This window comes from Megalops cyprinoides, chromosome 1 (genome assembly GCF_013368585.1).
Source record: "Megalops cyprinoides isolate fMegCyp1 chromosome 1, fMegCyp1.pri, whole genome shotgun sequence".
NCBI lineage: Eukaryota > Metazoa > Chordata > Actinopteri > Elopiformes > Megalopidae > Megalops > Megalops cyprinoides.
In genome coordinates, this window is record NC_050583.1 from 63,639,635 (window position 1) to 63,693,983 (window position 54,349).

Consider the following 54,349-nt stretch of genomic DNA (forward strand, 5'->3'; position numbering starts at 1 on the left):
TGAGGACAAATTTCGACTCCTGGAATCCATTTTTACAAGTACAGCTTTGTATTGTTGACTTAACAGTAGCTTCTTTATCCTCACGTCTATCTCTACAGGAAAGCAGCCAATAGTTCAAGAGACTATATGAGAATAATTTTCTTATCTGTTGCTTGGAGGTACATTAAGGTTAGTCAGCAGTATAAAGTAACTAGGAGCATAAGGCAAAAGGTCATTTGTTTTTAACTAAGGTTCAAAACAGAATTTAACAAGCTGTGGGAAAGAAGACAGCTTGCTTTATTGCATTAGATCCCCTCATCACAACAAAAATTATTGGTTTTAGATCATTGTGACCTAAATATAGATTCAGCCAGCACAGATTTTGAATTGGGAAAAAAATAATGAAAAAAAAAAAAAATTAGGATTCCATTGACAAACGTTATTAAACACAATTTAAAAATAATTTATGGGCTCCAGAGTTCCTCAGTGGTTAAGGTGCTTTCCTTCATCACAAGCTGAGCATGACAGCCCAGGTTGGTTCCCAGGTGTGTCTTCAGCCAACAACAGCCACAGAGATCCCAAGCCCAGATTGGCTTTGTTCTACTAGGGGCAGGCATGGGTAGGTCAGCCACGGCTTCTTAATCTCACCGCTCTGAGGTATCTTGCGGTTTATCAGGTGTCAGCAACGGTTTTGAATGACGGGAGTAGAGTGGTGACTATCCTCCAATGAGCGCCCACTTGACTTGCAGTGCAAAAAACTATTAATTGCTAGTGTATTAGAGAATTGCATTCATCTCACTTCAATGGCCCTGAGTGATTACAGAGATTTTTTTTTTGAGGTGAGACAAGTCTAGAATACTATTGGAGATTCCAAAATAGGGTTGCAGAAAGGGAGGAAATGCATAAAAAGGAATTCATGTAAAGATTTTACAAAAAATCTACCACCCGTAAATACACAAATGTGACAACTATATGAAGCAATTTGTTCAACAAAATATTTCTCAAAGCATATTTCAAGAGATGTCTTAATGTCTACACTGAATTAAAAACTGAAAAAGTTTTTCAACATTCAACAAAAAATGGTCTGAATGTTTTGATTCTAGAGGGAACAAGAGAGATTTCCAGTTATCACTTAAATTGAATTGATCCAAGGTACCCCACCACAAACCTCCCTCATTAAATATGAAATAATAGTTAGAATGTTCATCAACATCAGAGAATCTCATTATTGCATACATATCCACAAAATGGGAAAAGCTGTGTCTAGTCAAGGGCCAAAAAAGCCAAAAAGGAAATGAACTTTACTTCTTATGACAGAAAATGCCCAGTCATAAGAAGTATAGTTTTTCTGTTTGCTGATGTTGAAGCACAGGATCATGAAATAGTCAATGCCAATCAGTCAATGTTCTCTAGTTGTTTCACGCAAGTATTCTTTAGCAATTACTTTGAAACTATAATTATAGTTTACCCTTATATACAGTACCATTAAAGGTATACAGCCTGGACTGGCAAGTTGAATTCACACTATTTTCAAGATGAGAGATTAAGGAACAGTAAAGCTCTGTGTAGCCCATGTCAACTAGCACTGGATTTGAATACTTACACCACCACTGGAGCTACACTTTAAACGAAATTGTTCCAAAAAATACCTCTTGACATGTTATAATCACAGCTGGAATTCAATCGCTGCCAGTGGGTGGCTGATCTCACAGTAAACCACTAAGTAAAACTGTCACAACCTCCCTTTTAGACAGGGGAATGTTCCAGAAAAGCTTTTAGACTGGAATAAATTAAAAACAAATTGTCTGAAATATGCACATGTCATACAGGGTGATGTCATACTAAGTTACCACATTGACCCTGCTACCAAGGTTTTATGAGAAGAAACTGATGGTGTCTTTTTACTTGGCATAGATGCATATATGTCATGGTATTGCTTATGACTGTTTTGCAATCATTCCTACACCAAAACAAAATAAGTCACAATAAGTCTTTGTTGTCTTTTTTCCTCTCTCTCTTGGTGTTTACCAATCATATTACAGAAATGTGCCTTCTACTCAAGATTGACATTTGTACTGACTAATCAGCAACATTCAGCAACTGCATAGTGCCCAGTATGACCATTGACCTGATACTACTATTTTGAGGAAGGCAAGTGACATGTCTCCTGTATATCCTCCGATACTTTAATGAGGCCTGACCACAGCTGGAAGTCAAGGGTACCATGCACATGGTCATGTTTACATCAGACTATGGAATAGGAAGTGTTGGTTTCATTTTTAAAATGGTTTTAACAATGTTAAGGTATCCTCGTTTAAAAAAAAATCAAACAAACAAAATCAAATATAATTGCTCATCAAACTGTTTTATATGCAGAAAACTGATTCAGTAATGGACAGGTGTTTAGTGGAAGATCAAATTGTGTTAATAGCAATGAATGTGTTGTACTGCATTATTTACAGTGGATATACCATAGTGATTTTTGAGTAGGTGGACACATGGAGATCAATGTATTCAAAGGACATTTTGAGTCAGTGACAGGGACTTATTTAGCCAGCTGTGTTGGCTAAATGGTGGATTGAAAACTGCTACTTCGGAGTTAACAAGATTATCATTGAGTCCTTGGCTAAGGATCGGATTATGTTATTTTTTGGTTACAACATAATGTTAGGAAAGGTTGCTGATTGGTACTCTTAAGAGCAATTCAGGACCCCATTTACCATGGGAAACAGCACTGAGTAATGATTAAAAACCTCTGATATTACCTCTGATAAACAATCCAATCAAACAGGCCTTATACTCCAGATATCCAGATAGCAAGAAAAAAATCTACAAAAATTACAGTATCTTTACTGAATGTGAGTGAAAAATAAAATGCATTTTTAATAAATTATGTTTCTTACATTAACTTGTTTATATTTAATTTGAACAGAGGAATGACACATATATAGTTCATGTGAGACCTAGTTAGATGCATCAATTTTCTAAAGTTTCTAGAGATACCTTTTTTTTAAAAAGATGATTGTCATTGAAGGAATGATAAAATGTCGCATTCCTGTTTGATACCAAAGTGACTATGTATTTCCTTTGACAAAGTAAGTAACACAAGGAAGCTAATGAGTGTGTACAAATGAGAATTCATATTTCAGGGGATTTCACTCTAATTTCACTATGGCATTTGGCTGTTTTGTGTACAGGATCGCAAAATGACCTTGTAATCAGAATGTTTCATGTTCAAATCCCAGGTGAGCCAGCCAATACTGTCTGTGATAGCTCTGATAAAGCTTTCAAATATGAATATGAAACTATGGGAGGCAGCACAGCATATTGGATACAGTTAATGACGCAGCAACATGGATACCCTGAGTAAGAGCAACATTTGCTCAGCAGATGGCGCTGAAGCTCAAGTAAGAGATTCATGTATCTGCAAATTTGTTGTTAGTTCTTCAAAAACGTGGCTCTTTTTTCCTGGAGACATCCTCCAGACTTAAGAGCATTACAAACTACTTCCAAAGGGAAAACATCCAAAGTTTTCAGTTTGCACTGGAATCTCTTTCTGTGTCTCTGAGATTTTCTTCTTTCCACAGATTTGAACATAGGTCATATATAAACTGTTACTACTCCCTACAGCATATATGCACTACATTTTGCTTTATATCTGCCCACACACAGCAGAGATGGGCATCTTGTCCTCAGATAAGGTATAAGTGTTAGAGGCACTCTCAGCTGTCAGCAGCTATCTTCCATCTGGAAACAAAGGTTTGAATAAGGTTTTTTTTATAATGGAATATCTTGTCTGCCATTTAAACTGGTAGCCTCTGACAATGTGAATGCCTATATTCCTGCCTCCCTATGCATCCCCTAAAACACTACAGGAGTATTTATCTTTAGGCAAGGAGTAGCAAAGTCCACCATATCACACTCTACACTTCACAGATGGTCACTACAGGAAACGGAATGCGTGGCGTTTAATTTCACAGGCTGAGCTGGATCCAACATGCAGGTCCAGCATTTCGGAACTGTGTCCCTTTCTCTAAATTCTGGATAACCTCACCCTCAGAGTTCAGTGTTTCCTGTTCGCCAGATTGTAAAGGACACACAGGAGTCGGGTAGCACTGAGATAGGGGGTCTGCAGAGGATCCCAGTGGCCTGCAAGTTACTTTACTGCTTTGTGGTGGCACCAGCAGACACACAGAGAAACCCCAGCTCAGGGGAGCAAGGTGGACTGAACAAAACTGGCACCATCCGGATCCATTTCATCTAGCTATCAAAGCGGGCCGGAAAGGGAGTTCCCTGCAGTTCTCGTCTGTGTAACTTTAGTTCAAAGGGCTGAGGTCATTTCACAGTAGCAGGGAGGAAAGTTCATAAGCTTGTCAGATGTTGGTTAGCCTTTTATGTGGTATTTATCCTGGGCTGTCATTTTTTATTCATTATGGTAGAATGAAGAGCCAGCAAAAAAAATGCTGAAGTCAAATTACAGTGCATTTAAACAACTATGATGATAGCAGCTAAAATAATAACTGCTATTACAACTAAATTAATCAGCTAAAAATCTAATCCAGTTGTTAATTAAGAATAAGAATAAGAAATACTTTATTAATTCCGAAGGAAATTTGAGTGTCACAACTGCACCGTCCGGCACACATCAAAAACAACAAAAGAATAAATTGAATAAAATAAATAGAGAGGTAAAAAATACAACGAATAGAAAGATGTTTGTGCAATTATGCGTTGTGCAGTACGTCTGTAGTTGTCATATAATAAATAAATGAGAATAGAGAGATGGAGAAGTTATCATCTTTGTGCTATGATTATATACATAGTATATAATGAATTATGAAACAAGAATAAACAAGGGTAAGGTTATTGCTGTTGCTATTATACAGTATGAAGTGCAGTAGAGAAACATTGTTGTACAATGTGTAATTATTATAACAACTTACATAATTTGCTTGTTTGTATAGAAACATATATTGACATTCTAGAGGATAAATGCTAGTCTAATTCTTAACTGGTACACGCAACTGTGAAAATGTTGACACTTAACCTTTTTCTCAAGTCATGGAAAAAGTTGAAAATTTGAATCCACAAGCAAAATAAACCCTTATGTTCACGTCTTTGCAAAGCTGTAAAAATACGACGTGAAAGAAAATATCTGATTATACAATCTAGTGTCTTGCCCAAATGTTTAACATGGAATGGACACTGCGATTATAAAAACCTACAGACACAGGCAAAACTAAGTATTTGTTTAATGCAAATGAGTTTCCCAAGCCTGAGGTGTAAAAAAAGCAGTGCTCTCTCATCACCAACTCTGTGTCATCTTTGGAAACAAGCACCATGGTCATCAGCATGTAAAGCAAACAAGACCAAAATATTTCCAGCCACAAAACTGTTGAGAAAGTCAATATAAGTCAATATAAGACTCTTTTTATCAAATATTCAAATATTTTTCAAACAGGGTGGCTGAAATTTCTCAGTTGATATGGCTATTTTTAGAGACCGATGTAAAGCTTTGCCGTGGCTTCTTGTTACAGAGGTCAAAAACTTCCCATTGATTCCCATGAATGATGCTGCCAGGTTTGTTCCCATCAATGAGTTTTCTGTCAAATTCAATACCAGTTACGACAAGTTCACATCACATGTTGCATCATAAGGAAGACACATTCTTCAGTTAAAATTAAAAACAAAACAGACATAAATTAATGGTATTGATAACATGCCCCAGTATTAAACAGTTAAAACAGAAGAATCACATAGAAGATTCTGGAGATATGATTGTTTATATTATCTGTTTTGGCATTGTGGTCACTTTCACATAACTTCCTGTTGAATAGTACTGAATATAGTCAGCCGCAGAAAAAAGGTAACATAAATGAGCTTTCTTGAAACCTTTAAGGTCACAGACGGTAATTGTTAATTGTAAGCAATGGTTGAGTATAGTCTCTTATGTGTGTCTTGCATGTGTATGCATGAACTGATGCAACATGGATACTAATGGAATTAGTATTTTGGGTTTCAATTTCTTTCACCCTCATAAGAGTTTACAGTGCTCTCCTGGGCTAAAAGTCCTGTCTCCTTATGGGATTTACACACAGGCCTGACCGATTATCAATCAGTGGTAAAATCTCAATTTCAGCAGATATTATTAATCAATGGTTGTGGTAGTGGTGGATATGCATGGGTCTCAAAAGCAGAGCCAGAAGACATGTTCTGAGTGTGTTAGCCTTGGTGTGGCCAGTCACTTTTGCTGAAGTTGGTGTTACAACCAGCTTCCCTGCGGTTCCAAAACTGTGGCTATAAAAAAGGAAACATAGCATAACCTAATTGCGTGCTGTGTGAGTATGGGGAAAAAAACAAACAAACGAAGTGGCACACGGCAGACCTCCCAGCCCAAGACAGCAAAGGTGAACTTACTGATACTGTAGATCTCCTCATGGGCAAGCTCTATCTTCTGGGCTCCACAGCCACCAGAGCCACAGTGCTGGTTTGTTCAGGTTAATTATTTTTATTTTTTTAAATTTAAAAACGGTGGCACAATCCAACTCGTCAAGGAAGTGTTTCAGAGCAAACAGGTGACTCAGAAAAATGCCGTCTTGCAAGTGCCAATAAACCAAAACAGCACATACCAATCATTGTAGTCCCCCCCGACAAAATGCCATAAACTGGTCCCCCCATCCAGACTGCATCTGAGTAGTCCTAATGCCTGTGTCACATTCAGGTTTGCATTTTCTCTCCCTCCTCTTCAGTCAGATGGTCAGCTTTTTATGCATAACTGGAAAGGAGGCTGCCTCAAGCTGTGTGGTTATGTGGCCTGCCATCCTTTGATGGCATCGCCTCTCACTGCCTCTGGGCATATGTAATGTACCGATAAAGTTATTTAAAAGCCTTCACATGGCTCTACCCAAATATATGTTTTCTTTTCATCCATTTTCTGGCGTTTTCTCTCATCATCTTTTGCTGGGGTCAAGGAGTCAACTTCTAGTTTTTAGCCAATTGGCCTGGTTTTTCTGGATTTTTGATTCCCTCAAGGTGAAGAAAACATGTCCTGGTAGTGATTCGTGAAAACATTAAAGTGCATGTGACAAGATTAATCTGCATTGGTTATGTGAGTTCATATTTAGCAATAGTTCCATATGGATAGAAGAATGCCTGCACTGAGCATTTGATGATTGTTTAAACTTTCCCTCATCAAAGCAAAGTGAGCTCACCTATTCTGGATAGACATAACAGACATAACAGAGAGGGTAATTGGCAGGGTACATTTGGCAGGAGCTTCTGTGCTGAAGACTGCTGAACCCGCTGATGTTTCACTAAGGTGTTGTAGAAGTCTGAGGCAAAGACATCAATTAGCAGCGACTGCGGTCGACAGCACATACTCCTCAACCCTGACTGCAAACACCAATCGAGGGCGTGCAGTCTATACAGAACCTCAGACAAAGAGGGGCCCTGTTGTTGGGTTGCAGTACATAAACCCCTTATTACACATAAAAACGCATACTTGTAAGCAGTGCAAGGAGCAGAGGCAATGATCTGCTGAGAACTGTAAAAAAAAAAAAAAGTCAAGGTCAGATAAATTACATAAGTTGGTGTGCATGTGTGGTGCACACCAAAAGAAACCTACAGATTTGTTCTCATTTCCCACAGCGAAGGCTTCCGGCAGCTGTTACGGTGTAGGGGTGTAGGGGTGTAGGGTGCATTCTCCTGGAATGGTTTCTGTTCAATCAACCCCTTAGAGGGCAAAGTAAATGCCAACATACAGAGCCATTCTGAGAGATTACCTTCATCCTATGGTGAAGCATTTCTACGCTGATGGGAACATCTTCCAGGACGACAGTGCCCCCATCCCTAGGGCACAAGTGATCACTGAATGGTTTGATGAGCATGTTAGCCATATGCCATGACCGTCTTAGTCAGCAGATCTCTTGCCAAGTGAACACTTACAGGATATTCTGGCATAGTGCCCGAGGCAGCATTTTTCACCACCATCAACAAAACGCCAAATGACTGTATTTCTCATGGAAGAATGGTGTAACACCACTCCTGAAGAGTCCCAGACACTTATCAAATCTATGCAAAGATGCACTGAAGCTGTTCCGGTGGCTCATGCCTGCCCAATGCTCCATTAGGACACTTTATGTTTTTGTTTCTATTATTTTGGCAGTTGGCACGTTTATCTTATTGGATGCGTGAAAATACTCATAACATGATGTGAATAATCTCTGGAAGAACGGTTTGTGCATTAATTTTTCACATGAAATTGGAATCTCCGTGCTAAAATAAATGGATAGTTTCTCCAAAATGTTACAGCGATATATAATAAAAAAAATATATAATAAAATCAAACCATTTCACTGACTCTTTAATGTTTGTGGTTTGATATAATCAATCAATTATCTATCAGAAGACTATCAAAAGCACTTTATGCATCTCATATCACTTTACATACCAGCAACTTAACTGCTGGGCTATGTCTGAAATCCAGTTTCTTCACATCATTCAGCCTATTCTCCTGTCAAATAGTAGGACGACCCTAATTGATTTGAAGACAAAACATTAATTACAAGTTTCAAATATTTTATTTTTCATTTTCATACAATATGAAGTTTCCATTAGTTCCCACAGCATATGATGTAGCATGCAAAGAAGGAAAAAGGAAAAAAAATAAAACTAAAACATTCAGCGTAACCGTTTTATCAATCCCCCCCCACCCCCGTCCCACACACACTCACAAAATTAAAGAACCCATTCCTCCAAAGGGAAAGAATGATGGTACTAAAGAGAACTACAGCCTAGTCAACGCATTAACCACAGAGAGGAGAGCGCTGGAACTACATGTTTATAACAAATACTTCTGTACAAAAAAAAAAAAATCCAAAATCCAAAGTAAAAATATCACAAATGGTTTCCCCTTGAAGCAGAGCATGTGGCAGTCGACACTGGAACAGATATGAAACTTCGCCGGAATTTAAGCAATGCACTGATCCAGAAGATAAAAAAGTTACATGTAGTGGAGTTTCATTTATTCTTTTTTATTATAGTTATATTTTAACATTTACCAAAAGTTTGGCAACATCCTTATATGTCGTTATTCTTTTCTTAAATTATGTATTATAGTATATTAACATTACAATTCATATGTAAACAAGAGGAACATTTCAAAAGTGGATCTTCATGCACAAAGAAATCTCCATGTCATGCAAGCACATCAAAGCCTCAGGGCCTCCAGGACAGACGGAGCCGGGGTTGTGCAGCACTCGTTTGAAGAACAGCCAGGACAGGAGGGTGCTAGCACTTCTCAGCCGAGCACCTGCTTGTATGAGCAACCAGTTGGGCAAAAGCGGAGCTACGCGATGAGGCGGCCAAATTTCAAAACCAAGGAAGCTTTTTTTTTTTTTTTTTTTTTAAATATGTTGATCTTTTTTCTTTTCGAAATTTATTTTTCCTTCTAACCTTCTTGCACCTTCTCTACAGCAAAAAAAAAAAAAACACTCAAAAGAAAAAAAAAAGTAACGGAAACTGGGGAAGAAAAGCTAACTTTTTATTAGAATGCACACCTTAAAACTCAAAAAATGTAATCTGCTTATCTACCATACCACATTAAGAGTAACTAAAATGAAATCAGCTCCAAATACAGGGCGCTATTAAGTAATAACTAGGAGGCATACAATTACCTAAAGTAAAGCTTTTCTCCTGATTAAAAACTGTAAAATGTCAACAAAATGTATCCCTCATTTCCCTAATATACATATATCTGTAACAAAAATGACCCTTTAAACGCTGCCAGCAGTAAAGTTGGTAAATGTAACACTATAAAGCAAGATGCACTTCTCACCTATACTCACATAATTTAAACTATTTATATGCATCATCAGAAGTTACTTGCATATAATAAAATTTAATTATAAGAGCAAATCTATGCTAAATTTTACGTTAACAGCTGTTTAAAAGGTAAGATACAAAATACATTAACATGTTCCAACTTATTTTAATTGAAATATTTTATCATGAATAATGAAATGTACTTTCCTTTACTGGGGGAAGTCTGATGGATGCAAACTGTTCACAAAGTTACCACAGTAACACAAAGACCTGTCTTTAAAGTAAACCTCAAGTTGGTACGCGCAAAGACACGTTAGCATCTACTTCTGTTCTACTGTTCTGCATTTCAGAAAGCAAGACAAGGAATAGATTAGCTCCCTGACAATATAAACATTATAAATAAAACATACAATCCCCCTTGTTACAAAAAAATCCAACAATTATATATTTTTGTGGTATACCTGTATGTGATCGGAAGCTAAAACGTTTAAATCAAACCAGTTCTTAGTACAAAGTGTAAAACAGGAAAAAAAAGAAAAAAATTCTGCCATACTCTTGGAAAAAAAATTGTGTATAATCGTGCAGTGCTTTGAGTACTTCTATTATTCTCCCAAAATTGAAACGATGGTAGATAATCATATGTTCATCTAATTTATTTTCTGTATGTTCTGATTGGCACTTCATACTCTACTTTCGCGTTGTATTGAAATCAAGTATATTTAGGTAACATCCCAGCTAACTACACATTTCCCCTTTAGATATACTTCCTTGTTAAAAAAAAGTCAACACCAAAATAAATATAAAAAAAAAAAAAAAAAAAAAAAAAAAAAAACATGCCAACCCTCTTCCCTTCCTCCACCAAACTGAGATGCTCGTTCAACAAGGAAAGCTGTCCTTCAGGCTTTTAAAGTGCTACACTGGGTTATTGAGAGAATCAAGTTCAATAACACTTAAAAGTTGGCTTTGCGAGGCTTGTGTTGGAAAAAGTGGCTTCACAGAGAAAATACTTCCATTTAAATACACAGAGAGCATTGCTGGACATCTTGAGCAGGTCTTCAGAGATGTAGAAGAAAGCAAAAGTGTTGTGAGGAGCTTGCAGACCGGTCACACGTCCACCACCATTTTTTTGTGTATGTCTAGGCCACCTACAACCTGGTGGAGGAAAAAGAAACTTTAAGTATAACACATGACAGACACTTTGACTGAGCCATGCATCCTCAGATCTGCAAGCCTAAGCGAGGTCTCAATAAATCCTACAATATTCATTATTTCTGCCAAATAGCTCAAATATTTAGAAGTCTACTCAAGTTTCCTAATAAGGTGGTCTCAGTAAGGTTCCACACACATGAAATATAGATGCTCAGCTACATGGAATGTGTCCATGACAACAATGACCTTACTGTCTCAAACTCAAAACTGTCAAGTTTGAGCTGTCTGTTGTCGAGGCCTTCTATGTCACATTTTTGCACTGCCGATTCAGCATTACTATACCTGCAGCCCTGCCCTAGATAAATATTCATGAATATATACACCACCAGGAATAGGAAGTGCTCAATGTTTCCTGGACTGATTCACCGTGAAAATCAACCATTCTTTCGAAGCTGAATCTTCGCAAGAGAATAGGTTATGCTATCGACAGGTAACACGACGACCCTTGGATCAACTTACTGCACAAAATTCTTCAAAGGATATTCTCCCATCGCCATCTTTGTCTGCGTTGATTATGGTTTTGTCAACTATTTGCTGGAGCTGGGTGTCTTTGAGGTTGTTCCCCACCATCATCTTAAGGACTTGGAAGAGCTCCCCATTGGAAATGTAGCCATCCTTGTCCATGTCATAGATACGGAAGGCAACTGTTGAAAAGGCCAAGACAGCTGCATCTTATAATCAATGACAAACAGCTGTGCATTTTAAGCAAGAACTTAAACACTTAAAATGTAAGCAAGACCTCCTGGATTCCATTTTGAAAAGACAGAACACAATGTCAGAGACCACAGTAAAAAGATATGAGAAAAAAACGGCAGGTCCCTATGGGTACTGCGCCGCAGTTATGGACTTAGCATTGTACTTACACCGCAACTTCTGTTCCTTATCTCCTTTGACACTGAACTGTGAGACGCCCTCTATAAATTCTTCAGAAAAAGAAGGAAGATTTTAGCGCTGCCATGTTAAAATCAGCTGGGCAGAACCAAACATCACAATGAAATAAAACAGGCAATGAAAGGAATCCATCTAAGCTGCATCAATGTTGCTACAGCATGGGCCTCAGATTTTAGAAAAAGTTGGCACATGTATTTTTCACTGGAGCTGCTCAATTAGGAGAAAATATAACATGTGTCTAATTATTTTTGAGTTACAGTTCATTAAATCACATATCTCCTGTGACTTTGGTTTCCTATAATTTTAATTTAACTTGAGACGCTGAGGGAGTTTAGCAAGGACAATCCCTCTGTATATATATCGGAGACAAATGGCAGGCAAGCAGCACAGAGTGCTATGCACTATGGTTGTGGGCCTGATGTACTATTTATACACAATTTATATATTTATATACAATCTGTGTAATCTTGTGTTCTTTTTACAAGAGCTGTATGTTTTATGTTTCTGTTCAATGTTGTATTGTATCTGTGCTGCCACATTTGCCCTTTCAGACAGTTTATACTATTCAAGTTGTTACCTTAAATGACCCTCCTTCCTAACACCATGGCTTGCATCAAAATGTGTGTCTACATTCAGGAAACACTAAGCAAGTCAAGCCAAAAAGTGATCTGATTTCACACAACCTAACCTGAATTTAGAAGTACTAAAGAGACACTGCTGCGGACTGTCATGTATTCTTCTTCTAAAGAAAATGCTAAGATAATCTAACAACCACAGCGAAATCCTCAACACACTACTAGAAAGGTATGTTCCCGGATTTTAGAGTAAGTTGATGGCAGAACTCAGTTATTGCCAAAACAGTTCGTGTATAATGTAAGTTACAAGCTGTGGTTGGCTCTGTATGAAAGGGATATAAGTGACTGAGAGAAAAATGTCTTAACAGCTGAAAACAACAGATCAAGGGAATCCAGAAAAAGAAAAATGGCTCCAACTACATGGATGAAGTATATTAAAAGGCAGTGGAGAAATTAATCAGAAAATTTGAACAAAATGTGATTTATATTACATTTATTCCTTTAGCATATGCTTTTATCCACAAAGACTTACAAGGCCACTATGGCAAGCAACATCAAGTGCTCATAACAAGGAGTAACCATGGACAACAGTGTATTTTATTTTTCAGTAAAAGACACACCACATCATACAGCGTACAGATTCATACACTGCATATTGAAAGATATTTACTCAGTTAAACTATGACTGCACTTATGCAATCAGGAACTGTCCTTCAGCACAGAGGCAAATTCATTTTTTCCAGTGGTAATTGAGATTCTTTGTCAAACATGAAAGATGATTAATGTTCTGTTAAAAGCTATATAACAATAGGAACAATAAAACTATTATCTGACTTAAAATATGGAACAAATAAGACATTTGCACAGCCATATCTAAGACCATGATCTTAACTGAAAATGAAGAGTAAAGAAGTATGCATGCAATCTTTCAAAAGTAGTCCTGTGGAAAAACAGTAACTAAATGCACTGATTCACAATGCAATTTAAAAGCAAATCATTTAACAGGGGCCAGCCAACACCTGGGTATATAAATACAAATAAGATATATGTACACTTGCATGCATGAAAAGTTAACAAAATGGTTTTGGAAAATTAAAATTGGAGTTAATCATCTTACCTTTGAAGTCAACTTCCCCGTTGCCATCTGTGTCGAATATATCTATAACTCGTTGTACTAGCGGATTCTGTTGCAATTCAGGCAAGGACATAAACTCTTCTACGCTCAAGGAGCCCGAGTTATCTAGGTCGAGTTTCTTAAATCTTTTACCTAGCCTCTTAATCTCATCAGCATCAACTAGAATAGAGGGAAGAGAAAGAGACAGAGAGAGAGAGAGAGAGAGAGAGAGAGAGAGAGAGAGAGAGAGAGAGAGAGAGAGAGAGAGAGAGAGAGAGATGGTCAAACAGACATATTCACAAGTACAGTTACAACATGAGTTCAACATGCAGCGGTCTACAACATAGCCAGCTAGTCCTCCTACCCGTTCTGCCCATCTCAAAAGCTGTTAATCAACTGGAGGCGACAGCACAAAGAAGAGAATACGGCCTGGTCGGCCGTGCACTTACATCTGGTGTCATGCCCCTTCGCTGGCGTTCGTAAGGAATTACCCTTCCCTGACGGAAGCTTACCCAGTTTCTTTTGTGTGCCCGCCATAGTGAGTCCAAGCTGCCGCCCTCTAACGCAATACTAACGGCGAGCTGGTGAACATGCTGCAGCGTTGCTAACCCTAAGCTCATTCACACTGTCACGTGATCCTTCCCTCCCAGCCTTGCTAACACTAATCACTTCACTAGTAAGACTCATATCTATTAATCTTTACATAGGCCAAACAGGGAGAGAGAGAGAGAGAAAGAGAGAGAGAGAGAGTCTTTGTATGTGTGTGCAGAAGATATAGATAGAGAAACAGGCAGAGAGAGAGAGAGTGGAGAGAGGTAGATGTGCAGGAGAAAGATAGACACAGGTCTGAGAGCTACAGTGCAGTTACTCCAATGCTGAAATTCCAAATTCCAATGCTAAAATGGTGGTGGAGTGCTCTCCTCATCCACCTGCTGTATTCATTTTAAAGTTATGCATAACAATGCTTTTGCCTGATGACTAATTGGGTAAAATACTGGATGAATGATGAAGTGCGAGGTGAACAAGTAGCAGTTAGTTACAGCCAGGGGCACTCAGTTGTAATTTCTAGATTTTTATCACGGACAGGTAAATATCATTGCATTATATCTCTAATCATTCATGTTTGAATGAATATCTTTCGTGGAGGTAATTAAACAGTATTTACATTTACAGCTGTGTGCTGGATCTCACTGCTTGTGGAGGCAATGAATGCTATGGACAGGAAGCACTTGTAGTCCACGTTGGTCAGTGTACATGTATAGTGGGCTCTGATTGGTCAATACTGTGTATACAATAATGAGAGGTGATTCTTACGGGAAACCTGTGCAGACAATTAAAATGTCCCATCTTTTTCATCCCATTCATATTCACATTTATCCACTTATCTCTACATCATATTTCCTTTAACTTGTTCAATTAAAAACTTTTTTGTTACTCTATTTGTGCAGGTCATTAGCTACTTGTCTTTAGTTAGCAACAGGGTATTTAGTTTAAGTTTGAATCCTCTGCAATGTAAGAAAAAACACTATCAAATATCTCCAACTATCAGTCACAAGATGTTCTGTTAATCATGACTTATATATACAAATGCTAAACATAATAATAATAGTAGAATTACTAGAAGTACTATAAGTTTTAAAACTAATAAACAATGTTTTGCTGACAGGCCCAATGTTCTGGTTAGGTTTTTGTCAAGACCAGACCTGCAGATGTTTGAAATAATTCAGCACTACATTACATAGAAATGCATTGTACATGTGTTTTTTTTCACACAAAGGGTACAAAAACCTATTCTTAGTCACTTTTAATTGTTTGCTTTTGCTTTACTCCCATAACCACCTGATTAACAGTGATTCACAATTTCTCCATAAGAAAAAAAAATCTTGTTACAAGCCTCTCCAAAAACAGAACTTTAACATCTGTTTCTATGGAGTGAAAAGGCAGGCCTTTGTTATCTCTACTTAAAAACTGTTGTTGAATGTGTTCCAACATATCTGGTGTTTTCAGATGTTCATTTTAACAAAAAAAAAAAAAAAAAAACACCGTCATATCAGAGTTCCACCACTAGAGGTACTACCATCTGGCGTTTAAAGGTCCACACAGGCATGAATCCTAAATCCAAACCTGGCCTGATAATTTTTGGGTAACAGATAAAGTTATCTACCTTTTTGGTAACACACAGCACTCAGTGTATAAAGGCAAACACACTATATAAGGTTGGGGAGTTTATCAAATGAACACAGTACAGTACACAAAACAGGACAACATAAGGTGAATAAAGCCTGTAGAAGTAAACACATAAAAATTCTATAATTCAGTGCAACATTTCAATAAAATAAACACTTTCTTTTGGGAAAATGGAGGGAACTATAAGTAAAAAGTACTTCCTGTATAAATAAGTAGTATTAAATAAATTGAATAAATTAATCCTCAATTTAAGCTTGAAATGTTCGGTAACCTTAAAAATGCTAATTCCCTTTGTGTATATGTCATTCTTTCAAAATGAGACTTCAGCCTAGATTTTAGACAGAAGTGCTTTCAAAACCTGATATACAGGAACGTTGAGCCATAGCGGGACCCAAACCTTAACGTTACAGTACAATTATAGGCCCGAACCGACATGTTTTGTTGAGGTTGGGTTGCAAGGCTTTACTGCACGTATAGCTACACAAAAACTCAAAAGAAATTAAAACTAATTTTGGCAATAAATGCCAAGTGTGCGAAAATAAACACCGGTGTAGGTTGGAGTAAAGCCGGGTTTGTTAACGAGGCCACGATCACAGCAGGAGTGGTTGACAGGCTGCAAAAAAACACTTCCTTGTCACTAGGAATTCCTGCTGAGCATTAGAGGGCACCACAAACTGGGCTATTCCCTGCGAATTCCACATCTCTTCCCAGCTGCTTTGGCCGTAACAGAAACAAGTCAACACTGATGCAACAACAAAGCCCAGTCGTACGGATTTGGCCATACTAAAATACATGAATAAAACAATCAATCAGGCGACAAAACAGAATTACAGCTGCTTCTTTTGGGGTTAAACACAAACCAAGCCAAACAGTGAGCTAATTTATACCCTGGCAAGTAGGAGGGGAAATGTCTAATGTACCGTCAAACGTGGTGTCCGCACATATTAAGAATAAAGACACAATTATAATCAAGGAATCGACGGCTGCAGCTTGTTGAAAATAAAAGCCATTTTCTAAAGATGCTGGAACACTTCAAATTTACCCAACAGTGTTACCAGGCAACAGGCACTTATGGAGAGCCGCATAAATCTCTCTATACACAAGGGCCTCATTGTATGGAGGCAGGTTAATAATAAACCTGCTTTCACACCCTCCGTCTCCCTTCAAACCTATGCTTAGGTCTCAACATGTTTCATAGCGCAAGGTGGTTTTTTATGCACTGCAGATTGCTCACTTGATCAAACGCAGCAGTTTATGAACTGTGTGCCATATGGACATCGAGAAGTATGAGACATTCCCTTATATTTTTACACTTCCTGTCAATATTAAAGCACGTAGCAGACAATTGCAACTGAAGGATTTTTTTTCTTCTATTCTTACCTCAGAGAAATGCAACACAGTGTTCCTGTGAAGGATGCTGCTGACTTCTACTCTAGGGAACACGTTGAAATAAATTCATTTATTTTTACTTCAACTTACGGCCACTTATTCTGACCTTAAATAGCTCTCCCCGACCCCAAGCCTTTCCCAGTGCGGCTAAAAACGCCGCGGCTCACGAGGGCAAAAGTGATGTAACAAATCATCTTGCGACAGCTACATTAACCCTGATACTATTAAGGCCTATTTATACAGGCGGGAGAAGGGGAATGAGACCTGTAAAAGCAGCGGTTTTCGCCTCCATTGACTGCATTGGGAGGCTGGTGGAGGGAGGCAGCATGCATGGCAGATATCACACAGACACTGAATGTAACACTATTGATTACAGCTGTCTCTTTGCCCTGCCGGGAAATAATATTATGAGAAGTAAGGGTTGTTAATGAGATGTCATCACTGCTGATATGCACATTCAGTGCAAGTACTTTCAAAAGGACAGCATGTGTTAATTTGGTAATTACAAATTGCAAACATCAATATTCTTCCATTAACCTAAGGAGATCAATGAAACAATTCTAGAAGCGCAAGGCTTGATTTTGTGTGATGCGGCAGCTTGCCCAGGGGTGCCCAGGGGAAAAAAAAAAAGCACTGTGCCGGGACAGCTGTCCAGATACAAAACCACGTCTTTGGCAACTTTCGACAACTTCACACAGCCTGTATGCACGACATCAATAAGGACGGCTTTAAGCAAAGCACCTAAAGCAAACAAAAAATGTATTCATGGCAACATAGTCAAGAGAATACCCCCCTCTCCCCCTTTGCCGCCCTGTGCCCCCACCCCCCGGGAAAACCCCTAGCAACAAGGAAACCTTGCTAATGGACAAGGGTTATTTTGGGAGGTTGCAGACAGCCCGAGAAGGTTTCAGGCACTGCCGCATTACTGAATGAGGTGCGTTATGCAGGTTTTGTAAGTAGGCCGATCGTGAGTCCTCAACTCTGGGAAAACCACCAGGACAAAGCGCCGGGTGTCTGTGCTGCTACTCCCTTATCCCAGTTCAGTGTTTTAATGTGCCGCTATCAGGCAAAACCATGATGGGAGTGCTGTCTGAACTGCGTTCTAAACAGGTGTCCCTCTTTGAGGCCAAGGGGTTACTTTGTAAACTGATTCATTTGATTAAAGAGTGAATTAGGCACATTATGAATAATTGACACACTACCGGGACAGAGAGGAAATTAAAACAATCGCAAATATAATGTTTCAAGAAGGGGGGCATCTAGATGTGTGTTTAAAGCCTGTATCTGGACACAAAAAAAAAAAAAACAACAGATATTCATTATGTAAATGTGGTCACGGCGCTTCCATTTACACGAAGGGTTTCATAAGGCTCTCACTGTACTGCCGCCCGTTAATTTACTGCCGCTGAAACATAACACCTCCTACATGGGGCTCAGTCATGTCACTCGCGCTGTGGATCCACTGTGCAACGGAGCATGGCGCCACCCCCGGCTGCAGGGCCACGAGCACGCCCTGCCATCACTCTGCTGCCGATCTGCGCACGGCCCACCGTTCTGTAGCTTGCGTTTCAGCAGGGGAATTGATTTGATGTTTCTGAGGCTGTCCAAGCAGCGCCTGAACGCTTTACAGGCTGCGTGTGTGTGTGTGTGTGTGTGTGTGTGTGTGTGTGTGTGTGTACGGCTGCTGTACCCTGATGCATTGTCATGCTTGACTGCAACCCCCCACATGAACATGCACAACAGCAAATTGCAGGTCTTAGCATGAGCCAAAGACCTGACACGTAGTACACCAACACGCACGCGTACGCTTGCACCAAAAAAAAAAACTCAAGGTCTATTTCTACAATCAGATCAACCTGGAAGGAGAGCTCCACACAGAACACAGCAAGCAGCTACGTCAAAGCCCCGGTTTTAATCAGTAGCCACTGTGTAGCTTTAGGGGATTTTAGTGTACAACTGTTTTACTCTGTATGGCTGCATGGATTTTTATTATTTTTTTTTTTAATGCTGCAGGGGTCTCAGCATTGAGCCATCTGACTTGGAGCGGCAGCTGTAGGCACCTCTGTGTTGAGCCCTTCTAAGCTGTGCAGGTGTGCAGATCACAGTGCTGAGCAGCACAGACCCCCCCAGCTGGTCTGGTCTAAATAGTGAGCAGAACAGCAAGCCGAATGACTGATTACAAGGACACAAGTATACGAGGGGGACTAGACGGATGTCCTGGCCCAGCCCTGGTCGTGTGGCTGATTTAAGGCTGACCGCCTTCTTGACAGGGGTAACAGCTGTCCCGTAGGAGAGGGAGGGGACTGAGGGGCCCAAAATATCCCACTCTGGGGGAAGTCCACAGGCCGGCTGCCGCAACAGGGTCATACACCTGTTTGTTGCTTGTCTCCTGCAGTCTTGCAGGTGTATGACCCGGAAGTGAACCACAGAAAGGTACATCACTGCTGCTGCTGCTGGTCCCACGTTTACATTTTTACCTGTTGGCTCAAAGTGGAAGCCGAACTCCCATTTGTTGAATAAACAGCACTTTTTCAATGGGCCACACACAATCATAACTGCCAATCATAACTAGCATTATCCAATAATTTTTATACAGAGCCAAAGTGACAAATGTAGTGGTTGTGATGACCTAATCTGAAAGTAAAACTGCAAAATCTGTGTAGTGTTTTTTTTCAGTTTTCATAATTTATTATGGATTGGTTGCCATCAATCTGCAGTTACAAATGTTTCAACATGTGGTTTATTAAAAATTTGTACTGACATTTATTATGCCTTAGCATAATGTCATAATGTCCTTGACGTTTATGTGCAATTAAATTAATGTATTTTGTTTGTTCCCAGCTAGCAAGGTGCCTGCAAGGTATGTTCTGTTTTTAACATTTTTAATTGTTAGGCCAAACATGTTCACTTGAACAAATAGTTTCACACAACAAAAGACGTATTTTAATTACTTCTTAAGTATTGTTGGTAGCCTACTTCTTACAGTTTTAGATGTTCTAGATGTAACTCTTCATCGTTATATTTACTTCCTTCAGACACAGGCTGAACTTCAACTTTGAGAAAGTCAAGGAATATACAAATTCAAATTAGGTGTCATTTTTTTAAGACACAAAAAGTTTTGCAAATAGGCATTGTGTTGCTTATCTTGCCACCCATGTGTGATGCTTTCTAATTTTTATTTTCCAAACACAATGGCTGACACAATTTGGTAAAGGTGGATTGTTTCAACCCTGTTAATCATGTTGGTGAAAGGAAATTTCCACCAGCTACAACTGATGCATATTTACATGCGCCAGTATGTGCATACACACAATGCTATACATAAAACAACGTATCATTCAGTTTGGACAACTTTATTGCATCTGCTTCGAGGGTTGATGCGAAGGAAACCATCTGCTCTTCCAGCAGAAGGAAGTGGTAAGTACCGTTATAAATCATGGAGTGATGTCCCTGGACGTGTCCCGTGTGTGACACAGAGCCTCACAGCTCATTAGAATGTGCAAAGGGGCTCAGAGCGCTTGACATTGGCAGCACTTGCAACCTTTATAGGCCAACCTGATGAACACAATCCTCTCCTGGAGGGAATTCCCCGAGGCCGAGGCTGGTCCCTCCAGCTGGGGGTGGTTCAAAGCCGAAACGCTGATTGAGCAGCCCCTTTCCTTGGGATGGCACGGGGGCAACAAACCAATTAAAATGGAATATCACAACTAAAAATAAGTGAGGCTCCCCCACACCAGCCCTGGAACTGACCTTTATCTGGTGGAAGAATTTTTAGCCTAAGCAGTGAAGTCAATTCCTTCCCGTCTCTGCTGGCAAGGCCGGCATTGAGTCACGCTGCTCCGGGGGAGAATGCAGCATGTAATGTATACATTTGTCTGCTTGTTCGTTTGCAATCGTCTCGATTCTCTGACAGCTGTTTTACTACTTTAAAGCCCCTGGCTCATGTGAACCTGCTCTCCTCAAACTATTCTCAGAGACAGAGTGAGAGATATTGAGTGCTGTTTTTCAGGCCAAGTAAACTTGTGTAAAGGTATATACAAGTAATTGAAGACAACATTAAATAAGCACCATCCGTTGCTTTCGTACAATGTAAAAATCTACCGATTTGGAACCTCAGGTTCTCTTGAGGTTGCCTATTCTCTCGCTTTATTTTTGCCTATTAACATCTCCATGCCACTCAAATGGAGCTCCATAAGAAACCAATGAAGGAGACTTTTTCCCCTTTCTTGGTCTGCTGGTGCTCCAGCTACCCATATAACTGTAGTCACCGATTTCTGATTTTTCTGATCAAAGGTGAAGTGAAACAACTGCCTGGCAGCCATGTAACTGTGCTTTTACCTGGTTTATTTACGGCGCATGGACACATATATATTATAAAAATATACAAAAGTGCCTTAACATGAAAGAGGCTCATTTCCCCTGAGATATCTACATGGCCAATGCATTTAAAGTCATGACACATCAGTACCAGTGCCTGTAGCCACTGCTAGGGAGTTCACAGATGCAGTGGGTGGTGAATGCAAGAGAGCTGAGAGGGTAAATACATATGAGTCTGTGTTGAAAGTGACCAGTATCAGGACACGGACATTCCCAGAAAGTGCTGTTGTGATGTCTGTATCTTGCTAAAAAAAAAAAAAAAAAAAAAAGTCCCGAAGCAGGTAACTGGAAGCAGCACAGCTCCCTTCTAAAGTCAGAGTTCTGAGAGCAAGGAAGCTGAACAACAAAAGCCATGATCTGGAGCAGGAAGGGATTTGGTGAATAAATGAAAAAAGTGACTATTTTTTGCCCTCCCATAAACACTTTCACCCTATGTCTTGAGAATGGCTCCATTTCGTATGATTTGGAGCCAAAATCATATACCATTTTCACATAACTCTCAGAACAAGCAGGTGCAGAGCATGCAGTGCAAAATGTATTTATCTAATTTAGCAAATTACCTTATTTACCTGACGTGTTCAATTTGTCTTCAAAAAATTATCATCAAAACAACTCAACATGCTGATATCTGACACCAGAAATATCAAAATGTAAACAAAATAAAAGCACTTCCCGCCAAAAGTTTCCTGGCATTGCTGTTGAGTCAGAGCCCTGGTATAGCTTTCACGCCCTTTTTATTTATACATTGCTCACTACACTGTATCCACATAATGTAGCCCAATATTGTAAGATACTGTACAAGATTCGCATAATGTAGTCCATATTATTTAAGATTGCATTGTTTTGCAAAACCATTTTAGTGTGGGCCGTGGTCTTGTGGTGTACATAAAAGTGTGATTAAATATTTTTTTATTTATATTTATTCATATTTATGATCTATGAAATTACACTGGAATTATATATAAAACATGAATATATCATACATGAATCATATCAAAAGTATACACAGCTGTATGCACTTAATATATCTTTGTTGCAGCCTGTCTGTTAAATTAGTTTGTAATGTACAGACATGTTATTTGTTAACTAACAACCCTAATCTTGTAAGGGCAGAGAACAGAAATTAGAAATTAGAAATACTAAATAAAACTGAAGTAACCAAAATGTTCATAGGGATAAACCCAAGTACTCACAGTGCGAACACATTTCCAAGGGATAACTTGCTTCATTTCCCTGCGAAGAGAACAGAGAATTGTAATTACTTAGCTCACAATAATTTCAGCCAACACAAACAAGAACCTAGTCAAATATATTGAATACTGTAAGAAATAACTGAGAAGGTCACATCACAGTTGAGTGATAATCGAACTGAATTAAGGAAATTCCTTTAAGAAATGATCTAGACTAGTGTATCAAACACCGTAGGTGACACTCTCGTCCCTTAGGCAACACACAGTTAGCCAGGCCGCGGTGCACAAATCCCTTCTCTAGTCAAGAAAGATACTGCCTTTTCATGACCTTCTGTGATCTGGAGAGAGGACGCGGGTATGGATAAGAAACTGATAACAAGCCTGTGACCATGAAAACTCCAGCTCTTTGTCTCCTTATTTGTAAACTTTGAAGCAAAGCAGGCTCCATTCCTTTCTGTCATCGGTACAATGAGGCGAGTTGAACGCGTGCCTGTATATTAATTCGGGAGAGAACAGCGATTCTACAGGCATATGGCTTAAGACAAAGACTTCCTGTCGCAAACAGTAAGAATATTTGAAAACAGTCGCTGGCCCACCAGTCTTTAATTTATTTAAAAAGACACTGAAAATGACATTTTCCATTATGCATGGAAACAGCAACGCTCCACAGGATTGTGCTGCGGGTGGAAATTAGGGCAATCCTTACTGCATCTCTGTGGGACGTGTATAAATTGGGAGGGAACACACATTGTGAGACAGATATGAAGTGCCTCAGATAGCAAGAGGCTGCAGGACCATCTGTGCACCAGAAAAGGTCTTTGATGGCCGGTTACATCACACAACACTAGATTACCCTACTTAAGCAATAAGTAAATAAACAACACTCACTTGCCTTTTCCTACAGGCCGACGCCCCTATGCCTTAGTGGTTCGTACCAGTCAGGATCTTTTCACACTGTGCCAGGTGGGAATTGAAGCTACGCAGTAAAGCAAGGATTTGGCTTCCTTACACTATCTCCACAAAATGTACTTTTCACCATCGCCCTCAGGAAATGGGGCCATTTGACTCTCTAATAGCACAAAGCCCAGAGCTGGGAATATTTCCTGCAATCGGATCGCACAATAACTCAGAACAAAAACAAAGAAAGGAGTCGTGCCACTAACATGAAAGTCAAAAACTTTCTTTGAAATCTCAGCTTGGCTCCCCCCCCCCCGTGTGCCAACTGCATGCTCCTGTACAAGTAACGCTGCCCACGCCCCCCTCCCAAAAACCGATAGCCCTGAATGACTAGCGGCAGAACCAGTCTCACAATTGAAACCAGAAAAGAACATCTGATGCAAATGTTCCAGGTACAGTCTGGCGTATGGGGGAGGGGCAGATGTGCTGCGTGGCATGGGTCCGTAATTCTGCATGGCAGTGCACTTAGAAGACCTGATGTAAAATGGTGCATGGTTGAGAGTGACAGCAGCAGCAGTGTTAAAATGAGCTGCCCCAAACCCATCTCCACTCTCATTTCCATCTTGTGTCTACAGAGACATACAGATACAGATCCCTAATGGGGAAATTAGGTAATCTACTTTTACAATACATTCACACTTCCTGAATGAAAAGTACATGCTTTTAAAACCTGGGTTTGGATAGTTAATGTTACTTGTTGTAATTCACCAGGACTGGTTAGACAGTGATTTTTGAAATGACCTGAATGCTGCATGAACATCCCCGTTCCTTTTGCAGCTCTAACAGTCGTACTGTAGATCTGGGTTCTTTGCAAGGCCATGAGGCAATTGAGAAGAAATTATAGCTCATGTCTCCAGAGTACTCCTCTCACAGGACAGGACTCTGTAATTCTCTCAGACACCAAATACTGTTCTGCTAATGGACCTAACGTCCTCTAAACCACCCTTCCGTTCTGCTCCCCTGGATTACCAATGAATATTACCAAAGCGAAACCATCATTTCTATCAAGCCACATCACACGCTGTCCTTATTTGTACAAAAGGAAGTGAGAGTGAGTCATGATACACGCTTATGGTATTATTTATATTGTTATATTATTATATAGGATAAGGCAGACAACAACAGAACTATGATCTAACAAATAAACACTTCTTTTTTCCCAACAATTTCAATTCTGTGCTTATTATTCTACTAAAGGAGCCGTCCTGACGACAATGATTCTCTTTCACAATGACAGATGTTGATCTGCAACACAGAAGAGAAGAGTGAAGAGAAGATCTGATTTGAACCATCAGTGGACATAAGTAAGCTTTTTTTTCCCCTTTGACATGTCTGTGCGCAGGAAGTATGGAGCCAAACATGAAGCGTTACACTGGCATTTAAGGCAGCATTATTTCCCTCTGACCTTGAGCAACATTACAAGCGAAGACAAATGTAAGTGACTTGGAACTGTCATTAACATTAAGTGCTTCTGCCTTTCATGCAGACTCAGTGGGCCCCTGGGTTCCAATAAAGCACACCAGCTGGGTAATTAAGGACAACGATTTTGCATGTTGCTAATGCCTTTGTATTCACTGTGCAGTAGGACTATCTCTCTCACAGGTTTTTGGGGCTTGACGAGAACCGGGCATAAGCGATTCATTCCGAGGGGCGAAGGAAAATGCCCTCAGACAACGGCAAGCTGCAGAAGTGAGTAATGTCAGTAACAGGCCTGATCACTCAACGAATCGCTGCTCACAAATAACCCGACGCTCAAAACGCTTCTTGCAACGGACTACTTTCATAGCCAGTTGTGAACTAGATTGCGACACATGTCTGAACCTTGAATGATATGTGGTGAAAATTCCTAAACATTTCCTGACAGGGGCCTGTGAGAAGAGCATACCTGTACTAGCTTGCTGCTCACCTCCAAACCTGCCATTACCTGCCATGACTGCATTTACCCACTGTAAAAGAACAAAGGATTTAAAAAAAATCTGTTACAAGCAGATGTGTACACTGCTGGAAAACACCTCATGTTACAGAACAGCCCAGCCTTTCTCTCAGTTCCTTTACTGTGAATCAGAGCGGCTTTCATTTACATTGTATATATGGCTCCAAGCAGTGAAAGGATACAGTCTGCCTTCCCTAGATAACTCCCTCTGATCTATAATTTAGACTTATCCCACTCCGTTCAAATCTACAAAGACCCCTACCCATATCCAACACGCGCACAACAGTCTTAAATAATGAATTGTGTGGAATGTCAACAGAGAGCAACTTCGAAATGGAGCCAAAGTAAGCACTAAATATCTGGAACGAATAAGTAGAGGGAGCTCGGGCGGCGTGGCTTTCAGCCCTTGACACGAGCGATACAGAAACCAGAAGAGTACAGGAAAAAGATCCTTGCATGTAAATGGATAAATCTCAGCTGCACGTAGAGCGAAGAGCAAGAGATCCTCTGATAGAAAACGATGAGGTCGCACAGGGTGTAACCTTCCTTCCTTAGGCTTGGTCGTGAAAGAAAAAGCATCACTTTATGGTTTTAAGATAAAGATAACTGAAGAGGCATAGGTTCAAGATTTCAAAAGGTTACAGATGTCTCAACTCCTCTGCACTTTCCAGAACTCCAGTAATGATCAGCTCAAACAGAGACAAAAAGCAGTATACCTGTAAACCAGCATCTACTGATATTTCACTGTATACTTAAGTACAGCACAAAAAATACAGAATGAATATTATTCAATATCAGGACAGAGGTGGTTTGTCCTTATTATTAGATGACACAGATGCGTGGAGCATGGTGATGTTTCTATGCTTAACATCTGCACTTCATGTCCTTGTGAAGGTTGCCAGGGAGCACAATGTTCAAGGTGTTGGTGTGACATCTCTTGGAAGAGAGTTCTGTTTATTTCTGAGCTGTATTCCAATTACCAGTCCCATTGACAAGCCCTACCCAGAAATCATAGTGCTTGCTCAAAATACATATGAGCCAAGTGGTCCAGTTTCAATGTTAAATCAATGCTATATTTCAACATTTAATACACAAATGAAAGAGAGCCAACCAAAACTACAGACTACCAATGAAGACATCCCATATTCATGTTCACTTTTGCCGTGGGTATGGTCTCAGACTACGGTCTCAGACTACAAGCACCTGTAGTACTGCTCATTAAGTTCTAAATAAAATGGTGATGATTCTCTTACAGTTTTACAGGGTAGGGGCACTCTCTGACCTGAAACTATAAAATTTAAAGAAACATGAGAATGTCAACAAGATTACATAATACACTTTAGAACTGTGCACTACTACCTGATACTTCAAGGTAGAGTTAATTAACTGAATTAAGCCTATTCCACCTCATTCTCAAATTGGAACATGATGGAACATGATGGCATGAGGGTAAGATGGCAACATGAATGGCAACAGCCTGAACCCAAGGATAACAAAATAGCTACTAAGGTACTTCACATATTTGTGATAATGTACTCCTTAAAACACATCTAACTAACCAGCTAGCAGGCCATACACCACACTGATATGTGAAATTTCTAACCGCCATTTTCAGTATCAGCTAGCTATTTCAATCAATCCTGATTGAAATCACTCAATTTTTTAAACACTGTTGCCTTGATAAATGAACCTGTCAAAAACCAATGCCTTTATCTACCTTTTATGGCTTTAGATCAAAGCTAGACACCTAAAGTAGCCAACATATAGCCATTGTTGGGTTTAACTGAAAGAGCGCTTTTAGTGACAGTTAATGCTTATCACCTATCTAGAGGCTATCTAGCCTCTTTACTATGATATGAAGTGCTGATGTCACAAAAGTAGTAAAATCTTGGGTAATGACCCTACAGACCAAAACAGACAAAAAGTTTCCTGCAAAAACCTATCTTCAGGCCAATTAACTGAATTAAGTAGATCCAAGTCCTTTTACATCAAATGCATTTTTATTTAAATTTGATGTGTCCATAATGTAAACCTCCTTGGAAGGAGAAAGGCTATTCACCTTTTAGCGCGTAGGGTTATTTTAAGTAAGGCGATGACCATGAGGTCAGAGAAGATTAGGGTTGAACATCCTAGCATGTGAATTTCACTTATTTTAACAAGTAAAGAGTCTTGCCTGTCCTTCTACCCATTAACCTATGTCTCCTAATACACCACACAGACAATTCTAAGAAGTCACCTATCAACAGTCAAAGGTTCCAAGAAAGGTGATACCTGTATAAAAGTACAGTTGAAGATGCAGGTTTAACTTTAGACCACACAGATAATGAATTAAGGCAAAGGGGATTGAGGGTTTAGGATTACCACTGATGTAAGGACAGGTCACAAACATACCAACCAACTTGCTGAAATTCCCAAACAAAGCTGGTACCATAACATTTTGTAGTGCTGCACACAAAAAATGCAAAAAATAAATATGATTGCAAATACTGAGATATGTGTTTATGGATATATTTTTAGACATAATGGGTCATTTCACCAATTAGTACATAGTGTTTGAACCTTTCACCAACCCAGTGTATTTTGATGTATCCAAAAAGTAGCTGAGAGAGCCAAAAAAAGGGGGTCACAATTTTTACCTAGCTTATAAATAATGTGTGCCTTATTCAGTATCTGTCTCAATTCAATATTAAATGCATAAAATATGTCACATGACGGTGGCCTTAGCACCATGCATTAGTTCCACAACCAAAAAAATGATCAATCTCAAACAATTTCCCTTCAAATTTATTCACTCCTTCAAAATAATTTCCACAACTGTTCCAGCATCTGTTTCACTTAACAATTTAACATTTTTACAATACTTAAGCTAAACAACTAAACTAAAACAGATCTAAGAAAGGGATACGATGCTGGTTCTGTGTGCTGTAACTACCCCTGAAAGTGACATGCCTTTGTTGGTCCAGAATTGGAAGAAACAAAAAAAAGTAACATTCAACTGAACTGATCTGAACTCCGAGTTTGTAACTTTTGAGTTTTACTTTGGTTGTCTAGCTTTTTGTGTCGCTTCAAAAACTTCACATTATCATGTTCACAAGACGTTCTGCAAAATGATCAGTGACGAATTCACTGATGACCAAAGGGCTATCCATTTAAAAAAGAAGGATTTTTCAAATGAAGGTAGCGTTTCTGCATTCACTCTCACATACAGCTCTGGCTTGCATCATCACCTGGAGGACGACAGTTAAGTTTTATACTTACAGGCCTCAAAATGCTCAGTTGTACTATGAGTACTTGACATATTATACACACACACACACACACACACACACACACACAAATCTCTCTGCACAACACCCTCCAGACATCTCCACATCAGGCAAGGCTAAATCTGATAAATACAAACACACCAGTTGTGGGTGACAAGTAACAGCAACTGGCACGGTGCCTCACATGGTGGAACTGTGGTGCTGTTTTCATGACATGGCCAGCACAACCGTTTGGCCTTTGGAACTGTGTTTCAATTGTGTGAGTGACTCAATCCTGAGTATGGCAGCAGTTCCCCCATTAAGGGTTTCTTTTGAACGACCTTCATATTTTACCAATGACATCAAGGCTTACCTTTTTTTTTAAAAAAAACTTGGAAGAACAATTGTTGCACTGGCTTGTACAATTTGGGATTTGCCCATTTTCTAAGAACAGTTTCTGACATGCAAGTTTTGAGCATACAACTTAAAATCTTTAGGATGTGTGTGGATACACTTAACTGAAAATGTAACTGAAGAACTGTTAGAGGTGTATATGAGGACATCTTTCGTTGATCAATCTCCACTGGAGAACAATCAGGTTACTATAAAAGGCGATTTGAAAATGAACAACCACCATTTCTGTACTGATATTAAATAACCATTTTATGTCTTAGGCTTTTGAGGGAAAAGTGATGCAATACAGATCAAAGCAAAAGTCCAATATACAGCAAAATACATAGCAGCTGTAGGCTTGTAGGACCATTACAAGTTTTTACTGTATCCTCAGACTTTGATCACTCATCGAACAGATCTAAAACAACCATCACGTATCACAAACCTAACAAAGTCTTCAAAGTTCTCTGTATGCCAAACTTAACTGTACAAAATAGTCTTATTTGCAGAGAGCGCTGGTCTTCTCAGAATGAGCCCAAATGGACCATTGCAACTGGGTCTTTGTTCAAAACTTCCACATATATAGGCTTTGCCTTGCTTAAAACCATTAGTGAAATTCTCAATTTCCCTTTCATCACAAAAATATTTATTTCACTAGAAAGTCCTGTCTATGAAAGCTGTCTATGAAAATAAAGAGATAAACCCTGCATTATGTGACACTATGTGACAGTCCCAGCCATTAAAACACATACTTAAAAACTTACAAGCAGAATTCCAAAAGTGTAAAAGCAGTACCTGAGCATCAGACAAAATGGAATGACATTTGTAAGGAGTTAACTACTGCATATAGTTTTTTTCTTGGCAAATGTTAAAAATAACCAAAACAAAAAAAAAAAAAGCATAAGTTATTTACATTATACATTTTCATATGGGCAATGTATAAAGGCACAATATGTGCCAATCAACAGCAATCAACCAATCAGTGCCAATATTTTTTAAATGATATTGTAGAGTAAAAGTGGTTCTTTACTGTAAATAGCTTCAATATTCCTTTCCTGACTAAGTCCATGGAATTTGGGTATTTCCATGACATATGGAAAGTTAGAAGTAATTGCCTCCAAATTTATTTTTCTTTTCTGAGAATTGGTTCGCTTGATCTGCAACATCTGCAATGAGGCTTAAGGGTAAGGCAATTATCCAGCACATAACAATGAGAAGCATATAGCCAAGGCTGACAAGATCACTTTAGTACAGGCATGATATTACCACAGTCACCATGGTATGTAGTGCTGAGTTGGTGCTCTCTTCTGTAATGGAAACTAACATCATGAGTCTTGTAAATGCTGAGGCATTTCCACTAACAAATGATGTTAGAAATGTGGATAGTCTGATATAATTGTACAATGAAGAAAATAAGTACAACAGTACAGAGACATTCTGACTTTGAAAGACGTATGGAGATGATGGTGTTGATCACACTACTAGAGAATGAGGCAGTCAGAGTGTCGTTAATGCTATCCCCCCTTGCATATTAATGTAATAATATCCAACAAACACCAAAGGTTTGACAAAAACAAAGCATGCTTTATCAAGTCCCTACAGGCAAGAGGAATTATTTAAAAAAATAATTATTTACTTTAAAGGCTGTTTTGCTTAAGTCTAGGCGATATGGAATAGATATGGTAATCACATTCTTCAGAGAAATTGCTGATGCTGATGCCACAGATAGCTGTGGTTCACACCTCCTTACAGGATGCAGGGCAGACAGTCCAAATAAAATTAGATAAAATAAGTATTTTCATATATATATTAATGTAGTTATCCATAATATTGAAATACCTATTTTTGAATAGGCCAAATGGACAAATCTTTATATATTCTGTAAGCAAAATCGTGACTTTTTTTTATTCTGTCATGTTTTCGATGAGAGCATTAAAAATACAATGCTTATGTATGATGACACCCTTACAGCTGTAACTGAATGGATACTGTAACAGGGAGAGTCTGTAACTGCAAAATGATACCAGCGGTCGCACTGAAGAAAGACAACGCTGCATCCCTGATTGCTTTTGGCTGCTGCTCTGGGTGTCTGGTGTCAAAGAGCTGTCAGACAGAGTGCATGACTTCAGAACAACCACTTTAACACACAAATATACAATATGGCATTACTCAAAATACACAATATACAAAATAATATTACAAAATAATACAAAATATATTGCCCTAAACAGGGACACTGCAAGTTATCTGAAGCCATTTTTAAAACTGCATTTAAAAAAAGTGCTCCTCTATGGCTTGCACTAAAAATCCGGTTATATATACCAGTGCTCTGTTCTGATGTCCTGGTTTTTCAGATTAAAAAAAGACCTCATGTGATATTGGGCTTGTCAAGGGATGATGTCGCTGAGCATTCAGTTTTCTAAGAAAAGTGCAGTTATCTTTCTGCGTGTCAAGGTTTTTACGATGAAAATACAACCTCTTCATTTATTAAGGCCATGGAAGGTGAAGATTGTATTAGCTGCAAACACTCACGTTCAGAACACAATTTAAAACAGACTTCACCATGTAAAATAAATAAATAACTATATTTGGTGCAAAGATATGGACAACCAATCAATCCACTGCCCGCTGCTTTAAGAAATCAAATCAATAAAAATGTAAGAAAAAATGTATGTTCTAAATTTAAGGGTTTACAAAGTTTATCTGAAAGAGAGTCACATTGCAAACCACTTTCAGTTGACGATAACATCCGCAGAAGTGCAGGGAGCAATACGACATCATGGTAAAGCTGGGCTCTTAACTCAAAGGTTACAGCGTTGATTCCCTTGTTGTGCCTGTGAGCAAAGTACTTAACCTGAATTGCTTCAGTAACCATTCAGCTATACAAATGGATGACATGTAAACAATACACAGTATGTCAGTCAGGATAGTACCTGGATAAGGACATCTGCTCAGCAAACAAATACACCACATGTGGGCATCTGTAAACTATTTAAATATGGAACAAGTTGGAATTTCTGAAGCACAAGAAGAATGTACAGTAAAGCTGTACTGTAAAACTGACCAACAAGCCATACGCAACACTAACGTCTTTACAGCCTTGATGGCTTGCCTACAAAGGTGGCAATAAAATGCATTCATGTGATATTAAGAGGAACTGTTTAAAATTGAATGAAACAGAATTCGGCAAGCTTTGTTGACCAGCTGTGACTACTTATCTACCCTTTTTATCCTTTAGTGGCAAAAGAAGATACATCTTGTTTTTCCTTGGTGAAACGACAGCTCACTAAACGGCTGTGTCCCGTTTCACAGCAAGTTGTGCCCTTGCTCAATCCATCCCTGATTTCATTATAAACTTGGTGTGACATCACCAAGCACACACTTAAAATAGACTAGAGCAGAAGGCATTTAATTTGGAACACACTTGCCAGCATCTGTATTTATATGTTTATAATTAGCAAGCACGTCTACCACAAAGTTGATTACACAAACCCATGGACAAGGCTAAGGGTTGCGTGCTGCCTTTGTGCCCATTTATTATTATTATTAGTAGTAGTAGTAGTAGTATAGATTCTCTTGTCTTTAAGTGATCTGAGTATCTCATTCTACTCACTGTGCCTATCATATTAAAAGATCCCTATACTATAAAAAGCATACCACTTATCTGAAAAACAGCAACTCACTATATACATAAGGAATCATGTTGTGGTTGTAAAGCTTTTGGATAAGTCCGTTAAACTTCAGCTAATTCATGCCAATCTTTGTCGTCAGGATATGTTTGTTAAGTTGTAACTGAATCAATTTGGTCAAGTCAGTCTGACAGCACCTATACATACCTCACATCAAAGCTGGAGTACTCAACGTTTAGACAGCCAAAAGCAATTGTGTTTGTCCGTTATACAGTCAGCTGCTGGATTTAGGCTAAGTACATAGATTCCGTTTGCTTCATTCTAAATTCCATTCACACGGCATACAATTACCTGCATTTTCCCTTTAGGCATTAAAACTAATTACATGAATACTTAGGATGTCAACGAAACAAATTAACAAGGAAGTCACTAAGCTAAATGATACATCTCCCAATCATTAAAATTATACTAAGAGCATTCTAACAAGGTATGTACAACAAGGTACAACAGGTATAACAAGGTATATGTTCCCTGTCCACCATGTTGTTAAATTGGTTCCAATTTGCAACAGCTTGCAGACTTATTGTATCCTTCACCTATGTACCAGGACCACTCTCAAAATGGTGGCAATTTTATCTCCTTATTCTAACACTGAGAAGTAGTGCCAAGGGAAATGATGAGAGAACATCAAAATATGGACTGGTACATAGTGAGTGAGTAAAAGACACGACCATCTCAAAGACTACTTTCTACTATCACAGCATGATATGAGTTAAGACATTAAGACAGCTGATACTACATGGGTTAATGTGTATCCTACAAGAAAACACTTTTGAGATTACATAGTCACTAGAATGCAACTGATTCCAATTCACATAACTGCACATGCAAAACCTCTGATCCCTCATTCCATTATAGCAGCGTATTTACTGTGGGTTTCCTTGCGTGTGCAGATACTGGCCACTCCGCAGTGTAGGCTACACCACTTTACAGACAGACAAACAGTTCATCACACACGTGTGACTCAAAACTAGACAGATGAAAACTGGGCGTGTCACATCAAGCCTAATGAAGCAAGACTGCAACCACCCAAACCTTCGTGTAAAAGTAGTACTGCAAGATAAAGACAGAGCAAAATTAAGACAGCAAGTGGCAATGTTTATACTCAAGTAATCTGAGTGGGAAAAGGGAAAATGCATGCAGTTTGTTGTTTGTTTCTAACTGTGCAGCAAATTTGGCACAAAATGAATTGTAGTGCCGTCCACAGCATGCTGCAAAAATCAGCCCAAACATGTTTGCATGCATCCTCAGTGAACACAGATGGATCAGTATCTGAAAGGGCGAAGTTCATCACAACCACAAAGCATACTGAAGAACAGCAAAATCAACAAGACATATTTTAAGCCAATTTTGCCAACACAGACACATTTCATGGGCCTCCACAGACCACCACTTTACGCATTCACCACTTCCTAGACTACTGAACATAACCATGAATATTACTCTCTTTGGTTTACCCTGAGTGTATCAATATGACAATATCTCCAAAATGGTAATCTTCTATTTATGATACAGGAGCTACCCTGTAACAGCTCTGGCCAGCTCCCAAACAGAAAAAGGAGTGGAGAGAAGGGGAGGAGGGGGGCTGGCTGCTGGGTTTCAAGAGGAGATTTCAGTGAAGCATTTCTGGGAGGGACGACGAAGGATAGGATGACAGCTTTGCTATATGGTCGACTACACGGAACCAAGGATAGTTTTATTTTGTTGGGGTGCATGGTCCTACGACTATTGGAGACGAAATAAAAAACTATTGTTAAGGGAGAGATTCAAGATATCCCGCGAGAGGAACGGCGAGAATTGCTGTTTAAAAAAAGGAAGTGTATTTACGACAGACAAAAAGGCAGGCTCTGGCGCGAAACACATTTCACCATTTCCAGTTATAACATACCTCACACCAGTGTATCATGTAGCGTACTTCCAGATTGCTTTCAAACCGTGGGATTCTGACATGCACTACCACCCCTACAAATATAAGAGCTACCGACTGCCGTAGCTTCGGATTGTCAACATATACAGGCCCAAATAGCACAAACCTGTTTTCAAGCAACGCGCTTTAAAAAAAAATCAGATAATGTTCGCCTCCCCTAGGATATGGACATAGATTTTCTTAATGCAGCATTGTTATGGAGTAAGATATGAACGAGGAAAAAAATTGTGGGCGACATTTGACAACCCGACGACGGTATACAGAATGTAATGATGGACACACTCAGCCCGATAGCTTCTGCCTACAAAACTAGTCAACAATGCTGCCTATAATACTAGCCAGCTACATTTTGAAATTAATCTAATTTAATTTAAGGGGGGTCTCGTCCATGTTGGTTCACCCACCTGTGCTCGACAGAGTACTAATCGATTTATTATTCCTAAACATAAGGAGCACAAATGGTGGACGAAATCGTAGCCTATAGTTATATGTACAGGGAAATACCAATCCCTCCACGTTTTCAGGGGAGACGGAATACGGCACGAAGAACGGATCTATTAACACGGTAGCTAGATAAGATTGCAAGTTCTTAACATGTCACTGCCCTAATATAGGCTACTGACTGTATTAATTTTGAGGAGCCACGTAAACGTTCGATTGCGGGTTTCAAATGGTAGCATGACCATGGAAATACGTTCGGCTGATTTGCTAGGTTCCATGTTTTGCTGCATTAAATGCTATCTATGGAAGGCTAGCAGTTTTCATGCAGAATTCAATCGATTCAAGTCGCACAGATGTTTATTTCTGTGGCGAAGCTATCTAGCTACCTACCAATGTCGCTACTGTATTCCTTGTTAGCGATACGATGTTTCAGTTTTTCCAGCTCGCGCCATTAGCAGCCAGCTAGGTGGCTAAAATATATATGAGTAGACATTGTATAGCTGCAGTTTATTTCATAATACGTAAGATGGAAACGTTTGCAAGCAACCAACTTGTAACGCTGTACTAAGTGGGCCGCGTTAATTTGCTAGATCAATGCATAGTTCACGAAATACAATGAGTCAAACACCTAAATTCTCGGTTACGGTTATGTGGTTTCATTTTGTCGACATACTCAAATATTATGAGGTGTTGTAGACTGGCTACACAGCCTGGCTTGCTGTGAATGCGCATTGTGCGAGGTTGTGCACACATTTGATCAAACAAGCGGATCTCGACATACTGTAACTAAAAAAAAAAAAAACAAAAGTATTCCTTACCATTCTGTCGGTCGGATGTCTTCTCTTGGTAGTACAACGGCAGTGGAATTGTGCGTTGAAACGACGTGTTACCAAAGCGGTGCTGTGTTTTTTTTGCGAGTCGATCGCTGGTCGTGATATTTGGAGTCGCGTTGGTTTTGCTCGCGCTCTCGTTCTTTTTCGACTGATGACGGATTCACTGCAGTGGCTACGGCGGACCCGCAGGGAGGGGAAGAGAAGTGGAGGAGGTTGTGTTGGTGTAGAGAGAGGTTGAAAGGGGAGGAGGGGGAGGTGCAACAGTACAGTACATCCGGGAACCTTTTTGTCATTTCAGAGCTCATGCATACCGATGAATGCAGTGCACACATACGATTCAATTTGCATAGATTCTCCCGACAGCGGAGTATAACGATCGCCGTCTGTCAGCTACATTTATATATAAATAGCGGTGTATCAAGGCAATAAAATGAAACATTGACTGAGTGTTATTTAAAATATAGTTTATACTGAGAATATGAGGAATGGCTATAAGACTGTTCCAAAGGAGGTAAGATTTACCTATTCCAAGAAAACTGTAGCGAAGGCCTGTTTTGACATTTTTATAGCTAATACTATAACAAAAACGGCCATTTAATTACATGTTATGGAGATGCCTAAAGCATGTTCGTAAGATGTCTGATGATGGCATCGGACCGTATCTCAGGATGTGCTTCCCGGAGTATTTGGATAACATGAAGTGGGGCAAACGTCAAAAAGACGAATTACCTGTATCCAGCGATTATGCATTATGTTAATGTTAATCATTCTTAACCCTCATATTATCATATTATTCGTAAAACGTAAATAACATGATCATACATAGTAACATTGAATACAATAAGCATCCAATTTTGTCGAGTATAGGTGCACAATTGTGTACAGCGTATATGGTGTCAAATCCTTTCTGTCACAGCGTGTTAGATGCGGTCACTGCAGTACTTTAGATTCGTTAGATACATTACGTCCAATGCGCATAACAACAACAACAACAACAACAATACTACTACTACTAACAATAATCTGGGTTAACCTGTAGGCCTTCATACTTTCACCAAGGTACTATACACGTTTTAGTCAAACTAATCTCTGGATAAAATTTCATCCATTTAACAGTGTTTTGTTGGGAGTGCATTGTCGTTGGATATACAGTATATCACCATGGCAAAAGAAATATTCCATTATTTATGCATGTATAGTTTAGAAAACAAGTATACAGAGTTTGAATATTGATTATATATTTTTGCTGTCAGTTTACTTAACTGGTCATTTGTGACAAACTGTAATGCCTTTGGATGAATTTGAATTTTTCATTACTCCTTTACTGAGAAGGGTGATTTGGCACAGTTGATGACATGATTTATCCTGATGAAGTGAAACACACAGAAATCAATGCATTATGTATAATAAAAAGCATCTTCATACAGTGGTACATTGGAGGCTGGACTTACTAAGACAGCACACATACAGTGATGTAATTATCTCATAAAATGACCTTGCTCTTTATAGATGTAATCATACCAAGCTCAGTCCCCCAGTTCTGGCTTGACAGTGACTTGTGGTGTATTCACTGAGTCAATCCATTCCCACCTACATAATGGTATATTGGATGTCACTCATTTATAATGTTCACTTACCATTACAAATACTGTGGCAACCTTGAACAATTAAGAAGAAAAGTGGGGCACCCAGTCGTTGTGGTACAGCATACGAGAGACTTTAATAGGAAGATATTCTAGTGTAAGTAGTGTGATGTGCAAAGGAGCAAAAATAATTAGCCTACTTTTTATTACACAATAGCAGACACACATATCAAAGGCACCTTGTGCTGTTTATTGCATTAAGTATAACAAGGATATAGTGTCAAAACAAAATAAACATATTCAAAAGAAATGAGCTAAAGTGAATAAAAACAAAGGAGACAAAATCAAGTTGTGTAACTGTGTATGAGGCTAGGTTATTTATGAAAGCATAGTGCAGAGCCAGTGTAATCACTATTTAGAGGGGTTTCCTGATGATTGAAATGATGGGGATGTGGAAGAATGAGCATTTCATTTGTTTGCTAGCTGTTTGGTCTACTGTTACAGAGAATCATTGTCAGGCAAAAGACACAAAGTGTTCTGAAGCACACATGTGGCGCAAACTGCAGACAGCACATCATACTCAGCACAGGTGTTCTTGAAATGCACAAGAAATAAGGAAATCGATAACCTGCCTTAATTCTTTTACTATTTCATGATTTGTGTGTGCATTTTCTGAGGAATGCTTGGAAATCATACACATTATGAAACATATGATTTTTAAAAAATTAATTTATTGCTCCATTTTCTGTTTTCAGCAGTATTTGCGTATTGTACGCAGTTCCAAGGGTTACACTTTTTCAGTTTCAAAACAGTTGATTATTATTAAACATTAAAAAATAAATAAATAAAATGAAACATCATTGTAATGGTTTCAATTTGACAAAAATGTAACAGTCTGGTTAAAGATACTTAGCTTTCCTGTGTCTTTTTTGTTTTTGCTTTTTTTTTCCAAAAAAAAAAAAAAAAACAAACAACTGAAAACAAACAATGCATCACATAATACACACTAAAGCGGTAGAATATCAGATATGACCATAATGTATTTGCATAGGATAGATAAACAAGGAAATTATAATGGTATCATTTTCTTCTATCAAATTGCTGTAAAACATTTTTAAGGTCTCACCCTGCTTGTACTGTAGAGGTAGACAAATTACCCTACTGTGCACAATATTAAATGACACAAATACTAAAACATGGCAGAAACAAATCACAGTGTTCACTCACACAACACATCACTTCACACACCAAGTGGCCAGCTTGAGGGCTTGTGTCAAAGCAATAACTATATTCTAAGAAGGGGAAGAAACAGAGAAGGGCCTACTAGTTTTGATATGTTTGCCTCTGGTAAGGCATCAGTCTGGCTGATACCAATAAAGTCCTTTGATATGTTTAAGAAGTTTTGAATGCTGATTGATTTTGTGAGAGCCCCTCAAATGAACATCTCCTTGTTGATCCACATCAAGCTGCGTGTCTCATTGGGTTTGCACTCGTACTCAATGCTGGAGAAGCTGTTCCCCCACTGGCAGTGGTCCCTCTTGTGGTAGTTGTAATATTTTACCTGCCACACTGTCTCAAAGAGTCCGACTTCAGTGAACTGATTTGCAAAATGTCAAAAAGAGACAGACGTTAATTCTCTCCCCTCCCTTTAAGCAGACACTGAGGTTGATACTCTGTAAAACATACATTTTATATAACAACATGATAAAATATGCATTATTTGTTCATATCAACTGGGGTGGCAAGTTTACACTAGATTGGTCTTTGATTATCACTAATCATTGCAGTATTATAATAGATATTTTACAATGCTGCCTTTTAATTTTATTTTGCATGTATTATTTTATTTTATTTCATCTTACAGTATTCATTTTTTATTTTATACCCATCACCACTCCCTTTCTCAAGGAAAAAAAAACTCATTCTAAAATTACAGATACAGAATTCACTGAACACCATTGCTAAGGCTAACCATTATTGTGTCAATATTTGGTAAAATATGAGGACCACCCTGTACCCCTGGGGTCATACAATCCAGAATACACCTCTGCTCTGTCTTCAACACGTTGAAACCCTTAGGCAACACTCACTTTTTTCATTGGTTTTGCATTTCCTTAATACTTATTTTAATAGAGCAGTGTTTTGCAGACATAATATATAGTATGCACTATATAGTATGAAAAAGGCAGTTTGGTGATGGTTACAAAATTAAATTGCAACTCTGTCCTGGGTTTATCACCTTATCCCTACAGCAGCTGAAGGTTTTTGGTTGGTCTGAACCACAGGAAGTACATTTGATAACTTCATACATTTCAACAGGGAGTCTCCTACCTGCTGCCTTAGTATGATGTATTTTACTGTGCTGTTAATTGTTAATATGCCTGGGCATTTTGTTTATACAGTTCAGCATAACTGTGGTATATAAACAGTTAGAGGTCACACAGTAATTTTTTGGTTGCTTTAACTTTTAAGATTTCATGCAAAGTGCTTTTCAAATATTTGACAACTCACCACAGTTTAGAGGTGACCTGTACTTGAACTCAGTTTCTCAAAATTGAGGAAAAAATGATGACTGAAAGACAATGTTGAGACATAAACATGTCTTGAACTGTTGAGCTGACAATCAAAAATCCATGCTTGAACTAAACTGTGTGTCTAGGGGTGATAAGAAAGACCATCATGTTTTTGTTATTGTCAAATCTGATACTTCCACTTACATTTTAGGTGCCTCTAAGAGATCTTGAGAAAAGTCATTTTTGAAACAGATAAGTCTCTATTTTCTAAATTTCCTTCTATCTTGGTACGTCTCATGCAATTCATCTGACAGACATTTCTGTGCTACACAGTATTGCAAACACAATGTTGAGTAGACATTGTGCCTGTAGAACCTTTGGCATTAGTTGTCTGTGTACTTGAAAGAATGTAAGGAATATATTATGTTAACATTACCTGGATATTGACTTGAACAGGTTGTCTCTCCCCACTTTTGGTGTGCACAACCCCCTCTGTGTCATATGTTCCACTGTAACTTACAGACTGGGGGTCTTTGGACTGCTGCTCCAATGGAAAGCTCACCCCACCTATGCTCATGGTGCTGTGAAGAACAGTTTAAACATTGTATATGTTACAGTTGGCCTTACTTGTAATACTGCTGAATCTGTTAACATATGCTGCTAAATTGTTCTGGTTCATTTTTTTCTTTAAATATTCTAACAGACCACAATACCATCCGCTCTGTCTGCTTCCCCATTGCTGCATGCTTGTTCTCTAAGATTCTAAAGGAGGTCATCCTGACAGCAATAAACCTTCTTTTTCCCTTGGCACAAACGGCAGAGGATTTATCCTCTGCTGTGGATCAGAGAAGCAGTGGGAGTGAACAATCTGGCTACACCTTCTGTCAACCCCCTCCTTGATTTAATTGAAAAGGCATAATCAACCACACATAAACACCCGGCCAACATAATACACTCAGAATAAGACCAGTTTCGTCTACAATGGCATACATTTCCATTATTAGACCACAGATGGGCTAACGGCCGTAATTTGGAATACCTGTGGAAGACGATAAGGTCAAAGCATTGCACACGTTTATTGTGGACGCATTTTCTGCACATTCACATATGTAAAGGCAGCCGTAAGCTGCATGAATCGGCAGAGTTAAAATGGAATTATAACTTTATTAGATGTTAAATCAAGGCCAAACATATAACGGGCCTGTGGAATAAGGGTGGAAGGCAATAGTCCAACAATCACCGAAGCCGCTGAAGGCAGAAATTCTGTACCTGGAAGTTAAATGCACAATGCGATGTAAACATCGAAGAAGCACAATACATTGTGATTGTGATGGTGATCGAGTTATCGTTTATCGGCCAGTTAGTTCACTATACATATATATTAAATCGCAAGTACTTACGTGGCTTCAAGAGCGCCTGGTTTGACGATTACTTCAACTTTGTACTTTGACCCTGTCAGCAATTTTATCGTTCTGTTCTGGCCGAATCTCGTCCCGTCCACTTTGAAAAATACTGGACCGTTGCTGGGCTGACTTTTCAAAGAAATTCCGATCTTTATCAGTTGAGGAACGTCGCCCATGATTCATTAAATGTGATGCCTAGTCGTAGACTCGATTCCCGTTTTTCCAGGAGATAGCGATAAGAAAGAAATAGCGAAAGACTGAATTTACAAAAACAACACCAGGAAGGATGTTGTGACGTGGCCCAGCTAGGGAAAACCATAAAAAACACATCGCAGGCAAAGTCACAGCAAAAATTGTACCTCCCTGTCCACAATCCCACACTGACACGGAGATAATCCTCTCATGCGCGTGTGTCACAATGTACTACTGACATGGAAAGACAAAGCCACGGATGGATGAAGTATTGTGTCACACCTCACGGATAATTTAACTCGCGTAACAGCTGGTTCGATTTCAAACGTAGATTATGGTTTCATCCACGGAATATCATGTTTTATGCCTTTGGGTATATTTATATCTTTATTCCTTGACAAGATTTTACGTCGACCGACCCAAATAATTCAGACTACATTAGCATGCTCTAATTTTTTCCGATTTAAGGCATGGAAAAGAAACAGAGATATAAACACTCGATGTTAAACAATACAAAGAAGATCAAGAACGTTACCTAATTAGGGATAACCTCTTCTTTAATCCTGAAACACTGCCAAGCACTTAAGATTGTGATCTCATGAACCCACGGATTTTCTGCTTGGATCCGTGTAACTGTCCGAAGTCCTGAAACGGAGTACCCAAAATAAACTTTAAAAAGACTCATTGACCGTGCTCATTTGAAAGCATCGTTGAGATTGGCTTTATGTACATATACAAACAAATCGCAAGATGCTAAACCAGTCAATACGTCAGCGAAAATCAGTTAAATTGGAAGAAGAGCCTATCCCTTTATTGGAGTCATTGGGCAGAAAAGAGCGTACTCCTCAGTAATATGGAGAATGTATATTATTTTATATGGGCTTGGATAATATAAATTAAGCCCGTGATTTGTTGAATTACTCATTTAACAGCCAATACTGCTTAAATGGGTATGAATTGAGTAAGGAAAAGCCTGTTGCGTTCACCGTATGGTGTTGACAGTTCAAAGAATGCTATTGCAACAGCAGAGGGCGATATTGTAATGGGTCTACATTTCTGAGGTCCTCTACCATGCCCTGTCGCAGTCGCCAAGAAACGTATACGTTGTATTTATAGTCCCAATTTCTGGAAATTAGTGATACACCATTTCAACCAATGAAGAACATTACGTCACTCAGAGCGTTTCAAACAGGTCTACAAGGTCCACACTGTGATTGGATCTATTCCTCTTAGGTGACCGTATTGAATTATTGAATTTTGCTAGGCCTATTTATTTATTTTCTGTGGATTCATTTGATTACGATGCTACCCGCACCTATTTGTGTATTCCCTATATTTTATAGGAACTGATTACTCAGATGTATAGTTATCTTCTGATTTGCTACAGGGATACTCATGTCAATAGATACAACCCCTTATATACGGCTAGTTCATATATCAGTTAATTTATTATACAACGGCGGCGCTTGTTTTAATATCATAAAAACTGCGCCAGAGGGCACAGGTTTTACTTTTACCCGAACCTGCAATACCCAGAGCATTTCTCAAATGAAAGTGTCCTCTGACTATCCTGTTCTCTACCGCTACTATATCCATGCATACATGATGTGAGAAGTACTTTACAATTTCCCGTTACATTCATGTGAGCAAGTGCACGTATGAAATTGCAAACACGCTTGAAGCGGTATTATTTGAAGGTTCAGCCCATAATCCTTTTTATATTTTAAAACGATTTAATTTTGCATCCTCATAAGTTATCAACTAAGCACCACAAGGCAACTGTGAACATACAATATTTTGTGAACGTGATTACAGCATATAAACTATTTACATTTATGGCGTTCATGCAGCGTTTCAGGGTGACGTTTATTGTGAAGTATGTTCTGATGGATAACAGCGTAGGATATTCAGGACATAGATAAATCAGGGGAAATGTAGTGTCCTGGAGTCTGTGCAGTCTCATCAAATTCTGAGAGCAGGAAAGCTGCCCACTGTTTGTTTATTAAATCTAAATAATCCTGCAGCCATTTGTCCATTGAGAAGCAAAGTAGCTTACGTTCGTTGGAAAATCTTTTTACAGACAAAAAGCATATACAACATACAAAATAAAAGGGCAATGCAAGACATTTTATTGCATGCTTTCAGGTTTCAAACCAAGTAAACATGATATAGGACACAAAGGAAAAACTACATTAAAGAATTAAAGATGTATGACAAAATGGCACCTTGATCCAGAATGATTGTAGCCTACAGCAGGCCATTCTCACAACAGATTGCCTAAGGGGCCATAATTACCAATGTTAACAATTTATATAAACAGCAACTTATATATTGCAGAGACTATACCTATAACATGCATAAGGAACAGGACTTTCATTCAGATACTATTCCTTCTTCCAACAATTCCCATTTGCTCTTTTGATATAGCCCCCTGCTGATATAGCCCCCTTTGGATTTTTGTGCAGATACCCTCTTATAATCTATCGTGGGTTTTTGGTTATTTCAGAGAAACTGATGCATTGGCTACATCAGCAGCAGATGAATCTATAGGAGAAGAGAACAGGTATAAACCTGCTTCAAGTAGGCCTTATACTGAATTGTTTCTGCTATATTGTCTGGAGCATTGACACAGCTGCAAACACACAAAGGAAATCTAATTTGAGAAAAAAAAAACAGTGAGCTGGGGGCTGATGAATAAATAATTGCACTATTCAAGTAATTCAAATGACAGTTGTGTTACAGAGGTGCAGGGGCAGAGCTCTTGGATTTTCCATAGACCTGTCATTGCAGAACTATTCCATAGTGCAGGTTGTAGAGACTCCAGTACACGTCAGTAGAACTTTTGGAGGATTGTCTTGATTTAAGAGATTGAGAATTGAGAATTTTTAAGTCCACACCCAGCCTGATAAGGTTGCTGTATTACCTCCTCTGCAGTGTCTGCTCCATGGATATAGGATATACTTGCACCTGCTATTTTGCTCCTATAAACCTCTGAACAATACTGATCTCTGATCAGTGCTGAAGTGAGCACAGATTTTTACCTGACATCGTAGATCAGTAGTGATGGATGGCGCAGGGAAAAAAGGAGCAGTCCGGAATGTAACCTATGGTGGGTGTATGGTAGACAGCTGGCTGCCATTGATTTCATCAGGCTGACAAGTAGAAACTTGGACAGACAATTCATCAGGATTTATTCGTCTACTAACACAGTACCTACAGGGCCTCCCACTCAGTCAGTATGAGAAAAAAAAAAAACAAAAACTTCAGAACAGAAGGACTGCTTCTCAAAATGAGTTCAGCGCTGGTTCCTTTATTTTTAAGTGTCTACAAATGTTATTACCACACATTCCAATAAGTGATCCAATGTTTATAGTCATGTGTATTAATAATACAATGAAATACTTGTGCTCCGACTCTCTCTGCCTTAACATGAAGGGCACACCATCACAAAACCAACAAAGGGGGACATTACAGACCTACATAGACACATTGCACACGTAGGTATACATTATATATACACAGAATACAGAACACAATAACATTACATATTATACAACGACAATGTGTGGTGCATATGGTTGTGTCAGCTGTTCAGCAACCTGATTGCCTGTGGGAAGAAACTGTTACAGAGATGGATAGTATGTGATTTGATGCTCCGGTAGCGGGAGGAGTGAGAACAGAACATGAGCGGGGTGGTTGGTGTCCTTAATGATGTTTTGGGCTTTCCTTTTGCATCGAGTGGTGTAGATGTTATGAAGTAGTGGTAGTTCTGTGCCAATGATTTTTGCTGCTGTCTTTACAGTCCTTTGTAGCAGTCTGCAGTCCTGAGCAGCCAGGGTGCCAAACCACACTGTGATACAAGCCTGTCAGTACACTCTCCGTGGTACAGTGATAAAAGTTCACAAGAGCTTTGGTACTTATGCCAAAACTCTTGAGATGCCTCAGAAAGTACAGTCTCTGCTATGCTTTCTTGAGGATGCAATTGGTGTTAAGAGACCATGTGAGGGTGTCTGAGATGTGTATGCCAAGAAATCTAAAACTATCAACAATTTCAACAGATGACCCATTGATGGAAATATGAATGTGATTTCCTCTGATCTTTCTTAAGTCAACAATGATTTATTTTGTCTTATTGACATTTAGAGAGAGGTTGTTGTCATGGCACCATATGGTTACTTCTTCCAGCCCTCCTATAGGCCCTCTCATCACTGTCACTTATAAGGCCATCACTGTGGTGTCGTCTGCAAATTTTATGATGCTGTTGTTGTCATATTTGGCAACACAGTCATGTGTAAACTGTACTGTAAGACTGTACAATAGGGGACTGAGACAGCAGCCCTGAGGCATGCCAGTCCTTAGAACTAATGTAGATATATACATGTCACTGGTAATGTCTTATATTGTCAGGGATGCTCAATAAGGGACCAAGATTCTACATTTGAAAGTATTGGCAAAACTGGGCCTCTTGTCTATGCTATAGGAAACTCCAAGGAGATCGAGGCTCAAATTCAATCTTACCTTCTTCAATGACTGAGCAAAGAATTCAAGAAACTCACTTTTTTTCTCTTGCACAACATTTTAGTGGTCACTGAAATAACTCTGAAATGTTACCAAATTAACGAAACGATGTAGCCATTGCTTAATTTCGTAACTTACATGTCCGTATAAAATACATTGTTAAAATGATTGAATCCGGCTGACTGACACTGCAAATGTAGAAAAAGGAATACATAACTGTCCATAGATTAATGATAAATTCTTAGTCAAATAAAACCCCACAAAATAAGGAAGAGGAAAAAAGACATGCTTGACGGCTAAATGATAGGTGTTCCCCTTTCATGCAATTTACACATTTAGATCAATACTGGAAAGGTGTAGCTCTTTGTTGTTCTTGTTTCTTTCTTCTGAATGATGGATGTTATTCCTTTGATTTATTTACAGTTTGAAGAGTGGCTGCAATTTAGGGTGAAATGCCAGAGGATGCTTAGGTAAGTATATGCATGCCTAAAGACATGACAGCTGAATCAAGCTTGAGGGATTTTTTTAAACCTTACACTTTTAATCAGAGGAGTAAGAGATAAGGGAAGAGGACAAGTGTTGAGGGTTTTTTTTTAAATTCAGTTACTCAGCGTCAGATGCTGAAAAATGAAAGAAAATGGCTTGTGCCTCCCATCCCCTCCTTTTGACACATCCGTTTGAGGAACTCTGTGGTATAAACCGTTGGCCAGAGACCAGTGGGCGGGGGCAGTCTGGCTGAAGGCACAGTTTCTTAGGCTTCTTAGGCTACAGCTGAAGCTGCTGTCAGACCTGGACCTAGCACCTAAATGGAGCCACAGACGATCAGAGAGGGATATCTAGTTAAAAAGGTAAGACGGAGGTGGAAGGTGGAGGTAGTTCCCCAGCCATCTATTGGTCCTTCTCATGATGGGATTTGTTCAATAGAACATATATTTCTAAACAACACATCAAAACATTGGTAAGCACAATAACAATAAAACTGTTTTCATAACCATGGATATGGTGTGGTGGACAATTCAGTTGATTGTGATGTGAATAATTGATGTATATGATTAAATCGCTGAAAAATGATTGGAATGGAAGGAATGTTATGTATAAAAATGTATTTATGCAAATCATCACAGTTTGTTCCTTATACTCACCAAAGTAAATTAAAATCTATGGTATTAGGAAGTAGTAATGAGCACAAAAAGCACCATCTCTCGGCAGATACATAGTTTACATGTAAAATAAATACTTGTGATGAAACAGCAAATTTAGGCAGGAAAAAATAGATGGGATTACTCAAAAAGGCATCAACCCAAAGAGACTGAAATAGTAAACTAGAACAGAAAGGTTACAGAGCATGATGCAATGATTTATCAAAAGGAAATTAACTCTAAATAGGTGTTCATGTAGGTTGTGTAAACCTAAATGCAGGCTGTTTAATTTACTAAAGCACCCACAACTGTCCTATATTCTTGTGGTGACAATGTGTTATACAAGCACTGAGCCCTTAAGCCCATGAACCTGCTGAAACAGACATCATTATTGTATACAGCCACACCAATAAATGCTTCTCATCCTACTTTAAAAACTGAAAAGGATCAAAGCTGTACATTTTGCGCTACAGTTATGGTCAAAATTCAGAATGTACAAAACATGTTTGTTTTGTGTGCAAACTGAATTGTATGTTGTGTGTAAAATATTAAAGCTGAATTCATGACATTGCTTGCAGTACTGAACAAGAAAATCAAGATTAATTGCAAGAGCTGATGTCCAAGGTCCTGATAATCCTGACGAGGGTTAATGATAATAATATTAATGGGTTGGCATGAGTTCACAATGATAAAATCATAGTTAAAATTGTTTTTTTCAGATTTTATTGCCAATGAGGAAACAATGTAACCACTGTTTCTATCTAACTAACAACATTGTTTAGCTAACTTCGGTGTATAAATCAGGTCCAAAGCAAAAGAATATTTTGTGGTTGATATTTGCTAGTTTTCAGCTACATGTTTAACATAACAAAATCTTCCTTAAATAGTATTTTAGCAACTATATCACTGCTCAGGCTGTGGCTCTCCTTAAAATGGTTATAACCTAATTCAGTCTTGCCCCTCACGTTCCTTCTCCTGGGTCCCCAGCGTACACTTTTGAACACTTGGAATGTGGTGTGGGTGGTGTTGTCGGATGATGGGGTGGAGTTCTACAAGAAGAAGACTGACAGCAGTCCCAAAGGAATGTTCCCGCTGAAAGGGGCCAAGCTCACCAGCCCTTGTCAGGACTTCAGCCGAAAGATGGTAAAAACATTAATGATAGCATTAGGCTTCCTGTCCGCTGATGATGCTTGTAATGTTGAGAGTTCCACTGAAATTCCACTGAATTCTGTTTCCTCTGTTGTGTTGCAGCTGGTCTTCAAGGTCACCACAGCAAGTAAACAAGACCATTACTTTCAGGCCTCCCATCTGGAGGAGAGAGAACTCTGGACCAAAGACATCAAGAGGGCCATCACCTGTCTGGATGGTGGCATGAAATTCACAAGGAAGTCGACACGGAGGTCCATTCGGTTGCCTGAAAATGTGAATCTGAAGTATGGCTCCCCATGATGAAGGAAGGTTCAGATACTGTAACCTTACTGGGTGTTAGACAGGGAGAACGCATTCATATCTTGATGTACATTGATGGTTCCAAATCTGTTTTAACCTCATCTCACCTGAACTCTTTGCTTTGAAAATTCTTTATGGATTTTCAGGAAGGTGACCAACTACTGATGAAACCATGCTGATATTTTCTTTCAGTGAGCTATATGTCTTAATGAAAGACCCAGACTCAGGATTGAAAGAGATGACACTTGAGAAGGAGAAAAGAGTCTTCAATCAATGTTTCACTGGTACAAAGAACCAAGAAAATGCTATACACACAAATAAAGAAATGGAGTAAATAAAGACATGTAATACATTATATTTGCTTAAATTTGCTACTCAGGGCTTTAACTTTAGCAAGGATTAGAAGGTTTTGATCATTTCAGAGCTACTGATTTAGAGGTTGCTGCTATCCTCAAGGGAAAGGCTGATAGACCCAGTCTTTCTTAGGGGATGTGGGCCTCATTGATTAAATAACTGTTCTTCACCATGGGGCAGGGAGCATGGTGCTCGACTGGCTGGTGTCCACGAACCACGCCAGGAACAGGCATGAGGGGCTGATGTTGGCCACCGGGCTCCTCAATGAGGGCTTCCTGCAGCCAGCTGGTGATACATCCAAGAGGGCAGCCACAGCCACAGCCGAATCAGCCCTGCTGGACCAGAATGATGCAATCTATTACTTTGTGAGTTGCACAACTTGAACTAACTGTACAGGCAGCTGATAAGCAGCAGCATATTTAGAAGTAGCACTGAGATCTTCATTAGTGACTGGACAACAGCAATTCTTAAAGAAATGAGAGCGACAGAGTAGTTACATGAAACAATGGGGTCGAGAGAGGAGTCCGGATAGAAAGGGATTCTAGGACAACTACACTTTGCTCTTTTCCTTTGTTCAGCTAGCAACAGGTTTAGGGGAATATAAAATAGGCCAGCTGCTTGGAAATTCTTTCACTGATGTTGACACTTCTGGTTTCTTGCAGGCAGACAGTGGCTTTTTCTGTGAAGGGTACTCCAGTGATGAGGATGTGATCACAAAGGAGGAGTTCAGGGGGATCATCATAAAGCAGGGGTGTTTGCTGAAACAGGTAAGACACTGTACAATTCTTAATACTCCACAGTGCTAAGTCAACAATGTCCAGTTGAGGGACTGGACATCGGACAATGGGTCTGACAGTAGATTTTAAAGATATCCAATGTACTACTTGAATTAACAGACAAAACTCTCAAATGTGATACACACGTTGTCTCACTGTAGTGTGAAATTATATTCAGTCTGTTTTGCAATATATCACTCAAAACTGTGACTTAAGACCTTTGTGGAAATGAGGTGAGGTGCGATGGACTTCTTGAGTCCTAAAATTAAGATGTGTTCTGTTTTTTTTTTGTTTAAAATACATCTGGCCTTCTCTTTGTAGGGGCATCGCAGGAAAAACTGGAAGGTGCGCAAATTCACCCTAAGGGATGATCCTGCGTACATGCACTACTATGACCCCACAAAGGTAAGCCGCACCGGAGCTCTGAAGGTTTTTCCTTTTCATCTGTGAAAAAAAGTGACTGCATATCGCTGTTTATAGGTCTACATCTTAGACAAACCCATGTCTCATTACTGCGGGCACTTCAACTTCCTGATCATGCACAGGAAGTGATTAGTCAGTGTAGGATGTGATCCTCATATGCAAAACAAAAAAAAAAAATCTTGAGAGGTTTGAGGTTATTGCTAAATACATCAGCCAACAGGCTTACTCACAGAGACATATACGCACTTGCATAAATAACACATTTCAAATGAATTATGACACATCCATGCTTATGGCACACTCATCTAAAAGCATAACAATATGGAGATATCAAATCAGTAATGACTGAACACTGTTTCGGCCGCATCTGTCCGCCATCCCTATTGTTTATTTCACTGATGAGCACAAATATTCTATGAGCTGTTGTGACATGCTGTAGATAGACAGACAAGGAAGCAGATTGAAATGCTCTATTCTTGGTGCACCTCCTTTCTCTCTATCTCTCCGCACTTCTAGGCTGAAGGGGAGCCCCTGGGCTCCATCCACCTGCGTGGCTCGGTGGTAACTGCTGTAGAATATGTACCTGATGGTTAGTTTGGAAAATACTATTTATACAATTGCTTTCCTTAAACACCCCAGACTATTCTCTGAAACCTGAATAGTACAATCTTAAAATGATAATGTAATTTGTGTCTAAACAGTGCTTTACCTGAACTTTAGTTGATTGAATTAAGATCATATTTTTAGGGGAAATTATTTTCAAGGGAATGACTTTAGCTGAACATACAAAACATACACCGAATGTCCCAAGGTGTAATTTAAAAGGCTGCAAAATGCTACACTGATATATTCTTGCATAACTCCATTCTGTATATATTTTTTTTTTTTAATTTTGATCGTTTTATATTTCTCTCCTCAGCAAAAAAGCATGACGTGTCTGGAAATCTCTTTGAAATCATCACATCAGATGACACCCACATTTTCTTGCAAGCTTCCACAGCAGAGGAACGCAAAGAGTGGATTCAAGCAATTCACACCGTGTCCAAGACTGGAAAATAACAAGCAAGACCACAGAGAGTGTATTCTTAATAAAAATATGAACCTTTAAAATTTATGTTTACATTGATATGCACAATGCTTCATATCAGTATCAGTTTTGAAGTCAAAAAAGTTATATCCAAAAAAGTGTTGTGTGTGTTTGTATAGTTGTTGACAAATTTAAATTTGAGAAAGGCATCTCACTTATGACACTTGATGCTATTTAATCATTTTGAAAGACATGCATATATGATATATTATATTCTGCACCTGATGAACTTTCCTTATTAATTTTCTTCTCAATTTACAAACTATTTTTTCCACATTTACTCTGTCAAAGGCATTGCATTGCATTATTGGCATTTAGCAGATGCTCTTATCCAGAGAGACTTACAGTTGGTTAGTTTTTTTTTTTTTTTTTTACATTACCCATTTATACAGCTGTATATTTACTGAGGCAATTGGGGGTTAAGTACCTTGCCCAAGGATACAGCACCAGGGAATTGAATCGGCAACCTTTCAGTCACAAGTTCTGCTCCTTAACCACTATACTACATTAACTTGCATGAGTTAGCTAGGCTATAAATCATAGTAAATTGGCTTCAGAAATGTGACATATTAGAAAAATTGCAAAACTATTTTAGCTAGTGTAGCAGACCTGAAAGTAGCTTCTGGAGGCCTGTGTAAAAATGGGAGTGTAGCAGTTAGCACAGTGGTGTCATCACACCCTGAGACTTGATTAGCTAGCATTGTTGTCTATGGAGCTAGGGGCAAATTGCCTTTAGCTCAACAAGTAATGATGTTGGTGATTAGATTAAGTTATGCCATGAGAAAAGGGGTCAGATCTCATTCGCAGAGATGTGGACCTATTACATGTTCATTACACTTTGCTGAGCACAAGGACTTTTATTATGAAAAAAGTTCTATAGGGAACAAGTAGGGATATCATAACAGCAAACCATCTACAAATCATCAAGATCATATTAATGATATTTTCATATTTACTATATATTCAAAGTTCTCTTGATGGCAATAATAGCTTTGGTGGCCTTACTTTGTGTTTTTCACAGGAGTGAAACTCACAGAAACTGAACAGTGGGTTTAAACTTTTCTTCACTACCTGATTTTCTGTTTCAATGCACCAAGTACAAGAAATAATCTGACACTTTTTTCTTACCAGAAGTAACGTTTGTATAAATGCTGCCTGATAGCAATCCTCTGAAAGTAATAATAGAAATATAATGATCTACAGAGTGAACAATTATGTGATCCTGATTAATGAGTTTTCAGGAATATTTTACAGATGAAGTTCTCAAACATTTGTTTTATATACTCAGGCTTGCCATACTTGTGCTAAAGGACAATTAACACAATGCATGGGCATTTCAGTGTGTGAAACATACTGACACTTCCTGTCGCAAAAAATAGTGTTACAACAGGTGCAGAATTGCAGTCTTACAACCCTCAGTTTATTACATGGAATGAAGCTACGTTATTGTGCTTCAAGAAAGGAGAACTCCTGAGTTCAACAGTGACAAGCTGCTTCCTGTTGCAAAATAAAAACATCTAACACATCCTGTCTTTGGGAAACCCTGTCATGTTTCTCTTCTGGCAATCTTCATCATTCTTCTGATCACAAGATCTGCTTTATCTGTACATGGCAGTTCATTAACCATAGTTTTTGTCCAGTCTATGTGGATTTCCACAACACAGTTCAACAGCGTAGAGTTTACAATACACCATAAACTGAACTACAATCTTACTGTGACCAACCATGTATAAAGATAACACAAATGCATAAAGTCTCAATGGCATTTTATGAAATTAATCAATCTGATTAATCTAAATGATTTAAATCTTTGAAAATATTAGGAAAATGTACACGTCAGGGCTACAGGTCATGAATCTGAATTATCTTTAAAGGTACTACTGTATCTCAGACCAAACAAGCAAATTACAGTCACATCATTTTGTAGTAGACATGACTACCTCACATGGCTTCAGTGGTCAATTGGTCTAATTGCCTGTCCTTAAACAAATAATTTGATTTGCTAAAATTTACTCTTCACTACAGCTTTACTGTAGAGCTATCTAAGTTTGTCCCCTCACAATTCTTCAGCCTCAGGTAAAGCAGTCAAGTGAATTCAGCAAAACTGAAAAGTAACAAAGGGAAATTAATAGAATTCTGGTCCACACGTCGCTTCAAGTGGGCGACACAGAAATTTGAATTTCTTTGCTAATTAATTCAAATTCATTTGCCCTGTGCTGCTCTGAAATAAAGCATATCTATGTTGGGAAATTAAGTTTGTTTAAAAGTGTACCCAACAGAAATCAACTGTGACCTTAGTGGTAAAGTGCCCTTAGAACACTAGCTCTGATCAAAAATTTTGTTTAGAAAGATATTTTTAAAAAATTCTATCCTTAATGAATATTGTATTGTTTTGGTCACTGAGTATTTGCTGGTTGTGTTGTGTTTTTTTCTGTGGTTCTTACATGTATTGAATTTATGTTACCATGAACAGAGGTGTCAACATAATTTGTGAAAAGAGTAATACAATAAAAGCAGTGGATCATTGCCAGACCTTTGGGCCACTTCCCCCCTTGAATCCCTTTGTCAAGTGTTTGCTATTTCACTGATTTTTCCCCCATCAAACCACAAAGCAACCCACAAAACTTTGATAGAATATAGCACACTTTTTACAACATTAGCATGATCTCTATAGAACACAATAAAGTTTTGCATCAACACCACCTACTGGCAGTTCAGTGTTCCCTATAAAATGTGCAGTGCAAATACTGAAATACTGCCC

The 54,349-nt window shown here is 38.9% G+C and overlaps 3 protein-coding genes across 3 annotated transcripts; 1 reads left to right on the top strand and 2 right to left on the bottom strand.

Annotated features, from left to right (window-relative positions):
* Positions 1–9,479: 9,479 nt before the first annotated feature.
* LOC118786595 (calcineurin subunit B type 1) lies at positions 9,480–36,374 on the bottom strand. The gene is made up of 6 exons (XM_036541754.1): positions 36,137–36,374; positions 22,737–22,776; positions 13,594–13,770; positions 11,874–11,933; positions 11,470–11,654; positions 9,480–10,953 (listed from the first exon to the last, which is right to left on the bottom strand). Exons 1-6 carry the CDS (start codon positions 36,137–36,139, stop codon positions 10,906–10,908), a joined length of 513 nt encoding a protein of 170 aa, XP_036397647.1. The 5' UTR covers positions 36,140–36,374; the 3' UTR covers positions 9,480–10,905.
* Positions 36,375–38,753: 2,379 nt separating this feature from the next.
* On the bottom strand, positions 38,754–42,057 carry LOC118783843 (CB1 cannabinoid receptor-interacting protein 1-like). Its single transcript, XM_036537804.1, has 3 exons — positions 41,648–42,057; positions 40,684–40,828; positions 38,754–39,331 (listed from the first exon to the last, which is right to left on the bottom strand). Exons 1-3 carry the CDS (start codon positions 41,824–41,826, stop codon positions 39,167–39,169), a joined length of 489 nt encoding a protein of 162 aa, XP_036393697.1. The 5' UTR covers positions 41,827–42,057; the 3' UTR covers positions 38,754–39,166.
* Positions 42,058–47,143: 5,086 nt separating this feature from the next.
* On the top strand, positions 47,144–51,560 carry LOC118792762 (pleckstrin-like). The gene is made up of 9 exons (XM_036550682.1): positions 47,144–47,208; positions 48,487–48,642; positions 48,751–48,932; positions 49,141–49,232; positions 49,483–49,667; positions 49,965–50,069; positions 50,400–50,483; positions 51,018–51,090; positions 51,421–51,560. Exons 1-9 carry the CDS (start codon positions 47,167–47,169, stop codon positions 51,558–51,560), a joined length of 1,059 nt encoding a protein of 352 aa, XP_036406575.1. The 5' UTR covers positions 47,144–47,166.
* Positions 51,561–54,349: the final 2,789 nt, after the last annotated feature.

Excerpts from the sequence above, each read along its gene's own strand:
- LOC118786595 (XM_036541754.1), bottom strand. Across the intron at positions 11,655-11,873 it reads TAAGGAACAGAAGTTGCGGT|TTGCCTTCCGTATCTATGAC; the intron begins GTAAGTACAATG and ends CCTTTTCAACAG. Across the intron at positions 10,954-11,469 it reads CCTTTGAAGAATTTTGTGCA|GTTGTAGGTGGCCTAGACAT; the intron begins GTAAGTTGATCC and ends TTCCTCCACCAG.
- LOC118783843 (XM_036537804.1), bottom strand. The coding sequence starts at position 41,826 with ATGGGCGACGTTCCTCAACTGATAAAGATCGGAATTTCTTTGAAAAGT. Across the intron at positions 40,829-41,647 it reads CCAGGCGCTCTTGAAGCCAC|CACCATGAGCATAGGTGGGG; the intron begins GTAAGTACTTGC and ends TGTTCTTCACAG. Across the intron at positions 39,332-40,683 it reads CTGTTCAAGTCAATATCCAG|TTCACTGAAGTCGGACTCTT; the intron begins GTAATGTTAACA and ends TTTGCAAATCAG.
- LOC118792762 (XM_036550682.1), top strand. The coding sequence starts at position 47,167 with ATGGAGCCACAGACGATCAGAGAGGGATATCTAGTTAAAAAG. Across the intron at positions 48,643-48,750 it reads AGGACTTCAGCCGAAAGATG|CTGGTCTTCAAGGTCACCAC; the intron begins GTAAAAACATTA and ends GTTGTGTTGCAG. Across the intron at positions 51,091-51,420 it reads TGTAGAATATGTACCTGATG|CAAAAAAGCATGACGTGTCT; the intron begins GTTAGTTTGGAA and ends TTCTCTCCTCAG.